Raw genomic sequence first — 71,443 nt, 5'->3', positions numbered from 1 at the left:
CACACTGTCACCCACCTGCGAGGATAACTTCCCTCTAGATGAGGACCTAGATGTGCTTAAATAACAACGCTGGCATTTATCTTTATGCTGGGCAGTATACCAGACTATAGTCACCGTGGCTCATCCTGAGTGAAGTGAGTGAAAGTCGCTCAGTCGTGTCCAACTCTTTGTGATCCCATGGACTATACAGTCCATGGAATTCTCCAGACCAGAATACTGAAGTGGGTAGCCTTTCCCTTCTCCAGGGGGTCTTCCCCACCCAGGGATAGAACCCAGGTCTCCCATGTGGCAGGCGGATTCTGTACCAGCTGAGCCACCAGGGAAGCCCTGAGGTGGCCCCTGAAAAGCACGAGCAAACAGCAGTCTACTGGAGATGGAGACACAGGGAGGCTAGAGAACTTGCCCGCGCTGCCTCTGGTAATTAAGTGCTGACAGAGAAGTCGAACCCTGTCTTCTATCCACTGTACAATACCGCCACCTTTATGTTCCCTAAAGCCAGGCTGTGCTAAGTTCACCTCTAACTAGTGCTGATTATTCTGCACGGGCTTTAAAAAATCCATTATTAGTGCAAGTAGTACACATTTCTGGAGAACAAGTTTGCAATATGAGTGAAATGACATAAAGATGAAAGGACCCATAATACCTATAATTCTATAAATGATCTAGGAAAGTATTTCAAAAGATGAAAAAACTGTGTATAAAGATATGCAGTGCAGCATTATTTATAATCATACAACTGTAGAGACAAACTTGACTGCCATCAGCAGGAGACTGTATAAATATGGATACATCCACTTGATGGTTTCTCAGTCATCACATATATAATTATGAGGACTAGGCTGCAACACTGGAGAAGGCAATGGCAACCCACTCCAGTACTCTTGCCTGGCAAGTCCCATGGATGGGATTTAGTTGAAAAACTAAACAACCCATTGTGCAGCAATCATTCTTTCCAATTTGTAATTTTTCCTTTCAACATTACACAACTTAAGAAAATATAAAAATAATTTTAAAAGGAAAGAGAAAGGGAAGTTCCCTGGGAGTTCAGTGGTTAGGACTTGGCATTTTCACTGCCATCAGCCTGGGGTTCAATCCCTGGTTGTTTAGTTTTTCAAATCCCATGGAGGAGCCTGGTGGGCTGCAGTCCACGGGACTAGGAGTTGGACACGACTGAGTGACTTCACTTTCACTTTTCACTTTCGTGCATTGGAGAATAAAATGGCAACCCACTCCAGTGTTCTTGCCTGGAGAATCCCAGGGATGGGGGAGCCTGGTGGGCTGCCGTCTCTGGGGTCGCACAGAGTCAGACACACGACTGAAGCAACTTGGCACCAGCAGTAGCAGCAGCAGGTTGCAACATGGGAGAATATACTTTTAGGTAAATGCAAACTTAGATTACTTTTAAAGAAATGCCAGTATATAAACACATGCACAATTCATGGAAAAGAACATGGACAAATGAAAACAACTGATGTATTTGTGTACAGGTACAGCAGGTGATTTTCTCTATTTTAAAATTTTATTTATTTTGGCCTTGCGAGGCTTGTGTGATCTTAGGTCCCCAACCAGGGGTTGAACCCCAGGCCATGGCAGTGAAAATGTCAAGTCCTAACCACTGAAATCCCAGGGAACTTCCCTTTCTCTTTCCTTTTAAAATTATTTTTATATTTTCTTAAGTTGTATAATGTTGAAAGGGAAAATTACAATTTGGAAAGAATGATTGCTGTACAATGGGTTGTTTAGTTTTTCAAAGTAGAAGCTGCTAGCATGTCATCTCAGTCTCAATGGCATGAACCTTTTATTCTTACTTTTAAAATTGAGGTAAAACTTACATATAATGAAATTCACTGATTTAAAGTCAACAATTAAATGAATTTTAGGAAGCTTAGTGAGCTGTGCATCATTCAGTTTAGAACATTTTCGCTGCTCCAGTAAGATTTCCCATTAGTAAGTGTCCATCAGTCACTCCTAATTTCCAGCCCTAGTCTTAGGCCATCACTGATTTACTCTCTGGCTCTACAGATTGACCCTTTCTGAACAGATCATATGAAAGGAGTTATACGGTACCGATCCCCTGCACTGTGCTTCTTTCACTCAGCATGTTTTTGAGGGTCATCTAATTTGTAGTATGTATGTACTAGCATTCCTTTTTATCACTGAATATTCCATTCGTATGGGTACGTCACATTTTCTTTTATCCAGCCAGTGACTGATGGGCTTTTCACTTTTGGGCTATCATGAAAAATGCTGCTATGGAAATCTGCATAAAAGTATTTGCGGGATATATGTTTTCGTTTCTGTTGGGTAGATTCCTATAAGTGCTATGTGGTATGGGAAATTTAGGTTTGAATTTTTAAGAAAGTGTCCAAGCAGTTGCTAAAGTTGCTGCACCGTTTACAGCCCTACCATGAGAACCCCTCTTTCTCCACAAATTCAGACAGCTCAATACTATTTTCATAATTATTATTCTTCCCTATAACCAGGTTGATTACTGGCTTAAAGCATTAACAACCATTACAATTTAGGGAAAATGTACAAATAAAATGAAAAGATTACTACAGAAAGAAAGGTCTCCTCTTTGGTTACCTGGACGGGATTTAGGAGGATCCTGAATTCTCCCAGCAATCCTTCTCCCATGTTAGTTCCACTACGAGAGTTGGCCAGAATTATTAATGGAGTCCATTGCTTTCCAAGTTTAGAGGCGAGCTAAAAAAACCAATGTGCGTTAAAAGACCTTAATATCTCAAAGACAGTGAGTAGTTTTTCATTACTTCTTAACAACAGTGCTGTAAATCTGCTGAGAGAAAAATCAACTATCCCAGTAAGTACAATATAAAAATCAAAGAATTCTAAGAATGGAAAGAGATGAATTAATTTAATTTCTGCTTAATATATTAATAGAAATCTCTTCTACATTATTCTAGATGAGTTATCCAGTATACACTTGGGTACTCATGTAAGAAGGAACTCACTTAACAAGGAATTCCACTGCTTAATCAAATTACTAGAAAGTTTTGACTTAAACTGAGTTAAAAATCTGCCTTTCAGTAACTTTCTACTTTTGATTTCTGCAGTAAGGAATAATCTCCTTTGTTCCTCCATCTAACTGTTGTGTTCAATCACTTGAAGCATCATTGTTTAGTCTTGCCTCCCAGGCAAAACATTTCATCCCTTCATAGGAGGGACATTCATCTCCGCTCTCTAAACCCTGACTGTGCTTTTCTGGCTGTACTCTAATTTTCAAGCTTTTTAATTTTTTTGAATGGTGTATTCAGAAATAGACTCAAGAATCCAGATTTGTACAAAGCCCTAAATCAAGTTAAATTCCTGTTTCTCTAACCTAAACACTTCTTTCCTCTCCCTTTCCCCTCGTGGGTATAAACATTAATGAAGATGTTCCCTGGTTTTACTTGGTGATCCTCAGTCTCCTATGATGTCAGACTGAATTCAGAGACATAAGGGGTTGTGTATTTTTTTTAAAAAGTATCACAATAACATTAAACATAATGTTTTTAAATTTTAAAATGTCTATTTTGGACTTCCCTTGTGGGAATGTTCACTATTATTTGTGGCAGAATCTAATGTGCAACATAAATTCTTATCTCCAGGTACCCTATATGAGGTTCCAAAGGAAAACACTCTTCAGAGCAATGTGTGAGGAAAAATCTGTTTTCTTTTTACCGACAATAATGAGTCCCAAACCTGGCTGTTCATCAGTCATCTGAAAACTTAAAACAAATACAGGTTCCTGGGACTTATGGCTACCTGCTCCAGTATTCTTCCCTGGAAAATCCCACGGACAGAGGAGCCTGGAGGGCTGGGGGGTACAGTCCATGTGACTAACACTTTCACTTTCACAATATGGTGGTGGTGGTTTAGTCGCTAAGTTGTCTAGGCTCCTCTGTCCATGGGATTTTCCAGGCAAGAATACTAGAGTGGGGTGACATTTCCTTCTCCAGGGAATCTTCCCGACCCGGGAATCGAACCCGGGTCTCCTGCACTATAGGCAGATTCTCTACCAAGTGAGCTACGAGGGAAGCCCAAAATATAGCACATCCCAATTTCTCCTTAGACCTGACGGAACTCGAGTGCCAAAGTTCATGGCACATTTTTAGGAAGTGGGTAGGGTATCATGGCTTACCATAATGATTCTTCACACACACACAGTTCTCAGTGTTTCACACTGACTTAAATAACTTTGTGGAAATCAATTATGTAAAGAAAAATAAACTCTGATTACCATTTCATAATCTGTTTTTTTGTCTTTACGCATATGATTAATGGAGGTTAAATAACTTGGTGGAATGATGAGGTTTTTGAATTCTCCAAAATCACACTTTTCATTCCTTAAGCTATTTTTCATACACTCATCATGTACTGTTTTCTGACACCAAACGCACCTGAGGGAAGGAAAAAAACAGATAATAATTAACTGGAAACCATAATCATACTAATCTGTAAACCAATCATTTTTGTCAAAAAAACAAATTGTAATCTCATCACCAATGAAAAAATCTGGCAAATAAAAATTTATAATTGCTTTCTACACAGTCAAAATAGAGCAATAAACTTTGAATAAACTTGTTTAACAGTAGTTCTTAAAGTGTGGTCTAGGGAAGATCATTTCAGGGTGTCTCTGAGGTTGAAACCATTTTAATAGTAATATAAGATGTTATTTCACCTTCATTTCTATCAAAAGCATATAGTAGAATTTTCTGGAAGCTTTATGGTATGTGCCAAATCAATGGACTGAATGCAGAAAGAGATACAAGCCTCTAGCTGACTTCCACATCAAAAATATAAAACGATGTCACTTTCCTCTATTTTCACAAAATATTTTGTTACCAGTATTATTTTTAAAGTGAATATTTTAACCGTTTCTCAGTTTTAATTTACAATGTGGTAAATATCAGTAGATGTAATCCACGTAAGCAAAGCTGGTCTAGAATAATGGTTCTCTGTTCTATGTATTTGGGCTTTGGCTGGAACAGGGTCATTAGGCCTAGAGGCCTGCAGCTTAAACACCGCACTGGCCCCAGTGCTTGAAGAGTTCCTCAAGGTCCAGTCTGAAAACCTCCTGATTTATAACCATCTGTGACCACTTCAGCAAAGATAGCAAAACAGTCAATTTCTTATTGGCAGTTAATATGAAACAAATCTACACGTTTACATCTAAATTACAGGCAGAGACATTTATGTTCAAATTTGTCTCTCTGTTTAAATCATGTATGAAATGAGAATAGACTGGCAAAGGTCTTAGTTTCTATTATTAATCTACTAAGTATTTAATCCAATCACGGATCAGGCAGATCTGACTGTACAGATAAGAGCAGGCCAACAGAAAACAATGGTTGTAACTAAAAAAAAAAAAAGAGGATACAAACTCTTTCACTCCAAGGTCAACTCTCTTGGACTTCTATTTTAAGGTTGTTTTTTTCCGGTTGGATGTTCAGTTTTGTCAAGTAATTACTGCTATTAACTCAAGAATCCTAATTACTGCTGAAATTATAATTATCTGCATGATCTGTTAGAGGGGAAATGTAAAATAACTTGCATCATAGACTTTGTTAACACTTGCTTTCAACCTAAGCTTGAGAAATCACAACTGATTGCTTATAAAGCCAAAGTATTTTACCTCCACTTACTGCTCTACTATACACTTTAAACTAGTGTATTGTTATTGAAAATAATCTGAAAGGAAACCCCTCTGAATTATTTCACAACGGTTTCCTCTGGAAAGAAACGTGGGACTGAGGAATGAGAAGAACACTCATTTTTTACTCTACGTTCTTTTGTATTGTTTGAGTTTCTAAACATCAATATATATTCATAAACTACTTGAATAAATTTTTAAAAGTGTATTTTAGGTGATACTGGCTTGAAAGTAAAAGTGTTAGTCGCTCAGTGGTGTCTGACACTCTGTGACCCCATGGTCTGTAGCCTGCCAGATTCCTCTGTCCATGGATTTCTCCAGGTAAGAATACTCTAGTTGGTAGCCATTCCCCTTCTCCAGGGGATCTTCCTGCCCCAGGGACTGAACCCACATCTCCTGCATTGCAGGTGGATTCTATACCGCTGAGCCACCAGAAGCCCAAATTTAACTAGTAAGCTGAAACAAAGCACAAATCAAATTAAGCAGTAATTCACCATATCAGTGGAGGATTTTTTATTTTAAGTGAAAGTGAAAATGAAGTTGCTCAGTTGTGTGCGACTCTCTGTGACCCCGTGGACTGTAGCCCACCAAGCTATCAACTTTCAAGACAGAGTAAAATTTGCTGGTATGGGAGGCAAGGCATGCAAGTGGGTATTCTAGAATCTAGATCTTCCCGATCCAGCCAATTAAACCCAGGTCTCCTGCACTGCAGGCAGATTCTTTCCTGAGCCACCAGGGAAGCCTCTTATGCTCGAGAATTTAGAAAATATAGAAAGACATAAAAGTCATCTAGAGCTAGTTACTCTTTTTGATATATTTAATCTCAGTTTTATAGTCCTCATATATTTATTTTTCATGTTAGGGGTAACAAAGTATATATGTCTGGAGGTACTTTTCCTCGGAAATTGTATCATGAATTCTGTCCTATGCCATTAAGTATTTTTTTTAAAAAAACATAGCTTGTAAAGATGTATAATATCACATCACATGGACATAACATAATTCATTTAATCTTCCCCCTTCTAAAAAATTTAGAGATCGTTTGTCTAAGTATAAACAACATGATGCACAACCTTAAACATAAATGAGATTACTTCCCTGGAATCTTTAGAAGTCAAATTACTGAATCAAAAGGCATGCATTTTCCTAAGTTTCTTGAGATGTCTGTCCAGAATGGCATCAACCAGCACCCAAAGGTGTCCATCATATTTAATACTCGCTCAACACTTTTCCTTGATAATTTGATGAGTGGAAAAGTACTTCGTTGTTTTAATTTGGAGATCTTTGATCACTAGATGAAGCTGAATAATTTTTCTGCCTTGTTTTGTGAACTGATTCATAGCCTATCTTTTACTAGGTTTTAATAACTGTTAGTGATGTAGGATATCAACTTCTTTTCTGTCATATTTCCCACAAGTATTTCAGTTTTCGCTTAAATTTACTACTTTAATCTACTTAAGTTTATTTTTTGCTAGACAGATTTATATTCCCTTTGTGGTTTATTTAAATGTTTTCAAGCTTTGAAGACCTTTACCTTTCCAAATTAGATAAACATTCGCCTATAGCTATTTTCCCCCTCACAATTCAGCTTTAATCCAGTGCTTCTTAACCTTCTGGGGCTACGGATTCCACTGAGAATCTCGTGAAAGTGTTAGGCTTCCTGGAACCTTATCTATGAACTAACAATTCCTGCTTCAATCCATCTGGAGTTTATTTTGGTATAGAGCATGATATGAAGAGTTAACTGTTTTCCTCTCAAAGAGCACTTGTCCAAGCACGACTGATAAAGTCATCTTTTCTATCCCATTGATTTGTGACACCTTTATCATTCACTAAATTCTCATAAACTTCAGAAAAGACTGTTTTAACCAAGATGATGACTATTATCAGCCTTTGCTCTGTGAAAGTAAAGCCAACATACTCACTCCTTAGGCAGCACTCTATTTTTCCTGAGAAATACCATAATCAAAATTGGGACCTGTTTTCTTTATATATTTTGTAACTGGTGTTTTATTTGATCTAGATTTCAAATCTGATAGGAAAATAAGACATTAATAGCAAATTTTAATATTTTAGTTTTAGCAGTCATGTTTTTGAGTGATTGTTTATAATCTTTATTCTTTCCCTATTTTGAAAAATTTTAAACCCTTACACAGATGTCAAAAGAATAGCAAAATGAATACCTTTAAACCAACTCTTAGCTCTGATTCTTAATTAACATTTTTCTCTCATATTTTCTTTCTTTCAAAATAAACTCATATTTTAATGAATCATTTGGAAAGAAAATTGTGGACATTAATGAAATTTCACCTTTCAATACTTCAGCAACTATTTCCAAAAATACAAGAGTAGTCTCCTTGCTTTTTCAAAAGTTTTGCATTAGAAAAAAAATTTTTAACAGCAACACAGGTAAGCCTACCACCCATATTCCAGCATTAGTAACTTACTGTAATTACTTTGCTTCATTTCTGTCTATCCATTTCATGCGTGCTTAGCCCCTCAGTCATGCCTGACTCTCTGAGAACCCATGGACTGTAGCCTGTGAGGCTCCTCTACCCATGGGATTCTCCAGGCAAGAATACTGGAGTGGGTGGCCATTCCCTTCTCCAGGGGATCTTTCTAACGCAGGGATCAAACCCGGGGTCTCCTGCACTGCAGGTGGTTTCTTTACCATCTGAGCTACCTGGGAAGGCTTTTTTTTTTTGGTGTACAAAGGTAAATTGCAGACATTAGAATATCTCCTAAATACCTCAGCAAGCAGGCATATCACTGTTTAGATTTTTTCTTTTGATTTTATATATGATGAAATCTATAAATACGTACCTTTTCTGAGTTTTGACAAGTAAATATAATCATGAATCATAATCATGTTCATCATCTTATGAACACATAGAACATGACCCTATAAGTATTTTTGTGCAGGAGTATGACTGCCTTATTAAAAAAAAGTTCACATGGCAAAAAAAAAAAAAACACTTGCTGGCAACACTGCTTATTAGTTTCTCTAAAGTTGCCCCTTAGTAACTTTACCAAAAGGTACCAGTTCTCAGTATGCTGGAAGAGGCAACAGAATTATATGTGAAACTGAGACGGTCACCTAAGAAATTCATGTTAGAATGGGGTTCAAACTACAAACTACAAACATACCTGCCTCCTAATTTGGGAATATGTTTTATTGGAATATAGATCCTCATTCATTTATGTCTCTTGCTGGTTTTGCACTATGATGGATGGGAGAGTGAGTTAATTATGACAGACCATACGCTCTGCAAAGCCTGAAATGCTTAGCTTTGGCTCTTTATAGAAAAAGTTGGCCCACCTCTGCTCCAGAAGATAACTTGTTCTCTTTCATTGTTTCACATAATTAATGAAATGAATAAACACATACCAATAGAATGTAAAATCAAAAAGTTAAGATCAAAGCCTAAAGTTGCCAATATTGCTTTCTAAGAGTCAGAAGTTTTGTATTATTAATCACAGTGGGTATGTATGTGGGGTGGGGTGTAGTGAAAAGGATATAAATAGAAGTGTTTTATAAATAGAAATATAATATAAACCAAAAAGTTTTCCTAACAAGAGACAGAACACAGTTTTATTCAATAACGTAATGAATACTTAAAAAAAGAGAACCCAACTTCCTATTTTAGTCAGACGAGAGGTGCGAAGAAAGAAAAGCAGCGTGAGGCAAGAGATGAGAGGATACTAGGTGCAAACATACTCTGCCATGGGTGAGGTGGAAACAGGAAACACAAAAAAGAAAGATGGCTACAGAGAAAACAGGACCCAACACAGTGCCTGGCACAAAACAGATGCTTAGCATGGGAAACCTAAATAATGACAACAGGACCAAATTAAAAGTCCTTTGTCACTTATTCTGTAGTTTTTAACTGGGTTGCAGGTTTTAGAATCAGTTATCACATGGCCCTTTGAAATTCTATCTAATGGAATAGTCTTCATGGTTTACTTGAAATCTTGGACTTCCTAAGAATGTGAGGCAGTCACAGAAGGAGCCCTCCCCAGGGCTGGATAAAATCCAAAGAAGGACAGTCTGGTCTGTGTTTAAAGGTTATAAATATTTAGTTTCTTTATCTGAAATATCTCATTCCTGCAGAAGGTCACAGCAGACTGTAATCCTACATAAAATGATCAGCTAAAATAAATCAGAGCACTGCAGAACACATACTATTAATATTTCAGGTCACTGCCCCTTTCTTCTGGGAATAATAAACATTTCCTAAATTGTAAAGAAACCATTTTTACCACGGGTTAAGAGTTCTAGCATGCTAGGGAGAGACTGCTCAGTAACCCGGAGAACAAGCTAAGGAGGAAAAGGAGGTCTTTAAGGACAGAGGCTCATGTTTAAGAAGTACATAAATATAGCAGTAATTCTTAAGCTTTAGAATCACCTGCAGGGCCTGTTAAAACAAAGATTATTGGTTCCCAGCCCAAGTTTCTGATCCACTGGGTCTGGGGTGAGGCTAACATTGCCAGGAAAAATAGAAGATGCTCAGTTAAATCTGGATTGTAGGTAACAAATAATTTTTTGGTTTAAGTATGTCTCAAATAATGCAAATATTTTTATTTCATTTCGTGTTAGATGCAAATATCTGGTTTTTATTCTGTGTGCTAATCTAAATCTGTGTTAGAATTTGCATTTCTAACAAGTTTCTGAGTGATACTGATGCTGCTAGTCTGGGGACCTTATTTCAAGAACCACTGATATACAGGATATTATGTCATCATCAAGAAGGAAAAATTAGGGGCAGGGATGAGTAGATTAGGGAAGGATTCCTGGAGGAAAGGGCACAAGATAGTCATTATGGATGCCAAGAAGCTAGCCAGGAAGAGGATACTTCAGCCTTGAGGAAAAGAAGGGTAATATGAAAAGTTGGTATTTAAAGGAAACCACAACCAGCCTGATGTTGCTGGTGCGTAAAGCTTAATGCAGACAGTGGTAGATAAGACTAAAAGGGCAGGGACGGTCCAGAGAGCACAAGGACCTTATATACCACGTTAAGCACCTGGAGTTTATGCTGAAAGACCATCACTGTAAGTGATGGGGGTTATGGAAGGGTTTTAAACAGAGACCCCATCAGATATGTATTTTTAGAAAGATCACTTAATTGGAGAATCAGAGCACTGTGATTATTTGCTAAGGAGTAACTGAAATGCAGTTAAGATATTTACAGAAATCATTTTAATCTAATTCTGCACAGACAAAAAGAAGGGAAGGAAATAATACTTAATTCATGCCTTCATTTAAACCAATCCCAATTCTCTAAAAGTTTAACTAGCAAGACAATTACGAAAAATTTTTAAAAAGATACTGGTAACTGAGCTCTCACTGAGGCCAAAAGGACACCTAAATTTGAAAGATATCAAGTAAAAATGGTTATAAAACTGTAGTTGTTGAAAGTATATTTTAAAAGTCTTAATCTGATGTGTAAGATGCTAGAAATAATTGTTGATATAACAGTGCTCATGCTAATTTTAAAAAAGGACTTTTAAAAACAAAATACAAACAAAAAAAAGTAACCTGCTATCTCATGCCAGTTTTCTATTTCTGTTCTTAAACATGGCTAGGGACTTTTCAACTTGTCAGAAACAAAATCCAACACAGTGAAGATGTCCAGACTTAAGGCAGAGACAAAACTGTATTGGAGGTTAGAAATTCTGAAGGCCAATTCTATTTTACCACTGAGTAAAATTCCCTATCAAATTCTCTCAAATGTAAAATGAATTAGCACAGATAATCTGCAGAGAAGCATCCCCTTTTATTACCAATGTCTAACACAAGCAAAGAACAGCTTCACCTATTTTCAGACAATATTTAAGTACACAAATGTGTGTTTAAAAGCTATTAAAATATTCTTGGCTTAATCAAAGTCGCTTGGCTAAGATGCCAAAGGTCCTGAAAGACCATCTGGCAAAAGGAGTATCCCTTTAAGTGTTCTTTCGGAGTGTGCACTATAGCACCAAACCTATATTAAAAGGAGATACCTAAAGTGCTGCCCTGGAAGGACACTAGTTTTCATTGTACATTCATAATACAAAACCCAGGATGAATCAGTTTTGCAATTTTAGGGAAAAATTAACTGGTCCATACTTCATTTTTCTTTATGCAAAATGGAGCTAATCAATAATTAGCAAAAGTTAAAATATAACCTACATTGGCCATAAAGTCTGCAGCACTTAGAGACCTCTGGATGAAAGTTAAGAGCCAAGTTTTATTACCCAAAAAGGGCAGGCTGGCTAAGGAGTGTGGGCCAGAAGCACTCGACAAATAACTACTGCAAAGCTGCCTCGTTCTACCATTCCAGGGCTATATATTAACTTGTTTCCTCTAAGTGGGCAGGTGAGGTCTTTTGTGGCGATCAAAGCAGGCTGCTGACACCCACTTTGAAAAGCTTGACTCCCTCCAAGCACTGTGGGGCAATCAGCACCCACCGAAGCCGTACCTGTAATCGCAGAGCTTGGGCTGGCTGCCGCACTGCTGCTTGCAAACCACACAGTAACTGCACAGGGGGACGTTTCCCCGGATCCAGTGGTGGGGCATGGCGTCCACGGCCTTGCTGTCACTCTTGAGCATGATCTCCTTGCAGGGGAAGCGCTTGTCGGCCTTCTTGAGGCAGCCCTCGTCCACGCGCAGCCCACAGCAGTCGCAGAAGGCGCCCTGCAGGATGTGCTGCGCGCACACACAGCAGTAGGTGGGCTGGCTGAACAGGTCCGTGTCGCGCCAGCCGTGCTTGCTCTTGCGGAAGATGTCTCTGCGGTGCAGCTGCCGGCGCGACCGCTGGACGCTGCACCAGAAGGTGATGAACACGGGCAGCAGCACCGAGCACAGCGTCCACAGGACCAGGTGCCCGTCCGCAAACAGGCTGGCGGGGGGCGCCGGCCGCTCCTGGCCTTCCATCTTTTCCAAGGACGGCGTCTGACTAGGAGAGAAGCGGGCGATCTCGCTGTCCCCCTGCAGCCTCCCTCCCTGTCTGTCCAGGTGGCCGCGCGCGCCCCGCCTTCCCCACGGCCGGACCCCGGAGCCTCAGGGTCACCGACATGCCTAGCCGAAGGGTCGGCGCCCGGGGCCGTCACGCTCCCCTCCCGCGCTCAGTCCTCGCCAGGCCGTGGGGAGGGGAGCGACCCCACTGTGGAGGCCGCTCCCCACGAGGAAGCCGGCGCGGCGCCCGGCCTTGGTGCGCCGTGGTGCACCGGCCTCGCCCGCAGCCGTTAACCCAGGCCCGGCACACGCGCGCCTCGGGGGCTCAGGGCCCCACGGCCCGCCCACCGCGCGGCCTCAGCGACCGGGGTGCCCTCCCCGCCCGCGCGCCCGGCCTACCTCGTGTGGGGCTGGGGGCTCGGCTCCGGGGCCCAGGCCCCCGGCCTTGCTGTCGCCCTCGCGTCGCCGCGAGTCTAGGCGGGTGTGCGGACTCCGCGGGAGAGGCGGGCACCGCCGGGGCCACCGGTTATGGGGCGGGGCCTCAGCCGGAGTGCCGGGGCTGCAAGGAGGTGCGAGGTGCGCCCGCGAGGCCGCGGGGCCCGACGGGGCGGTGCCTGACGGGGCGGCGCTAGACCGGGGGGCGGGGCTTCGGCAGGAGCGCCGGGGCTGCGAGGAGGTGTGAGATGCGACCGCGAGGCCGCGGGGCCTGAGGGGGCGGGGCCTCGACAAGGGGAGGGGTTAGATCGGGGCGGCGGGGGGTCGGGGCCTCGGCAGGAGCGCCGGGGCTGCGAGGAGGTGTGAGATGTGACCGCGAGGCCGCGGGGCCTGACGGGGCGGAGCCTCGTGGACAGGGAGGGGCCTCCCGGGCGGGGCCGGGCTAGATTGAGGGCGGGCCCGTGGGCGGGGCTTCGGGAGGACAGTGGGCGGAGGAACAGTAGAGGGGGCTTTAGAGGCATCCAAAGGCTATGGTTTTTCCTGTGGTCATGTATGGATGTGAGAGTTGCACTGTGAAGAAGGCTGAGCGCCGAAGAATTGATGCTTTTGAACTGTGGTGTTGGAGAAGACTCTTGAGAGTCCCTTGGACTGCAAGGAGATCCAACCAGTGCATTCTGAAGGAGATCAGCCCTGGGATTTCTGTGGAAGGAATGATGCTAAAGCTGAAGCTCCAGTACTTTGGCCACCTCATGTGAAGAGTTGACTCATTGGAAAAGACTCTGATGCTGGGAGGGACTGGGGGCAGGAGAAGGGGACGACCGAGGATGAGATGGCTGGATGGCTCGATGGACATGAGTCTGAGTGAACTCCAGGAGTTGGTGATGGACAGGGAGGCCTGGCGCGCTGCAATTCGGACACGACTGAGCGACTAAATTTGAACTTGAACTTGAACTGCAGCCTGGTGGGCTGCAGTCCATGGGGTCGCTACGAGTCGGACACGAAATGAGAGACTTCACTTTCACTTTTCATTTTCATGCATTGGAGAAGGACAGGGCAACCCACTCCAGTGTTCTTGCCTGGAGAATCCCAGGGACGGGGGAGCCTGGTGGGCTGCCGTCTATGGGATCTCATGGAGTCGGACACGACTGAAGCGACTTAGCAGCAGCAGCTGTGATCACAGGGAGCTCTGGCATGAATGATTTATTTACACAGTATACATTTTTCTATGACCTATAGCCTCACCCCTCCTCACTATCAGAAGAAGGTGGAACCTGGTTTCTTGAACACGGAAAGGAAGAAAACTGGCAGTTTTGAGTGTGCTATGTACTGATTGAAGGGAACAATCCAAGTCAAAAATTGGCGGCTGTTGCCTGCTCTCTTACTAGTTGCTTATTAGACACACACTGGCTGTGGGCTCTCTATGTGCCAAGCACTGTGCGAGGAGCTCCAGCTCTCTTGGAGTGCCGGGACTGTTGAAATCTGCCTAACAAGGAGAATTTGGTAGTCTTTTTTTAATGACTTACAGCACCTTAGCTTCCATCTTTGCACTTAGCAGGGGCCATGCTGAATTTATCATGCCCATTTTACAGATGAGGAAAGCCAAGGTAAGGAGAGGTTGAGAAATATGCTTGATGTCATAACTCAGTGTTGGGACTGATATCACCTTAACTTCATCATTGAAGTTCAGTTCAGTTCAGTCACTCAGTCCTGTCCGTCTCTTTGCAAGCCCATGAACTGCAGCATGCCAGGCCTCCCTGTCCATCACCAGCTCCCAGAGGCCACCCAAACTCATGTCCATTGAGTCGGTGATGCCATCCAACCATCTCATCCTCTGTTGTCCCCTTCTCCTCCTGCCCTCAATCTTTCCCAGCATCAGGGTCTTTTCAAATGAGTCAGCTCTTCCCATCAGGTGGCCAAAGTACTGGAGTTTCAGCTTCAACTTCAGTCCTTCCAATGAACACCCAGGACTGATCTCCTTTAGGATGGACTGGTTGGATCTCCTTGCTGTCCAAGGGACTCTCAAGAATCTTCTCCAACAGTTCAAAAGCATCAAGTCTTCAGCGCTCAGCTTTCTTCATAGTCCAACTCTCACATCCATACATGACAACTGGAAAAACCATAGTCTTGACTAGACGGACCTTTGTTGGCAAAGTAATGCCTCTGCTTTTTAACTTGCTGTCTAGGTTGGTCATAACTTTCCTTCCAAGGAGTAAGCGTCTTTTAATTTCATGGCTGCAATCACCATCTGCAGTGATTTTGGAGCCCCCAAAAAATAAAGTCAGCCACTGGTTCCACAGTGTTTCCCCATCTACTTGCCATGAAGTGATGGGACCAGATGCCATGATCTTAGTTTTCTGAATGTTGCACTTTAAGCCAACTTTCTCACTCTCTTCTTTCACTTTCATCAAGAGGCTCTTTAGTTCTTCTTCACTTTCTGCCATAAGAGTGGTGCCATCTGCATATCTGAGGTTATTGATATTTCTCCCAGCAATCTTGATTCCAGTGATCTTGATTCCAATCTTGTGCTTCATCCAGCCCAGGCTTTCTCATGATGTACTCTGCATATAAGTAAAATAAGCAGGGTGACAATATACAGCCTTGACGTACTCCTTTTCCTATTTGGAACCAGTCTGTTGTTCCATGTCCAGTTCTAACTGTTGCTTCCTGACCTGCATACAGGTTTCTCAAGAGGCGGGTCAGGTGGTCTGGTATTGAAGTTAGCATCAATCTAAATGATCACAGTGGCTCCCCTGGTGGCTCAGTGGCTTCTTGTTGTGGAGCACAGCTCCAGGGCACGCAGGCTTCAGTACCTGTGGCACACGGACTCAGCTGCCCTGTGGCATGTGGGATCTTCCTGGATCAAAGATCGAATCGGCGTCCCTTGAATTATGAGGTGGATTCTTAAGCAGTGGACCTCCAGGGAAACCCAAGGTGTGAGCTTTGATCACCTCCATTGGCATCATCTAAAAATGTGGGTTCCCAGGTCATCAGATCCCTGGATCAGAATTGTACTGGAGTTAGGAGTCTACCCTCTTAACAAGCTCCCCAGATAATTCTTTTATTTATTTATCCAAACTTTTTGTTTGGTTTCAATTGTGAAATGTATATATCACACATACAAAAGATTTTCATAAAACATATGCACAGTTAAAAAAATAATAAGCACATGTATACCCGCCATGTAGGTTACTGTATGGAACATTAAGAGCCTTTCCTGTGCCCACCTGATGGCTATGCCTCCTCCCCCATCAGGAAACTGTCATCCCGTTTTTTGTGTTCTCCATTCCTTGCTTTTCTTTATAGTTTTACCCTTCCTGAAAGTGTCTCTACACAATATACTTTTATTTAAGCCCAAGCCTGGCCCTGTCAGGAAGTAGCAGTGAAGCCAGTAATACGTGAGGGCTCCCAGGACGACAAGATACACTGAGCTGGGCCCTGACAGAATCTGGGCTCAGTTTCCTCCCTGAGAAGATCCCACCTGGAGAAATCAGTGGGGGTGGGCTTGGGAAGATTGTTCATCCCCATGGGGGTCAGCTGGGCTGGGCTGTAGTTTGAATATCTGGAAAAATATGGGTGGGGAAGGGGATGCTTTCTAGTTTTGCTTCTCAGCTCAGTAAGACTTCCTCCAAGGTCTTAGAAAAAGGTCCGGTAGAATGCTGCTCAGGGAGGAATGCGTATCTTTAGCTGATCCAGGCAATACGTGTGGTCATTAAGATGAACAAGATACAGATGGTCTGTCCCAGGCTTACTGCTGCCTGTCCTCAGTGTGTCTCCGTATCGTGATGCCAACCTGGACCGCCTGTCCTCCATGTCAGAACACAGAGGTCGTCTTGGGATCCTCTTCACCGCCCTCCTGTTTGCATCTTCTGTTTCCTGGGTCCTGTGACTTCCCCTTTCTTGGTGAGTTCTCTGTGGTTTGTGGAGCATATCCTTCAGTAGCTTTGAGAGCAAAGGTACATGGGAAGCATATTTTAGAGTGCTTGTATGTTTACAAATGTCTTTATTCTGCCTTCTATACCTGATTGTTTATCTGCATGTACAATTCAAAGTTGGAGAAATTTTCCTTCACACCACTGAAGACAGTGCTCCATTCCTGCTTTCTTTCAGTGTTGCTGTAGAGATGTCTGAGTGTTGCTGATGGGCCTCCCTGGCGTCTCAGGAGGTAAAGAATCCACCTGCCAGAGCAGAAGACACCGGTTCAATACCTGGGTCGGGAAGATGCCCTGGAGAAGGGAATGGCTACCCACTCTAGTATTCTTGCCTGGAGAATTCCATGGACAGAGAAGCCTGGTGGGCTACAGTCCGTGGGGTTGCAAAGAACCGGACAGGACTACACAGCTAACCCACACCATTAGATGTCTAATGTTATTCCTGATCCCTAGAATGTGACTTGTTTTTGCTTTCCTGAAGCTTGTAGAATCCTCTCTTTTTCTTCAGTGTTCTGAAATTTCACAAAGATGTGCCTTGGCATGCGTCTGTTTTCATCTGTTTTGCCAGATTTGCCTGGCACTTTCAGTCTGGAAGCTCGTGTCCTTCAGTGTTGGAATTACTTTGTTGATTTCCTCCTCTTTACTGTCTGTGTTTTTTTGAAACTTCTGTTATCTGGATGTTGGACCTCCTAGACCGTTCTCTCTCTTTTTAAAATAGACTTTATTTTTTAGATCGGTTTTAGATGCACAGCAAAATGGAGCAGAAAGTGCAGAAAATTCCCTTATATCCCCTGTTGCCCCACATGCACACCCTCCCTCCCCTCATCATCAACATGCCCCACCAGAGTGGTGCGTTTGTTACAACAATCGATAAACCTACTTGGACACCGCATCATCACTGAAAGTCCACAGTTTGCAGTAGAGTTCACCATTGGTGCTGAGCATCCGCTGGGTTTGGACAAATGTATGATGACATGTATCCATTATTATTGTTCCAACATAGGACAGTTTCACTGCCCTACAAATCCTCTGGGTTCTGCCTGTTCCTCACCCCTGGTAACCACTGATCCTTTCCCTGTTTCCATAGTTTTGCCTTTTCCAGAATGTAATACAGTTGGAATCCTAAGGATATGTAGCCTTTTCAATTGGCTTCTTTCATGTCGTAATGTGCATTTAAGTTTCCTTCATGTCTTTTCTTTTTTTAAAATGTATTTTAATTGGAGGCTAATTACTTTACAATATTGTATTGGTTTTGCCATACATCCTCCATGTCTTGATAGCTTATTCCTTTTTAGTGCAAAGTAATAGCACTTTAAATTTAGGGCTAAGTAATTGTCTGGATGTGATACTATAGTTTATTTACCCCTTAACCTACTGAAGGACATCTTGGCAGCGTCTAGGTTTTGACAGTTATGAGTAAAGCTCCTAGAAATATCTGAATGCAGTTTTGTTTGGACATAAATTTACAGCTCCTTTGGATAAAAGTCCTCTCTGTAAACATTCTAAAAGACTTCCATAGTTTTATTCTTGAATCTTTTTATTGAGTTTTTAATTTCTAAGAACTTTTCTGTTGATTTTTTAAAAATGAACGTTCCTTTCCTACAGCATCCTATTCACACCTCCTGGGAGCAAAATTCTTCTCCCCTCTCTCCAAGGCTACTCTGCGTGTGTGTTTCCTTTTCTTTTGTCTGTGATTACCCCAAGTTGCTTTCTCCTGTAGCTTCTTTTGTCTTCATCTTCCACATCAGAGTCTTTCTCAGATGTCTGATGACCCTCCTGGTAAGTCTTTGGCATCTTAAGATTTGAGAACCATGGCTAGAGTGTCTCTTTAGCCCTCAAGCTTGTCATCCCAACTGAAATCCCACAGAGAAAAACAGCACATATTTCAGTAATTTTTTTTCTCCAGGAGAATCGGAGCTTTTCTGTTCTAGTTCCAGGCCTTGCCCTTTTCCTGAATGAAATATGACAGAGGCCTTAGAGGTGGTTTCACGAGTTAGTCAGTCCACGCGCCATCCCTCGTGTGTTTATTTGTATTGTCTTACATTCCTCTGCCTTTGCCAGGGCCGCGGTCGTTCCTGTTTAGTTAGGCTGGAGAGGCGCTGGCACCGGCAGCCAGGGACCTGGTGAGACCTTGGCCGTCCTTACCTGCTGGGCAGATGTAAGTTGAAGCCAGTGTCCTGGCCCAGGGCAGATTTTACAGCCCGCCTGGAAAGGGTCCTGTTCAAGGCCACTGTACTGCCGCTTCAAAGAGGAAGGCGTGTGTTTGCGCAGCAGTCCTGAGGCTGTGGGAAGAGAAACCCAGGACGTGGGGTGCAGAGACAGCAGGGGAGAGGCAGGAGATGGGGAAAGCAGCTCCCGCTTAAAAGGAACCAGATCTTCTTTTCTAAGTAAAGATGTACTTTACTTCAACAATATATAAAATTAACTTAATATGTATTTGGTTTATCTCAACATCATTTGGTCATTAAGTTTTTTTTACAGCCTTTCTGTCATGTGTCTGAGAATGAGGAAGTTATACAAAGATAAATAAGAGTGACTTCACAGAGGAGGAAGAATAATAATAACACAGTAATAACAGTAGTTTCCAGGTATTAGTTACATCTGTCAAGTTCTTGACATATTCTTTCTCTTTAAAGTCTTAAAACACGTTAAGAGGTAAGTTGTATTATAATTATTCCTGTTTTTTAAAAAAATTCATTCATTTAATTGGAGGCTAATTACTTTGCAAGATTGTAGTGGTTTTTGCCATACATTGACATGGATCAGCCATGGGTGTACATGTGTTCCCCATCCTGAACCCCTCTCCCACCTCCATCCCCTATTCCTGTTTTAAGATAATGAGCAGACAATGACTTGGACATCAGGAATGTGTGCAGCGTCACACAGCTTCAGTGTAGCACAGGCAGTGTTTCTGAGCCAGGATTCAAGCTCAGGTCTATGGATGACTCCACAGCTCACAGTCGGGACCACTGTACCACTCGGCCCACACAGTAGGTATTCATTCATTTTTGAATGAAGCTCTGGCAGCACCCAATTATTAACTTGGACCCCAAAGCACCCAGATTTGCACATGCTGACCATCCCATCACACCCCTGACCAATTTTATTTCCCTGGGCTCCAAAATCTCTACAGACAGTGACTGCAGCCACAAAATTGAAAGATATTGCTTCTTGGGAGGAAAGCTATGACAAACCTAGGCAGCATGTTGAAAATCAGAGACATTACTTTCCTGACAAAGGTGCTTACAGTCAAACCTATGATTTTTCCAGTAGTCATGTATGGATGTGAGAGTTGGACCGTAAAGAAGGGTGAGCGTGAAAGAATTGATGTTTTCAAGTTGTGGTGCTGCAGAAGACTCTTGAGAGTCCCTTAGACAGCAAGATCAAACCAGTCAATCCAAAAGGAAATCAACCCTGAATATTCACTGGAAGGACTGATGCTGAAGCTGAAGCTCCAGTACTCTGGCCATCTGATATGAAGAGTTGACTTATTGGAAAAGCCCCTGATGCTGGGAAAGATTGGAGGGCAGGAGGAGAAGAGGGCAGCAGAGGATAAGACAGGTTGGATAGCATCACTCAGGCAATGCACATGAATTTGAGCAAACTTCAGAAGATAGTGAAGGACAGAGGAGCCTGGTGTGCTACAGTCCATGGCGTTGAAAAGGGTTGGACATGACTTAGCGACCGGATAACAACAGCATCAGTTATCTGTTGTCAGAGTAATGCTGCGTAACAAACTGCTCCTAGCTCGTTTGTGCAAACTTCCCGACTCAGGGATCAAACCCTCGTCTCTTATGTCTCCTGCTTTGGCGGGTGAGTTCTTTACCAGTAGCACCACCTGGGAAGCCCGCTCCCTAATTCTGTGACTTGAAGTAACAATCATTTCCTGGTGGCTCAGATGGTAAAGAATCCGCCTGCAATGAGGGAGACCTGGGTTCAATCCGTGGGTTGGAAAGATCCTCTGGAGGAGGGCATGGCAACCCACTCCAGTGTTCTTGCCTGGAGAATCCTATGGACGGAGGAGCCTGGCGGGCCACAGTCCATGGGTCACAAAGAGTTGGGCACGACTGAGCAACTAAGCACAGCACACACAGTCTCAAGAGCCTGCAGATTATTGGGAGGCTCTGCTACAGGCTGTGGTAGCTGGAGGGCAGCTGAGCAAGGCTGCACATTGGAGGTCTGCTGCCGGCTGCACATTGGTGGAGACACTTTCCATGTGAACTAATTCTGAGACCAAGCTTGAAGGACTGCAGCTGTCTAGGGAAAGCTCTTTTTGCAGCAATGACTGCAAAATGCAAGAAGGCACACGGAACTACACAAACACGTTTCCTGCCTCTGTTTGTGCCATGCATGTCTGCCACCCTCCCACTGTTCAGAGCCTGTCACTCGGCTGGGCCCAAAGTTAAGGGACAGGACTGCAGCGCCATATGGTAAAGAGCACAGATGTGCAGTGGCAATGGTGAAGAACTGATGCTAATAATTCAGTCCACCTAGCCCACGCCTAACATCTCACGTAGTGTGCCTGTAAATTAACATGTGGGTGGGTACACATGCAGTTTATGGAGGTACTTTATGAATAGTGTACAAGAATCATATGTACATGAGTTTGTAGTCTAGTGGCAAAGAAAGAGCAAAAAAAAAAAAAAGGAAAACAGAAAAGAGAAATTAAAAAGAAAACAACTATGAAAGGAAATGTTAGTATTTATTTAATTGGCTCTGGGCCTAAAGAATGTGGACACGTTATTATTCTCTTGGGGCCGGTTCAGCAGCTTTCTGTAGTTAGAAAGGAAAGATGTCCTCTTGTTTCTGAAGTTTCTTTAACTCACAGAATTTGAAATCACTGTCTTACCCTATTGAAACACTATGTGGTGTGATTATGTTGAGAGCTTGAGGATGTTGGCTTCATCACCGATCCTTAAACTTTGAAGAATTTCTTTTTAAAAGAGATGGGAGGGCTCCCCTGATGACTCAGTGGGGGAATCAGCCTGCCAAAGCAGGAGACATAGGTTCGATCGATCCCTGACCCGGGAGGATCCCACATGCCACAGAGCAACTATTTAGCCTGTGCTCTAGAGCCCAGAAGCCGCTGCTCCTGAAGCCCATGCACCCTACAGCCTGGGCTCTGCAACCAGAGAAGCCGCCACGGTGAGAAGCCCTCGCACCACAGCTAGAGAAAGCCCACAGAGCAACAAAGACCCAGCACAGCCAAAAATAAGTAAATGCAAAATTATTTAAAAAGAGAGAGATAGGAAACCAATACAAATGAAAATGTCAATTATGTCAGGGGTTAATGGCACCCCACTCCAGTGTTCTTGCCTGGAGAATCCCAGGGACGGGGGAGCCTGGTGGGCTGCCGTCTATGGGGTCGCCCAGAGTCGGACATGACTAAAGTGACGCAGCAGCAGCAGCAGCTGTGAATATGGGAGGTAGTATCCTTCCTTTGGGGCTTCCCTGGTGATTCAGATGGTAAGGAATCTGCCTGGAATGTGGGAGACCCAGGTTCAATCCCTGGGTTGGGAAGATCTGGAGGAGGAGATGGCAACCCACTCCAGTACTCTTGCCTGGAGAATCCCATGGACAGAGGAGCCTGGAGGGCTACAGTTCATGGGGTCGCAAAGAGTCAGACACGACTGAGTGACTAACTCTTTCCTTTTCCTATTCTTCCTGTATATATTCTTCAGTCAGTTCAGTCGCTCAGTCCTGTCCGACTCTTTGCGACCCCATGGACTGCAGCACGGCAGGCTTCCCTGTCTATCACCAGCTCCCAGAGCTGGCTCAAACTCATGTCCATTGAGTTGGTGATGCCATCCAACCATCTCATCCTCTGTCGTCCCCTTTTCCTCCTGCCTTCAATCTTTCCTGCCATCAGGGTCTTTTCCAACGAGTCAGTTCTTCGCAGCAGGTGGCCAAAGTATTGGAGCTTCAGCTTCAGCATCAGTCCTTCCAATGAATATTCAGGACTGATTTCCTTTAGGATTTAGGATTGACTGGTTGGATCTCCTGCAGTCCAAGGGACTCTCAAGAGTGTTCTCCGGCACCACAGTTCAAAAGCATCCATTCTTTGACGCTCAGCTTTCTTTATGGTCCACCTCTCACATCCATAGATGACTACTGGAGAACCATTCTTAAATGTCATGCCTCAGTATTGATGAGGGCCTTCAGATCAGTTAAAAAGGTAGGAGAACAGTCTGAGGCACTGCAGCGCCGTCTCTCTCCACCTCCCATGGATTCTCTGATGGTGTTGGCAACTTATGGAATAGTGAACCTTGGTGGCCTTGAGTGTCTTCCCCTGACCTTGGTTGTACCAGGTTCTTCTCTCTACTCTGCCACCTTGTGGATTTTGGGGGAACTGTGCCTTCTGCTGTAAGCCCTGGTGACTCATCTAACTGATGCTCCCAGTTTCCCTGGAAATGATCATAGGCAAATAGAAGGAAATTCTCCCCATCAGAATGACACTCACAAGATGATCTTGCTCTTTCAGTTTTGCCATTGTTCCCTTTCGTGAGATGATATCCCCAGAGCCCCACCTGAAAGGCATTTGAATGACCTGCCAGTATCACACCTGGATGGCTTTTCACCTGAGACCTTGAAGCAGTATCCCAGGGCGGGATACAGCCTTTCTCCAGTAGCACTTCTGTCCACTCAAGGGTCCCTCTTCTTTCTGTTTTTTTAAAATTAGAAAAGTAATCCAGGCTTACTTAGAGTTTACAATCCAATGGAAGAGACGGATTTTAAAAAGTAAACAAAGACAACATTTACCTGTTTACAGGGAGTGCTATGAGGTGGACAGTTGTAGTCGCAGCAGGGAAGCTTCATTATGTAGGCTGGTGCTTGCTTGTGCAAGGGAAATTACAAACAGATACCTGGAGATTGAGAAAAATCCAGGAACAGGGAAGAAGAGTATGTGCAAAGGTCCTGGGTGGGAGACAGCTTGTGAAGTTGAAAGTAATGATGTGTAGCTAGAATGGCATGAGCTGGAGGGGTGTGCTTGGACTGGGTTTGGAAAGGACCACAGTCCCCGATAACACAGCATCCTGTAATGCATCGTAGGGATTCTCATTCTGTTCTGAGCACAGTGGGACAGTAAAGAAGGATTATTAAGCAGGGAAGTGATGAGGCCCGATTTATATTTTGTGTTTCTGTTTTAAGAAGACTATCATTATTGCTACATGGAGAATGGATTGAAGCAAACAGGGAGGGAAGCTGGGAGACCTCTTGGGAGATGGGTACAGGCAGCTGGGTGAGAGGTAATAGTAGCTTAGATTCTGGTGGTGGCAAGAGAGGTGGAAGAAAGCAGGCCCATGTGGCTACTGAGCACTTGAAATGTTCAGGTGTTAAATATGTGGTACAAAAAAAAAAAAGAATGTGAAATATCTCACTATTTATCTTGATTACTTGTTGAGATAATATTTTGGATATTTCATGTTAAGTATAATTAAAAATTATTATCTTTTTTTACTATAAAAATGTGGCTACTAAAAAAATGTAAGTTATGTATTAGTAGCTTGCATCTATGACTCACATTATGATTTTATTGGTCAGTGCTGATAAAGCAAATAGTTGCCAAATTAAAAAATACTTTTTCCCTGGTGGCTCAGACGGTTAAGGCATCTGCCTACAATGCGGGAGACCTGGGTTCGATCCCTGGGTTGGGAAGATCCCCTGGAGAAGGAAATAGCAACCCACTCCAGTACTCTTGCCTGGAAAATCCCATGGATGGAGGAGCCTGGTGGGCTACAGACCATGGGGTCACAAAGAGTCGGACACGACTGAGCGACTTCACTCACTTTCACTTATAGTAAATTTACACTGGATACATAGAAATTTCTAGCTAAGTATAAACTTTTTTTTGGCCCATAGACGATGTTTATTTGGTATAACAATGCAGCTAATGTTTGCTCTAACCACAAAGAATAAAAAGAATAGAAGGCTTGACAATGCACATAAAAAACCAAGGTGTTTAGTGTGACAAAAAGAGTGCTCCTAAAATTTCTCAATAATTACAGTTATTGAAAACTATGAAAACAGAAGGATGTTAATAGCAACAGAGTACATAAAACCAAACATAAAATATTGAGCAAATTAACATATGAGGTGACTTTGCTAACAATGCATGATTTTTTTCCCCTTGTTTATACTCTGTTCAGACTATTTTTATACCAACAGAATGGGCAGAACACTTTGGTTTAATATCAGTTACACAAATTAGCATAAACTTGGACCACTACCAATAGGAAGCTGTTTTCTTTTGAGTGGGCAAAGTAACCACACAAACATAAGATCCCTTCTCTGAACTGAGAATTTTATCCTAATCAATGCCAAGTACCATCCACACACGTATTTTATAATATTTTTAAAATTTTATGTAATATATATTTGGTGATTTGGATTTAAAAAGACTAGCTTACTGAGATTTTATTATCTTTAAAAAAATATACTTCAGTATGGAGCGAGGCTGCTTATAGTAGGATTGATAGCATATTGCCGGAGCCCTTTTGGGGGCATAATGGGAAGAGTGCTGGGCTTTAAAGGCAGAAGAATTTGGCTGGACTTCTGCATAACGTGTGAACTTGGACATTATTTCACCTCTCTGAACCTCACTTCCTTGTTTATAAAAAGAAGATGAGCTATGCAGCTCATTCCCTACGTGGTAGGTATTGTTATTTCTTTTGTTCAGGCGAAGAAACTGAAGTTCAGAAAGGGTAAGTGAGGACTTCCCTGGTGGTCCATCGGTTAAGAATCTGCCTGCCAATGCAGGGGACACGGTTCGAATGTGGGTCCTGGAAGATCCCACATGCTGCAGAGCAACGAGACCCTCTCCTTCCCCCACACACATACAACTGCTGCGCCCAGCCTGTTAATGGCAGCTACTGAAGCTCTCTCACCTAGAGCGCATGCTCTGCAGCAAGAGACCCCACGGCAGTCACTGCAGTGAGAAGCCCGCACCGAGAAAGGAAAACCCAGCACAGCTTCCAATAACAAAACGTGCTTTTAAAACAGGAGAGAGGGTAAGTGACGGATGGAAGGTTACGTTGCTAGAAAGACATAAACCCCAGGCATGAACCCTGGTCTATCTGGCTCCAAAGTCAGCTGAAGAAAATTTTCCCCTCATCAGGCTCCTGGCTAATTTCCATGCCGACCTCTGAAATTATTGGGGAGGTCAAATTAGATTGGTGAATGGGCTTTGGAAAAATGTCATAAAATATGCAAATGTAAGAGATGATTCAACCTCAGTGAAACAATAGGAACATGAACAGAAGCTACAGATAAACACAAGCCACTCCAAGATGTCTATGTATCTGTTTAAATGAAATGGTTGTTGCGTGTTGCTCTGTCAAATTCAAGCTCTGAAAGTCATATGACACAGGGATAATTTACTTCCTCAGGATGAAAATTTATAGGAATTCAGAGGAAAATATTTTCGTGATCATAATAAAAACTTCGAGTCAGATGAGTTTTGCATCATGCTGTGAGTCAAAGCACACACAGCGTTTGGGCCGGATGTGGCTTCCTTCAAGTAGGCTGGCTCTCTGTGGGGGGATTCATTCTGCGACAGGCAGAGAGGGCCCAGCAGGATGAAGGGGTTCTTTGTGCTTGTGCTGTCTCTCACCTTGCTGATTTTCTTCTCAGGTGAGCATTAACTCCCGAAACCTATTTCTATGCTGACAAGATAAACTGGAATAAGTCTATTTTATATTTTTAAAGTATTTTTTCAGAATTTCAAATAATATCTAATACATAATAAGTCAATGCTCTTTTTTCCTTAAGAGTGGGCTCCCAGAATTGCTATCATAAGGGATAAATTTTTTTTATCTTTAAATGTATTAGAATACTAATTCTCAAAAATGCTGATCAATCTTAAAATTTGACATACATTTTTTTCACCTATTTTTAGGGGCGGGTGCTGTGCTGCCTGGCTTGTGGGATCTTAGTTCCCCGACCAGGGATTGAACCTGGAGTTCCCTGCAGTAAAAGTGGAAGTCCTAACCACTGAACCACCAGGGAATTCCCTTGATATACTTTTATTATGATAATCTTTTAGAGTTTGTGTGTGATTATCAAAATTTGATTTATTTTAATTATAATATCTGTTTTGAGGGATCGTGGGTGCTTACCAAGTTTAACATAATCTTCTTGTCATGGGGGAACCTTCTAGTAACAATTTAAACTTGATTTAGTGTGTTGAGGCTTTGAAAAAAATCTCACCAAAGCAACCCTGAGGGATAAGAAACACACTGATCAGGAACCTGAAGGAAATGTGTTTAAAGAAACATATCCATTAAAGTAATGGCCACTTTTAGAGGAATGGGTCATCGCAGTAGGTAAATATACGTCTTAGTTATGCAGCCTTAGCCATCTTAGGGACAATTAAAAATTCCTCTCTGAGCCTTTGGGAAAGCCAAGCCCTCTGAGACAGGTCTCTGTGAAGAACTTTTGTGTGCGGACCCAAATTGGACTTGCAAATGCTTGGCCTTGGACGGCGAGATGGCCCGTGGATGGGGGTGCCTGAGAGTCCCCGAGGTCCTTCCTGACTTTTTCAGGGGCCTCTCCCATTCTGACGGAAAAGCAGGCCAAGCAGCTCCTGAGATCCCGGCGCCAGGACAGGCCGAGCAAACCCGGATTCCCCGATGAGCCCATGCGGGTGAGTTCCAGGCAGGCTCTGGGCTGTTTGAAGGGAGAGGGAGGTGGCTGGAGTGCTTGTTCAGGACATTAGATGGAGACTCTAGAGCCTCAGGTGCAGGGTGATCACCTTCTTCTCACACCGTTCTCTCCCAGAGGCGCCAGCCCCACTCCCCTGCTGTTCACACATGCTTTAAATGGAAACAGTGCAGCCCCCGCTGGGGGCCCAGGATCCCGAGTGGGCTGTCGGGCGGCTCCTCTGAACGGGAGGCTCGGGAGCTGCGCCCCGAGGCTGGTGTCAATCCGGTCTTCTTCCTCGTGCCTTGGGCCCCGGGCAGGCTGGCCCAGCATCCCGGACCAGTGACGATGCTCTATCTGGGCAAGGCAGAATCTCTGCCCTGCTGCCACCAGCTTCTGCGCTCGCCCCATGCCTCTGATTTCAGGCTGGGGCCTCGGCTCAGCCCTGTAGGATCCTGGTGTCTGCCTAGTTTTTCTGAACCAGGAGCCCCTCTCCTGCCTTCATTTTGTGACTTGTGCTGGGTGCTACAAGACCCTGCCACCCTGGCTTGTCTCGCCTTCCCATGACGGAAGAGCTGACATTCCCACTCAGCTTCCCAGGTGGCTCAGTGGTAAAGAATCCGCCTGTCAAGGCAGGAGACATTGGTTCCATCCCTGGGTTGGGAAGATCCCCTGGAGAAGGAAATGGCAACCCACTCCAGTATTCTTGCCTGGAGAATCCCATGTACGGAGGAGCCTGGTGGACTACAGTCCCATAGGGTCGCAAAGAATTGGACCCGACTTAGCAACTAAACAACAGGTGAAGGTAAGCAGCAGCGATCCTGGCAGAGGCAGCATGTCTGTGAAGCTGTCTCTGCGGTCCAGGCTGGTCCCCACCCTGCGTCCACTCCAGCCAAGCCCCACACTCACCTCTGTTCACTGTGTCTCTGCGACAAAGCCCCGAGGATCTGCAGCAGCACAGGCTTCGCTCCCTGCGGTATCGAGCGGGCAGCTGGATTAATCCCTTTAAAAAAGGCTCTCATTACCGTGCCCGGCCGAGCAGTGGTGGCTGTGGGGAAACCGTTTGAGTGTGAATCTCCCCATTTTCCAACTATGGAACTTTGAAGACGTTCCCTTACGTTTCTGAGTACTCTTGACTCAATATTCTCGACTGTGAAAAGAGGGTAACAAATAGTACTACTTATATTGCTATGATATCATTGTTATAAACAATAGCGTAAAGCAGCTCCTTTGTGAGAACAGAAGAAGGTAATTCATACTAACGCACTTAAGAGAGTACTCAGCAAGGAGTAAGACTCCTCTGAGTACTAAGTACCAGGGACGAGGGGCAGCAAGGCTGCAGACGGTCCTCCGGGTTTCTGCTCCCCGCCGGTGGGAGACACAGAGAAGCCGGCAAAGCGCTGTTTCCCAGAGTCGCTTAGAAACCAAGCGAGGGCTTCAGACTGTGAAGGGTGGATGTGGCTTTGTTCTTTTTGGTGGGAGAAGCCAGAGGCGGCTGGAGTCTCTGAGTGCAGGGGGACGGGGCTGGCGGGGGCAGACGCGAGAGCAGGGACGGTGCGGGGACGCTGGACTTCTCGGTTCAGCGGAGGACAGTCAGAGGATGATCTGAGTGGGGGAGTGCAGACTCGGGCTTTAGGCACAGCGTTTAGAAGAGGTCCGGGACTGAAGTCCGAGTCTGCCGGCGCTCAGAGGTGGGCATAAGCAGAAGACCCCTAGGGGCTCAGGAGGAATGTGAGGGGATAGGGCGGTACCAGGCAGGGGGCCACGTGAGCGCAGGGGACGGGGGTTGGGAAGGGGAAGGGTGGAGGGTGAGCAGGGTGCCTGGCTCCAGGGTCCCTGGAGGGCCCCAACTGGTTCTTTGTGCTTTGGGGGTGTTGTCTGGAGGGGCCGTTCCAGAGGCTCTTCCTCGTGGGCCCCGGAGGCTGGGGGAGGCTGGTCACGGGGCTGGTTCAAGGCCCCCACAGGTGCCCGGGAGATAGGCTGTGCTCGGCTCCAGAGCGGGCCGAGTGGCTTCTCCGCCAGCGTCTGCCCCGAGCTCTGATTGCGGGAGGGCGGCCTTGTGGGGATTGGAGGCGGTTTCGGCAGCAGGTGGGCGGGGCGTTAGGCTCCGCTTCCTGCCTCCAGCTTCCTTCCTCCGCCTGTGCCAGCTACGCACCGTGCTCGATTCTGTCCTCAGACACGGTTTATTGTGCTTCTTCCATGCGCAGAATGCCCCAGAGCTCCTTCTCTGACTGTTTCCCTCTTCCCAGCTCCTGGTCATCATCAGCCTTCATCTGTGACAACCCTCCGCTTGCCTCCGGCTTTGCTATTTTCTGGAATATCTGGCTTTGGGATTTCGTTAATTTGGTCGTCTTTCTTAGGTTTGACCACCGACTCGGGCTTCCCAGGGGGCGCTAGTGATTACAAACTTGCCTTTCAGTGCAGGAAATATAAACGACTGGTGTCGATCCCTGGGTCGGGAAGATCGCCTGGAGCAGGGCATGGCGACCCACTTCAGTATCCTTGCCTGGAGAATTCCTTGGACAGAGGAGTCTGGCGGGCTATAGTCCATAGGATTGCAAAGAGCTGGACACGACAGCAGTGACTTAGCATGCACGCACGCGCCACTGACTCATCTTAACTCCTTGAACCTGCCTAATCTAGTTTCTGTGATTCTGTCTCGACTCACCCACCACTTCCTACACATCCTGTGTGTGGTACAGTCCTGTGTGTCCCTCACCAAGACACTGACCTGTGTCTAGAATCCTTAGCCACTCAGTCAAATTTAGAAAAGTGCTTGTTGTGACCTATAAATATGCAACAAAACAGTTAGTACGTAGTTTGTACCTGTAGTTCTCACACAGGGGTGATTTTGTTCCCCTGCCTCAGGGTCATTTGCCGATGTCTGGAGACTTCTTGGGTTGTCACAGCTGCTGTGGGAAGGGTTTACTATTGGCATCTAACAGGTTAAGGCCCAGACCGCTGCTAAATATCCTACAGTGCACAGAGAAGCTCCCACAACAAAACTCATCTGGCCGGAACTGTAATAGCGCCGGGGGTGAGGAAGCCTGTCTACAGTGCTGAAGAACCTCTTCCTCTTTCACTGTGTGCGTCTCTCACACTGTCACTCACAATTACCTCCACCCACCCACAGTCCTGGCTGAACCAACAGTTTCCGGAATCACATTTTTTTTTCCTTAGGAGCGTGTTTCTTCACCTTGGCTAGGTGCTGGAATCAAATAGGGAGGTTAAAAAAATGCCACCTGGGACCCCTCAGGGATGGGTGGCCCGAGGTGTGGCATCGGGGAGTGGGTAGAGGCCCCCGGATGGCATCAGTGTGCAGCTGAAGCCCAGAACCACCAGCCCGGGCCTTCTCCGGGGAGGCCTGCCACGGGTAACAGTGGGGAGCACGTTTAGAAAGCAGTTGAGGGTTGAACTGAGTCGTCTGGAGAGTAGGTGGTTTAGTTGTTTAGAGGCAGGTGAGAGAGAGAGCGTGTGAGAGGGTTGAGTGGTCGAGCAGAGAGACCTTCATGCTTCCCAAGATGGGTTCCGAATTACACTCTATGTCCGCTGTGCCCTGCCAAGCACCGGACCTGAGGCCGAAGACTAGACATTCTTCTTTCATTTGAGAAGCATGTGTCTGTGGTATGGATAAGGAAGAACCAGGGCCGTCCAGCCTGACTCCAGTTATCTAATGAGGTTATCTGGCACACAGGGTCTGAGGAGAGGGCCTCGAGCTCTGACCTGAAAGAGGAGGGAGTCTGGGAAGGCTTCCTGGAAGAGGCTCCACTGAGCTGAAGCTTGAAGGATGTGGAGTTTGCAGACAGTGTGTGGGTGGGCGAGGTGGGACGAGAGCACCCTGCAGTGTGATTCCAGGCTATATTCTGTGCAGACTCATTCTGGACTATGGCCTTTCGACTCGGGGTGGGTCCTTTCCTTTCCCTGGAGTAGCAGTTGTCTCTGTAAAATGCAGAGTTTGGCCCAGAGTCTGGCTACAGTGTTCATCCCAGGCTTCCTAATCTAGAATCTGGAGAGAGCGTCAGGGCGACCATGTTCTTGGTGCCAGTCAGCGACTGACAGGAAGAGCCCACAGCCAGACCTGGACTTGGCAAGGACCAGAGGGGCTTGTCTGGAGCCCCTGGAGGGGCTTGTGTAGGGGTCTCCCTCAAACGCCAGGCGCCCTCGAGCTGGCCCTGCTGCCAGGAGCGCCTCCTGCGCTCGCTGCCTGACATGGTCCCCCCTGTGTCCCCACCTTGGTCCCCTCTGTGTCTCGCTGCTGACTTTTCCTTTCAAGGGGTTTACTGAGGGCAAGGTGAGCAAGACCAACCACCTGTTGTATAAAAAGGGGCAACTCAGCCCTTTTTAAAAATTACAGTATTTTTTAGTTGAAGTATAGTTGATTTACAGTGTTAATTTGTGCTGAACAGCAAAGTGAGTCAGTTATATATACCTACATACATACATATATATATTCTTCTTTCTGTACTACTTTCCATTATGGTTTATCACAGGATACCGAATATAGTTCCTTGTGCTATAGTTAGTTGCCTTATTGTTTCGATTCACCCCTTTTAGCTGGGCAACTGGTGGACGTCACCTCCGTCTTAACCTGCATCGCTGTCGAATGTGAGTCCTGGGTGTAGTGACCTCTGTTTGTCAGCAGGTCACCAGGGGCCATGAGATGCACCTCTGGCTGCGTAAACCACACCTCATGGCTCTTTACCTTTTGCCGAGATCACTTTCTACCCTCCATCTTTTTTTGTGCAAACGATTTACCTACATGTTCCTTTGTTAGGGATGGACACACTGTTCTGTGTGTTCAGGGTGGCAGATATTGTGTGTGTGTGTGTGTGAGAGAGTTTGTGTATGACTGTGTGTGTATAGGATATATATGTACTTGAGGGTGTGTATATATGAACATGTGTGTGTGTGACTATACGTGTGTGTGTGTGAGCATTTGTGTATGACTGTGTGTATAGGATATAAATGTATGTGAGGGTGTGTATGTGTGAAGGTATGTGCATGTGTATGACTATACGTGTGTGAGGGTTTGTGTGTGATTGTGTGTATAGGATATATACATAAAAATGTATGTGAGGGTGTGTATGTGTGCAGGTATGTGTGTGTGTATAACTATGCGTGTGTGTGTGTGAGGGTTTGTGTATGACTGTGTGTGTAAGGGTTTGTGTATGACTGTGTGTGTAAAGGATATAAATATACATGAGGGTGTGTATGTTTGAAGGTATGTGTGTGTGTAAGACTATACATGTGTGTGTGAGGGTTTGTGTATGACTGTGTGTATAGTATATATATATATAAAAAAATGCGTGTGAGGATGTGTATGTATGAAGGTATGTGTGGGTGTATGACTGTACATGTGTGTGAGTGATTGTGTATGACTGCGTGTATAGTATATATATATATAAAAAAATGCGTGTGAGGATGTGTATGTATGAAGGTATGTGTGGGTGTATGACTGTACATGTGTGTGAGTGATTGTGTATGACTGCGTGTATAGGATATAAATGTATGTGAGGGTGTGTATGTGTGCAGGTATGTGTGTGTGTATAACTATGCGTGTGTGTGTGAAGGTTTGTGTATGGCTGTTTGTGTATGAGGAAGTGTAGGTCTGTGAGTGTGTGTGTGCATGAGGGTGTGTGTGTGTGTATAACTATGCATGTGTGTGTGTGAGGGCTTGTGTATGGCTGTTTGTGTATGAGGAAGTGTAGGTCTGTGAGTGTGTGTGTGCATGAGGGTGTGTGTGTGTGTTTTGGAAAAGGCATTGCAGGATAACGTCTTTTCAGACAGTCTGGATTCCAGTTTCTTCTCTTTTGACCTTGAGTGTCTAAGATACATGGGATGATAGGTGATGAGCATGGAAGGTTCTCTCAGGGCCAGGTTGGGAGGCGCTGGCTGTCCTAGCGGAGTGGACTTTCATTCTGTACTGGGTGGGAGCCACAAGGGGTTTGAAGCGGGGGGTTAAGCTGGCGTGCAGGAGCCACTTAGAGGCTCAGGACACAGCCTCTTGAACTCCGGCCTTCAGGTCCCATTATCCACAGGATGTGGGATATTACATTTTGGACATGTTATGTAACCTGGAGATGGACAGGTGGGCTGGGAGAGATGAGCAGTGTGGGTCTGTCCTTGGGAGCTGAGCCTGGAGACTCATGTGCTCAAAATTACCGAGAGATGGCCGGCGGGTTATTTCATTTTGTTTCTCCCATCTGACTGTGCACAAGAAAACCCTTTCAGAGAGAAGAGAGGCCACTGATGAGAGGAAATGGATGGTGCTTTGGGGAGGGATCAAGAATTCAAAATGAAAGCAAATGGGCAGATTTATAGTCGTCTCTCCTCAGAAGCGTCTATGAAGCAATGTTTATATTCTTGACACTAGGCTTAAATATTGGCAGGTGTTGGCTTCTGTGGGATGATAGGTGTTTTGGAAGCAGGTTCAGACAAGCTTTGCCCACACATCCCGGGGGCTGGACTGCTTTGACAGCCTGTATCCTGCTGACTCACGGCCACAGCCGCTCTGTCCTGACTGTGTGGTGGGAAGGACAGAATAATGCCTTTGGAAAGATCACTGGGGGGCCCTCCTTGTGAGGAGGTCTGGCTTCTGCCTCAGAGGAGTGGGAACACCTTGCTGGCACCCTTGATGGAGGAAGGTGAGGACTGAGGGAAAGAGGAAGAGAGCAGCTCTGGGGAAGGAAGCCGGAAGTGTTCTGAGTGTCTGGAGGCAGCCAGGGAGGAAGGGGTGGAAGCCCCAGAGGCGGGGATGGGGAGAGGGTTGGGGTGGGATGGGTGGGGAGGTCAGAGAGGCCCACCTCTGACAGAGCTCTTGTGGCAGGAAATAGCCGACACATTCATTTTATGGCCTTGGCGTTGAGTTTGAACTCGTTTTCTGCTCTGTGACCACCCTCTGTGGCCCTCACCCCGTAAGAAAAGTCTGCTCTACATAGCAACCTCGTGTTAGTGTTTCTCTGGGGAAGTGACAGAGGGCAGGTGTGTGCTGTGCAGGCTGAAGGTGGCTGATGAAACGGGGAGGGCCGCACTCGGATCTGGAAGCTGGAGTGATGGGGAAATGCGACCCCCAGATCTTCAGAGAAGCAGGGGAATTGGGCTCTAGATGTCACAGGAAGACAGCAGGCCCTCTTGGAGGGCTAGGATTCACGTGGGGACAGCCCCTCTGGGGACATCTGGGTGTTCGCTGAGTCCACTTACTCGGCTCCAGGATTTAGGACTGGAGGTTATGAAGACATCATGCTAGAAGTCTCCAGATGCTCAGGCAGGAGAAACAGCCTGAGAAGCGGAGGGAGACAGGGCTGTGTGGACAGAAGGGCTGGGCTTGGGGTGCGAGGGGAGAAGCTGGAGAAAGATAGTCCTGCGCTTTCCCTGGAGTGTGTCAGCAGTTGCGACTGCACTTCTGCTGATGGTCAGGGCTTGGGGGCTGAACTCTCAGAACTCCAAAAGTGGTCCCCAGCCCGGCACCAGACACGCAGAGCCTCAGGCTCCTCCCCACACGTGAGGGCGGACCTGAGCCGCAGGCTGGGGGCCCCAGGGGCACATCTAAGTGGGAGAAGTGCTGTCCTGGAGGGGCAGCCCTTAGCATCTACTCCCAGCGTCCTGGGGACTGGTAGCAAGCTGGCGCTTGTTTTGTTTCGACACAGGGATCCCTCTTGCTTCCCTCTGGGCTCTCTGCTTGAGTGGATTCCTGTTTTCCAGGACACCTGGCCCCTGGCTTCTCTCTCTGCTCTGTGGTTTCTGCTGCTCAGCCACAGTCTCCTTTGCTGGGTTCTTAGCCCTCGACAATCCTTTAAACATCGGAGCATTCCAGGGCTCTGCTCTCTGCCTCTTACAGTCCCCTAGTTGAAATATCACCTCTGCACACTCCTAAGTCCAGCCTGGGCTCTCTGCACGAGCTCCCTCATACAACTGTCTGCTGGGCTGTTTGCACTGGAACATCTAGCCAGCAGCTCAGACCTAACCGCTCCCTGCCCTTGCCTTCCCCCTTGGGGTAAGGGGCTGGCCACCTCCTCCTAGTTGTCTGAGCCTGAAATCCAGCATCTGACCACTTCTCACCCTCCCCGGACACCACCCGAGTGCTTAGAGTGGACCGAGCCACGTCCTTTCTGGACCCCTCGGTTTCTGTTCTCAGCAGAGCAGTGAGAGTCAGTTCTTAAAAAAGTAAGCCAGACCCCATTTTCCCCCTGCTTAAATCCTTCCAGTGACTTCCTGCCTCGCTCCCAAAACGGCCGTGGTCCGACAGTGGCCTGCGACGCCCTAGAGTTCTGCCCGCTCCCTCTGTTCCCTCCTTGACCTCCGCCTGCATCGCATCCCTCTCCCCGCCCCACCCCTGCGGTCACGCTGGCCTCCTCCCCGCGCCTTCAACGTGTCAGGCTTGTCTGCCCCTTCACTGCTGTAGTTCAGGCTACGGGGAAAGCAGGGTTGCCTTTATTTCATGACTTCTTTACTATCTTTTACTTCTACAAGAAGTAAAACTTCTTGTTCTAGTTCATTTTAAATTGAAGCGTAGGATAAATGTATTATGCTATGGTCTGAGTGTTTGTGTCTTCCCCTCCCCTCCAGTCATATACTGAAATCTGAACTCCCAAGTGACGGTATCCAGGGATGGGGCTTTTGGGCAGTACTCAGATTGTAAGGGCTCTGCTCTCATGGATTGTAAATGCGATTAGTGTCCTTATGCAAGAGGCCCCAGGACATCTCCCCAGACACGTCTGCCACGTGAGGATGCGAGGAGATGTCTGGCCTGCCAGGCAGCCCACGTCCGCCCCTGCTTCCACCCTGATCTGTGATCTTCCACCTCCTGGGCTGGAAGAAGTCAGTTTCTGCGGTTGGTGAGCTGTCCAGTCTGTGGAATTTCAGGTTATAGAGCCTGAATGGACTAAGACATGATACAACTTATTTATTTTATTTAACTCTTCCTGGAACAACGGGCATTGTAGTTATTTCTGATCATGATATCCTTGTACACATGTGTGTTTTGCCAAGTTCAATGATAAGAAATGAAACTTCTGAGTCAGAGGGTTTATGTACTTGCAATTGAAATGGGTACTGCCAAATTGCCTTAAGAACTCCCATCAGTAGTGTATATAAAAATACCTAGTTCCTTGTATTCTTGGCAACACTTGTTCTTATCAGACTTTGCATGTACAACATTCAAAATGGGAATAAATAAGGTTTTAAAAGGAAGCTCAACTGCATGCTTTTTTATCTGTTTCTCTTAATATTATATACATTTCTTCATATTATTATAACTTTTTATAACCATAATGATAGTAAATTACCCTCTTTTGTTCAATCATTTCCACTATCTTTTAAAATCTAATTTTTCATATTAATCTTTTTTAAAACTGAGTCTTTGCAATATATTTAAAATGACATATTCCACAGACAAATATTTAAGAGAAAACTTCTTTATGTATAATTATTGGCATACAAATTTAAGAACATATTTAAAACAAAGCTAAATATTTATATAAATATAGCCAAGTTGGAAGTGGAAGTCACTCAGTCGTGTCTGACTCTTTGAGATCCCATGGAATTCTCCAGGCCAGAATACTAGAGTGGGTAGCCTTTCCCTTCTCCAGGGGATCTTCCCAACCCATGGATTGAACCTGGGTCTCCCACATTGCAGGCAGATTCTTTACCAGCTGAACCACAAACGAAGCCCAAGAATACTGAAATGGGTAGCCTATCCCTTCTTCAGGGGATCTTCCCGACCCAGCAATCGAACCGGGGTCTCCTGCATTGCGGGCGGATTCTTTACCAACTGAGGTATCAGGGAAGCCTGTCCAAATTGGATGTATATCCAAATTTATATCAGTGATCCGGAACACCTGAGTTTTAAGTTGTTTTTCCAGATAGTGTGAAACACTTTTCATCCACTTTAGAAAGGACCCAGGCCATCTAGAAAGAATAACTTTGTTTCACAGACACTGTTTCCCAAAGATCACATAGAAGTCTTCAATGCAATTGCAATTTATCTTCAGAAGCTTCTTCCAAGTGGAGATCTGTGCATGATGTAAGGAAGGATTCCCATGTAGCAAGGCACTAAATAGAGGAAATACACCATCAGGAGATCAATGGTAATTCACTTTCACTGTTCGTCATAGAGAATGTTCTTCTCAGCCATGTTTGTAAATGCTGACTTGATATCATTTTGCATTGTTTTGTTTCCATCTTTCCCAATCTGCTTTCAGGGTTTTATTCGTGTTCTCCACTTTATCTTCCAGTTTTCCATCTCTTCTGTAAAGAGATCAGTATCTGCCTTTCTGGAGGTCAAAGCTTCGACTCTGGAATCCAGTTCTGCCTGACTTTGGCCTCTTCTTTTCATGCCACCCATTAACATTTCACTGTAAAGCACCTACTCACACACAACAGGAAGCAGGGCCCCTGAGAGGCCAGACATCGTTTTCAGCGGCCTTACAGCATTTGTCAGCGCAGCTGGCAACACGCTGTAGAGCATCAGCCAGATCTCCTTCTGATGCCGACCACAGAATATGAATTGGGTCATATTCTTTCATTTCACCAAAATATTCCCTTTCTTTCTTGCAAATTCTCGGAGATATTTTAATCTATCAAATCTATTTTCTGGCTGAATATTTCAACAAAGTTATTCATTTCCTTGGATTCCTCAGGGCGACTTTTAACTCCTCTCATTGATAATGCAGCCGCTCTGTCTGCCCCATCCTACTGAGTAATTTAGGCCCTTGCTTCTTGCGAGAAGAGAGTTCCCAAGCTTGGGCAATAGGAAAAACTTTAAAGTCCTCATTAACTGTTAGAGTTGGATGATCAGCAACTTGGTTCAAAAATTTTTGCAATGCCTTCCTGCGTGTCTCAGTGATGTCACCATTAAATCATTCCACATTCCTTTCACTCTAAACTTTTCTGACAATGGTGGAATAATCAGAGTGGGTTGTTTTTCTTCAAGTTTTTCTTTTAATCAAAGAAAACCTTGATAATGTCTCCTAACTTCGAATTCACTGGAGTCAAATTCTCCATGAGATGTCTTAGTAACAATCCTGTAAGTAATAAAAGTTTCAATTGTAGTAACATGGCTTTCAGGTTCATCAACTGTAACGAAAAGAAGGAGTGTGCCTTAAATTTAATTTTTATTTTATATTGGAATATAGTCTATTTACAATGTTGTATTAGTTTCCGATATACAGCAAAGTGGTTCAGTTATACATATATCCATTCATTTTCAGTTTATTTTCTCACATAGGTTATTATAGAATATTGAGTAGCGTTCTTTGTGCTATACAGTAGGTCCTTGTTGATTATCTATTTTATATATAGTAGCAAGTATACGGAGAAGGCAATGGCACCCCACTCCAGTACTCTTGCCTGGAAAATCCCATGGACGGAGGAGCCTGGAAGGCTGCAGTAGATGGGGTCACTGAGGGTTGGACACGACTGAGCGACTTCACTTTCACTTTTCACTTTCATGCACTGGAGAAGGAAATGGCAACCCACTCCAGTGTTCTTGCCTGGAGAATCCCAGGGACAGGGGAGCCTGGCGGGCTGCCGTCTCTGGCGTCGCACAGAGTTGGACATGACTGAAGTGACTTAGCAGCAGGAGCAGCAGCAAGTATACGCTAATCCTAAACTCCTAATTTATCCCTCCCTGACTTTTCCCCTTTGGTAATCATAAGCGTGCTTTCAAAGTCTGTGAATCAGTTTCTGGTTTGTAAATAAGCTTACTTGTATTATCCTTTCAGATTTGACATGTAAGTCATATCACATGATATATGCCTCTGTCTGCCTTACTTCACTTAGTATGACAGTCTCTAGGCCCATCCATGTTGCTGCAAATGGCATTGCTTCTCTTCTTTTTATGGCTGAGTGATACTGCATCGTACACAGGTACTACCTCTTCTTTATCCCTTCATCTGTCGAACATTTATGTTGCTTGCATGTCTTGGTTATGATAAATGAACCTCAGGGTGCATGTATCTTTTATAATTATGGTTTTCTCCAGACATATGCTCAGGAGTGGGATCGCTGGGTCATATGGTGGTAGCTCTCTTTTAGTTTTTCAAGGAACCTCTATATTGTTCTCCATACTAGTTACACCAGTTTACATGGCCACCTACAGTGTAGGAGGGCTCCTTCTTCCACTGTCTTTTCTATCATAAACAACAGTCTACAAGTTTGTTCTTATAGTATTTTGAATTAGTTGCTAAGGACATATTGCCAGAAAATAAATTACTGGGTCCAAGTCTATGAATATTTTTAAAGCTTTTATTTCCACATTGCTTTCTACAAGGTTAAAAAGATAATTCATGCTCTTGTCCTGCAAGAGTGTTCCAGTGGAGGTTTTAAGGTAAAGACATGAGGGGAGCATGATTATGGTATCTTCATTTGTAGATCAGTTGGCCGTGTCTGCGGCGGAAGGAGTGGATGCTGTCAGGGAGGATGAGAGATCAAAACTGACTTGCGGGCGTCTGTGTGGACACGTGGGTGCTACTCAATGGCGCTGGAAACACAGGAGGAGACGTTACCTGGAATGATGATATGTCTGAAGTTCTCTGACAGACCTGTCTTTGTACTTGTTTCTTCTGCCCTTGCCTACCTGGTTAACTCTACTTATTTACAGAGATTCACCTGAAATGACACCTTTTTAAAGAGGATTTCCTGATGTCCCCATCCGCCCACCATGAATTACAGCATCCCTCTGGCTTAGCACTCACAGCATAAACTTGCTATTTCTGACTTAGAAAAACAAAAAACAACCAACCTCTCTCTCTTACTAGACTGCTCTAAACTTCTTGAGCAGATGGACTATTTGTTTCACTTCTGAGCCCCCAGCACCAAGCAGAGTTTGACATTTACTAATTGCTCATGATGCTTATTTCCTTTCCTCTCTCTGCTTCTCTCCAGGGGAGAAGTGTTGTAGGACATAACTCTACCATAGAACCTGGAGGTTATTTCAAAGACGTCTTCCCCATGGCCTTCCTTTAATTCATTAAATTTCTCTTAGTCATTCCAAATTTTAGGAAAGAAATTATTGCCAACTGCTGGGGTGAACCATGGAAATTCTCTAAAAAGATGACATCTGAGCTAAAATTATGTCCTTTTTGATTGTATTCGTAAGCATTTGTGTGCCCTGGGAATATGCTTTCCATTTTGGCCTGTGTTCCTTGAAGGAATGTTCTTGTTGGGCAAGTATAAATCATATTAGCTTTATTGTAAATAGTCTTTGTAAAATATGCTCTCATATTTGGCGCCTTGACAAGTGTATGTAGTGACTCTATTACCCTTTCGTGCCCTGTGATCTCAAAAACCAGTTCAGAGTGGCCGAGAGGCAAATTGTGCACATAAATGATTTGCCTTCTTTTAGGACTGACCCTTCTGGTGGCCCTGAGCAGTTAAGCTCTGAGCCACCCTACTGCCTGTATGATTACCTTGCTTTCACTAATGAGCAAAATACTTCATCCAAATGTCAGTGGGTCTTTAATTCCATGCAAATGTCATGGGAATAAGTTTGCCTTCTTGGAAAAAGATCCCACCTTGATACATTAACTGTCTAGTTTATGATTCTCAGCTAAGCTCAGGTTCCAGTGGGTTTTTAATTTCATTATCACACCTCTTCTGTGCCGTTATAAATTTCTCTTCCAATTTCTGCTCTAATTACTGAGAAATTATTTACTTAAACCATTACAGTTGGCATTGGACACGGAAAACAGATATTGGTTTTTGTTTGCTTTTCTTCCCCGTGAAGAAAGAAATTAAAAAAAAAAAGAAAACTTATTTTCCATCTGCCCCTTCTTTCTTGATCCAGGAACATTTGAGATTATCATTAATGCTGGGCCATTTCTAACCTAGCCAGCACAATTGTTGAATTTGTGGTTTTCAGCAGATTTTCAGTTTGGCTTTTCATCTTTGACTAATGATTGCTTTTAGGCCTTTGTGGCGTATTCATTTCCCTAACATTTTAAATAAATAGTGAAATGTCATGGAAACCAGAGCTTGTTTCTTTCTCTCTCTATGTGTGTGTCTGTATTGTTTTTCTTCAACAATGATTTCAGCCTCTGTTTAGGAGTGTGAAATATGTATATATATTTCATTCTTGGATGCTTTTTATGTACATTTGGCCTGGGCCGTTATAATGGGCAGATTGACACAGATACCCAGGAACCTCCCAAGGAAGAGTTAGTGAGATTATGGAGAAAGAACAGTCATTTCACTTGCTCATTCACTTGTTTGTACATTTCTTCTGTGTGTTTTACTGAGGTCCTACTATGTGTCAGGAAGTAAGTCATATACTAGGTATGTCTTCGTCACTCATCAAAAAGCCAGATAGGTGTTTGGCTGAAAGGGACAAGGATTAAATGAGTAAGGATGCCAATGAGCATATAGTTATAAGAGGTGCAGACCCACGGTTGCAGATGTAAGTTTCCCAAAGTTCTAATTTCCCCTTGAAAGCTCAAATTTCATCATTTAGTAACAAGCACTGTCAGTTGCTTTCCTGGAAGTGACAAGCTCAGTGCATTCATTTTTGGAAAGATGCCTGCCAAACAGGCACGTGAAACACCTAGTGTAACCCTTGACACCTCCATTCCCCCAGGTGCTGTTTCTTGACAAAATCGTCGCACTTTGCTGGGCAGCGGAAGTGCTGCTTGTGTACTTCCTGTTGGTCACTTTCTACGGCTTTACCGGGGCGTGTTTCGGTGAAACTGGCCTGTTAAGCATGCCTTGCTTTTATTATTTATTTTAGCTGTGAGTGTGTGATGAAGGACACTGTGGCCGCTAGGATAGCTGGATGCCTTTGCTCCTGCAGAGGCGTCAGTTTCACCCCCAGTGAGGGGGCTTCCCAAGTGGCTCAGGGGTAAAGAATCCGCCTGCCAGTGCAGGAGATGAGGGAGACGTGGGTTTGATCCCTGGGTCGGAAAGATCCCCTGGAGTAGGAAAGGGCAACCCACTTCAGTATTCTTACTTGGAAAATTCCATGGACAGAGGGGCCTGGCAGGCTACAGTCCCTGGGGTCACAAAGAGTTGGACGTGACGGAGTGATTGAGCACACACGCACGTGCACAGTGAGAAAGCAAACGTCTCAATATTATTCAAAAAGTAGTTTTGACGTCATGGACCTGGGAGGGGAGCACAGACCATGCTTTGAGGACCACAGCTTTAGTCTTTTATTCAACAAACATTTATTGAACGTTTCCTGTGGACCAGTTCCTGGGAGAGATGCTCTATCCACAACTTCAGGGCATGCTCAGGTCTCCCATATCAAATAGCAACCAAAATTAACTGAGGAGGGCTTAGTCAAGGACTGTTTACAAAGGTGTGGCAGGATGAAGGGGAACTGACAAGAAATGATAAAGGCTGCAGGGCTGAGGCTCTTGAGGCAGGAGGGTGGACGGGAAGAGTGTGGTTCCGCAGACCTGGAGGGGCAGACCTCTAGAAGCTGGGTCGTCAGGGGAGCGATGCAGACCACCTGTCGGGAGTGCTCGGGGAGGTACCGGGGGAGTCTGTATGGACCCCACCTCTCGCCTCCTGCCTCCAGGCCTCTGCTGGGACCTCCTCCTCCAAACCCAACTGGGAGCTGCAGGACAGAAGCGTCTGTGTTGCAGTTCATCTAGGTCAGCCTCTTAGTGCCAAGGGGCCAGGTGACGGAAGGGAGAGAATGGGTTCATTTATTTATATATGGTTGCACCGCACAGCATGAGCGATCTTAGTTCTCTGATCATGGATGGAAACTGCACCCCCTGCATCAGAATCCAGCGCCTTAATCCCCGGACAGCCAGGGAAGTCTTGAGAATGGGTTTAGAAAGGAAAATGCAGATGATTACGAATTTGGCACAGAGCTTCATTTGCATCATTTTGTTTAATCCTGGAAACGCAGTGAAGTGAGTGCTAGCGCAACCTCATATTGCCGACGGACAAATTGAGGCTGGACACGTGGTGGCTGAATGGTGAAGGGTCTGCCTGCTAATACAGGAGATGCAGGCTTGATTCCTGGGTTGGGAAGATCCCCCTGGAGAGGAAGACGGCAACTCACTCTAGTATTCTTGCCTGGGAAATCCCATGGACAGAAGAACCTGGTGGGCTGCAGTCCATGGGTTTGCAGAAGAGTTGGACACGACTTAGCGACTGATATGGAAAGCAGCAGTTGTGGTAAGGTCTTGAGCAGAACTAGCCCCCGGATTCAGACCCAGACCTGACCCTCTTAGCTCTTCCACCACGTGCCTGGCAAACAGGCAGGCGAGAAGACAGCAATGCGGGTTTCCTTCAGGGAGCTATTACATGGAACAGCTGAATAAGTAAAGCAATGTGCTGAAAAGTCCTTGTTCCTTATTTACAAGACTCCACGCTGCCTTCCTGTTCCTCCCAGTGACTATTCTTCTGACCAAAGACTCTGCAGACAGGGCAAGACAGGGCAGGGCTGAGCCCCAAACTCACAAACGTGTCCAGCAAGCTGCTGGGGAGTCCTCGTTAGGTCCCACAAGGAGCCCTCCCAGAAACCAACCCCTCCCCGGCTCTCCCAGAGACTCCTCACCCAGGACACAGGGTGCATCTTGATGAGTTAAGTGAAAGCAATAACGTAATCAAAACAGTTTCAAACTGCCCGAGTCCTGGGGGAAAGAAAAAATATTTCAGGAAAATTGGACACCTCATAATTCATTCCTTTGCACAGTCATGAAATTAAAAAAAAACCTAAAATATCTAGGATGTAGACTTCCTAGAGGATTTTATTGAAACTTAAAAACTCAAGAGTTCTAAACTGGACTGCCTGTTAAAGCTTTATCAATGCCATTGGAAGGTTTTCATGATTTAGGATTTTTAGATCTGTACCTGCCAAAATTATCTTCTACAGATATTATCACCTATGTGTATAAGGTGAAATGCCACTTCTCTGATTAATGGCCTGAAGCTTTGGGTTATCTGCATGTGCTCATAGGAACTTTTTGATGCATACTTTGCAGTGATTCCCACCCCATAATTTCAGCACCAAGCCTTATTTCAGGGCAATGTCGACAACATATATCCATCAAATTGAAAGTCATTTCTCTCTCTTTCAAAAGGAAACATCAGGTCTGTGTGCCAGCACATGAGCCAACATACACAGCACCTCCACTAAAAAGTCTGATGAGGCCCAATTAAATCCCTGCTCTCAGGGAGAGGTCACTGCTAAGCTGAGCGACCAGAGCTGTGCTGGGGGGAGTCCAGAGAGCTGTGGTGCCACAGAGAATCTGAGAAGCTGCCTGGAGGAAGTAACATCTAAGCTGAGGGCTGAAAAATCAGATCGGGATGAGAGAGAGAGCTGGACTCTAAAGAAAGCTGAGCGCTGAAAAATTGAAGCTTTTGAACTGTGGTGTTGGAGAAGACTCTTGAGAGTCCCTTGGACTGCAAGGAGATCTGACCAGTCCATCCTAAAGGAAGTCAGTCCTGAATATTCATTGGAAGGACTGACGCTGAAGCTGAAACTCCAATACTTTGGCCACCTGATGTGAAGAACTGACTCATTGGAAAAGACCCTGATGGCGGGAAAGATTGAAGGCAGGAGGAGAAGGGGACAGCAGAGGATGAGATGGTTGGATGGCATCACCGACATGATGGACATGAGTTTGAATAAACTCTGGGAGTTGGTGATGGACAGGGAGGCCTGGCGTGCTGCGGTCCATGGGGTCACAGAGAGTGGGACAAGACTGAGCAACTGAACTCAACTGAGGAAAAAGAGAAGGCACAGGGGTGTTCTGGGCAGAGAGAATAGCCTAAAATCAGAGAGCAGAGCAAGCATAGCCCATCCAGGGAAAGATGGCGCTCAAAGCTCGTGTGGGGTGACGGTGATGGAAGAGGCTCAGGAAGTGGGTGAGGCAGGATCACCAGCAACCCTGCAAACCACTTTAAGGAATTTTCTTTAGCCCAGTGGAAGCCATTCAAGCATTTTAAGAGAGGAAGCAACTGCATATAAATTTTTTAAAAAGTCAGTTTGCGGCAGAATGAAGAGATAGACAAAACCAAACCAAACCAACAGCAGGGATTTTTCACTGTCTTCTTTATAACTTTTAATTTTTACATAATTTCAAAACAGTAATATGTGTCACCTGGGATAAAAACAATAAAGCCATTTTCATTATTCATATTTTAAAAACCTACCTTGGCAAAAGACCTGAACAGATACGTCACCAAAGAACATGGATTGAAAAACAAGCATCTGAAAAGATGCTTGTATCCTATGTCGTCAGGAAAATGCAAATTAAATAATGAGACACCACTGTATGCCTGCTGGAATGGCCGAAACCCAGAACACTGACATGATCAAATGCTGTCAAGGCTGGAGGACAACAGGGGCTCTCATCCACTGCTGGTGGGAATGCAGAGCGGCACAGCCACTTTCAAAGGCAGTCCAGGTCTTTCCTTCACAACTAAGCATCCTCATAACATATGACCCAGGAATCGTGCTTCTTGGTATTTACTCAAATGAGTTGAAAACTTTTGTTCAATACAAAAACATGCACATAGATATTTATCTCAGCTTTATTCATAATTGTCAACACTCGGAAGCAACCAAGATGCCCTTCAGTAGGTAAATGGATAAACTGTGGTGTATCTAGAAAATGAAATATTATTGAGCTCTAAAAAGAAATGGGCTATTAAACCATGAAAAAATATGGAGGAAACTTGAATGCATATTTCAAAGTAAAAAATGCTTATCTGATAGGGTTACACACAGTATGACTCCAATGATAAGATATTCTGGAAAAGATAAACACTGTTGTTATTTAGTTGCTAACTTGTGTCCGACTCTTTGGGACCCCATGAACAGTGGCACACCAGGCTTCCCTGTCCTTCACTATCTCCCAGAATTTGCTCAAACTCATGTACATTGAGTTGGTGATGACATCCTCTGTCATCCCCTTTTCCTTCTGCCTCCACTCTTTCCCAGCAACAGTGTCTTCTCTAATGAGTCAGCTCTTCCCGTCAGGTGGCCAAAATATTGGAGCTTCAGCTTCAGCATCAGTTCTTCCAATGAATGAATATCCAGGGTTGATTTCATTTCAGATTGACTGGTTTGATCTCCTTGCAGTCCAAGGGACTCTCAAGCAAAGTAAACTCTGTCACTGTTTCCATTTTTGACCCATCTATTTGCCATAAAATGATGGGACTGGATACCATGATCTTACTTTTTTGAATGTTGAGTTTTAGGCCAACTTTTTCACTTCCTCTTTCACCTTCATCAAAAGGCTCTTGAGTTCCTCTTTGTTTTCTGCCATTAAAATGGTTGTTGCTGTTGTTCAGTCACTCAGTTGTGTCTGACTCTGGACTGCAGCACACCAGGCTTCCTTGTCCTTCACCATCTTCTGGAGCTTGCCCAAACTCATGTTCATTGAGTCAGTGATGCCATCCAACCATCTCATCCTCTGTCATCCCCTTCCCCTTCTGACTTCAATCTTTCCCAGTATCAGGGTCTTTTCTAATGAGTCAGTTCTTTGCATCAGGTGGCCAAACTATTGGAGCTTCAGCTTCAGCATCAGTCCTTTTAATGAGTATTCAGTATTGATTTCCTTTAGGATTGATTGGTTTGATCTCCTTGCTGTCCAAGGGACTTTAAGAGTCTTCTCCAACACCACAGTTCAAAAGCATCAGTTCTTTGGTGCTCAGCTTTCTTTATGGTCCACATCTCACATCCCTACATGACCACTGGAAAAGCCATAGCTTTGACTGGACAGACCTTTGTTTGCAAAGTAATTCTCTGCTTTTGAACATGCTGTCTAGGTTGGTCATAGCATCTCTTCCAGGGAGCAAATGTCTTTTAATTTCATGGCTGCAGTCACCATCTGCAGTGATTTTGAAGCCTAAGAGAATAAAGTTTGTCACTGTTTCTACTGTTTCCCCATCTATTTGCCATGAAGTGACTGGACCCAACCCCATGATCTTAGTTTTTTGAATGTTGAGTTTTAAGCCAACGTTTTCACTCTCCTCTTTCACTTTCCTCAAGAGGCTTTTTAGTTCCTCTTCACTTCCTGCCATAAGGGTGGTGTCATCTGCATATCTGAGGTTACTGATATTTCTCCCGGCAATCTGGATTCCAGCTTGTGTTTATTCATCCCAGCATTTCTCATGATGTACTCTGCATAGAAGTTAAATAAGCAGGGTGACAATATGCAGCCTTGACGTACTCCTTTTCCTATTTGGAACCAGTCTGTTGTTCCATGTCCAGTTCTAACTGTTGCTTCCTGACCTACATATAGGTTTCTTAAGAGGCAGGTCAGGTGGTCTGGTATTCCCATCTCTCTCAGAATTTTACAGTTTGTTATTTATGATCCATACAGTCAAAGGCTTCAGTGTAGTTAAAGAAGCAGAAGTAGATGTTTTCCTACTTCTAAGGTAAACCTGCTGCTGCTGCTGCTAAGTCACTTCAATCGTGTCCGACTCTGTGCGACCCCATAGACAGCAGCCCACCAGGCTCCCCCGTCCCTGGGATGCTCCAGGTAAGAATACTGGAGTGGGTTACCACTTCCTTCTCCAATGCATGAAAGCGGAAAATGAAAGTGAAGTCGCTCAGTCATGTCCGACACCTAGCGACCCCCTGGACTGCAGCCCACCAGGCTCCTCCATCCGTGGGATTTTCCAGGCAACCGTACTGGAGTGGGGTGCCATCGCCTTCCTTTGAGACAGTAAAAAGATGGATTGTTATCAGGGGTTAGAGGGGAGGGAGGGATGAAGAGGAAGAACATGAAAGAATTATAGGGCAATGCAAGTATTCTGTACGATAGTCTAATGGATGGATACGCGTCATTATGCATGTGTCTAAACCCATAGAATGGACACCACCAAGAGTGACCGCAGCATAAACTCTGGGTAATGACGCGGTGTCGACGTAGGTTCATCTCTTGCAGCAGACGCACCACTCCGGGGCAAGGTTTTGATAATGGGGGAGGTCGTGCAGCTGTGGGGTATATGGGAAATGACTGTATTTTTTGCTTCATTTTTCTGTGAAACCAAAACTCCTCTGAAACATGTCTACTAAAAAGAAAAGAGAAAGGAAAAACAAACAAGTAAAAAGCACAGTCCCCGCGCGCCGCCCCCCTCTCCCCGACCCTCCCCCTGGAGTTGAGTGGAGAGGAAGGAGGTAAGGCTCGAGGCAGGGAGAGCTCCCCAGACGCCGGGGCGGGGACCGTGCAGGAGGGCTGGGGACTGCGGCTGCGCGGAGGCGATGGGCCGGGGGTGGGGGGGATCCGGGAGCACCCACTAGACTTGGGGCTTGACTGGCTGGTGGGGCCAGAGCGTCGGGCAGAGGAGGAGATCCTGGAGCTCGATGACGCTCTGCCTCCCGGCCACGTGGGGCCATCGATGGAGACGCTGCTCAGAGACGGGCAGTACCGAACAACCAGCTGCCCTCTGTTGTGGACACACCAACACGCAGAGCCAGTCACATTTCATAGAGATGAAGCCGCACAACGTGTGGTCCTTTGTGAGTGGCTTTTCAAACTTAGCATAGTATTTTTGAGGTTCAGCCAGATTGCAGCATGCGTCATTCCTTTTAATGGCCATATAGTATTACCATTGTCTGCCGATACGTTGTATTTTATTTATCCATTCATCGGTTGATGGACATTTGGGTTGTTTCTACTTTTTGACTTTGATGAATAATGCTGCTGTGAAAAGCCCTGTACACACTTCTGTGTGAATATATCCTTTCATTTTTCCCATTGTCTGCTCGTATACTAACGCTATATTCAGCATTTTAAGAAATTGCCAGGCTGTTTTCACCAAATGCCCCTAGATTCCCAGTAACATTTTTTTTGGCTTTAAAACATTTTGTTTGACAATAGCATATCAACTCCAACTTTCTTATAGTTATCCTTTACCTTTTGAAAAAGATGATTTTATCACAAATGTGTGGTGCCATAACTAGTATATTATTAAGTTATGCATGTTTTCAGCTTCATTAAAATGATGCCACACTATAAACATTGTCTTCTTGGAGTTGCTCTTTTCACTCATGCTATTTCTAAGACTCATCTATGTTTCTCTGTGTTATTATAATCACATTTTCACTGCTGTGTAATATTCTACTTTGTGATCCTACTGTAATTTATTCATCCATCCTCCTATCAATGGATATTTGAAATGTTTCCACCTGTTTCCAGTATTTTGCTACTACAAATTTATTGCTACTGTAAACATTCTTATCTTCTCTTTTTCTCAAAGTGACCAGTGACATTCACAACTGGATACTTGTTAGAAATGGAAATTCTGGAGCTGTATCCCAGACTCATTGAATCAGAAACTCTGCAGGTGGGGCCCAGCAATCTATAGGTTTTTCAAATTTTATTTTGATTTATTTATTTCTGTTTTCGTTGCAGCATGTGGGATATTTTTCTGTGGTAGCACGTGAGATCTAGTTCCCTGACCAGGGATGGAGACCCCTGCATTGGGAGCGTGCAGTCTTAGCCACCAGACCACTAGGGAAGTCCCAATCCGTAGGTTTTAACAAGCCCTCTAGGGGCCTTCTTGATGCCTGATGAAATTTGAGAATCACTGCTTTAGGCTATAAAAAAGAGTGGCATTTCAGGATTCTAGGCAACAGATTGTTTTCCAAAGTGGTTGTTCTATGTAACTCTCCGTCATCAGTGCCTATGAGCCCCCATGGATATACACCCTTTCAGCACTTATGGTTGCTGGTACTTTCTCCTCCCTGGCTGTGCTCCTGTATCTCAGAAGCACAGCTGTACCCTGCACAGGGGCGGCTCGGCCGTCACCATGGATAAAAGCTTCTCTCTGAAATGTGTGTTTGTTTCACAGGAATACATGCACCATCTGCTCCTCCTGGAACACCGTGCCGAGGAGCAGTTCCTGGAGCACTGGCTGAACCCACACTGCAAACCCCACTGCGACAGGAACCTGGTCCATCCCATCTAAGTGGCTCGGGAGCAGCCTCTGGTATGTTCCTTCTCCCAGGCCTTCTGTTTCAGGGAGACAGCAGTGAGCAATGCAGGCAGGACTCTGGGGGCCTTTCAGAACCTGACGCTACAGGAGCCAGCAGCTCAGCTAGTTACGGGTTGGAGATTGGGAGGAGTGAGGCGTGAGAGGTGGGTGGGGACCAGGTGGAGAGGATCATGGGGCACACGTAGGGGGGCCTGACTCCTACTGAGTCACCTGGAGATCCCAAATAGGGGAGGTACGAGACCTCGTTTGCCACCCAGAAAGATTCCCTCTGGAATACAAATCTGGAGAAGTGTGGCTTGTTGAGACTTGGGTCTTTCCTGGGGGTAGGGGCGGTCAACATCCATGGGCTTGACGGGTGACATCACAAGGGTCACCACTGTCACCAGGATCAGAAACTTATTTTTTTGCTCGATCTGAGTTCCCTGACCAAGGATCACACCCAGGTCCCAGGAGTGAGAGCACGGAGTCCTAACCACTAGACTCTCTAGGATCAGCGCCTTCTTTACTGCCTCCCCATCTTCCAGTCTGGGACCCTGCCCAGCCAGCCCAGTCTGCCCTCCTCCTTTGGCTCTGCCCTTTCAGTGTCCCTGAGCTCGACGGCTCAGCCTTCTCAGCACGCCCGCGCCCTGCACCTCTGTTCCTGCAAGGGGCTACTTGCTGGTTCCCTTGCTGTCCATCTGTGTCCATCTCCTCGCTCCCTTTCCAATTCTTACCAGATAACACAGCGAAACCCCTTCAGAGGTGAAGCCTGGTGAGTTTCACTTCTCCTCTGTTAAGTGAGCGGAGTAAGCAGGACAGAGTGTACAACTTGACACTTGATCAGCTGTGGTTAGCAGCCGTCTTGTTTCCTTGTTGCTCATTTTGTGCCACTGTGAGTGGACACGTGAACATCCCATTCAGAGGATCGCTCTTTGTAATTTTCAGGGTGCTATTACACAAAGCTCTCATCTGGTCCTCTTAACATCCTTGGGTTGTTGCAGGGCATGACTTTTAATCCTGTTTTTTCTTTTCCTTTTTTAGCTTTGGTTGTGCTGGGTCTTCGCTGCGACGCTCAGGCTTTCTCTAGCTGCAACGACCAGGGTCCACTCTTCGTTCCGGTGGGCGGGCTTCTCATTGCACTGGCTTCTCTTGTTGCGGAGCACAGGCTCTAGGCACACGGGCTTCAGGAGTTGCGGTACTCAGGCTTAGTACTTGGGGCTTCTGGGCTCTAGGGCACAGGTTCAGTGGTTGTGGCACACGGGCTTAGTGGCTTCACAGCGTGTGAAATCTTCCCAGGCCGTTTGCTGAACCCATGTCCCCCGCATTGGCAGGCAGGTTCTTATCCACTGGACCACCAGGCAAGTCCTTAATCCTGTTTTATAGGTGATTTAACTGAGTGTGATTAAGCTACTAACGCATGCCAGCCCGTGGCTGATATGGGTGTCTTCTGACAGCCCCAGATCCTGCACTCTTTCTGCGGGCTGTACTACTGGGACCTGTGTGTGCGTTTCAGGGGTAGATGGGGCATGGTCCTCTTCAACAGTGAGAGGAGCTTCTCCGAGGAAAGGAACAGGAGTTCTGTTTTTGAGGTCTAGGGGCTCTGCTAACATCCTGCTTTGGCCCCTCCAGGCTCTGAGCTGGTTCCTTCCTCTGCCAGAACTCGTTCCTCCCCTGGCACCTAAGACCTTTGTCCTCCAGTGTCAGAAGTGCTTGCTTGCGGGCTCCATAAGCCCTCAGACTCTGGAACCTGGTGGACCTGGGTTTGGCACCCTTGTGTTTCTGCTCCGTGACCTTGGGCAAGTCCCCTAGCCTCTCTGAGTCTCTGAGTTGGGGTAGTGATGATGTGTAGAGCCGGGCTCGTAGTGACTGACTCTACGAGCAGGACCCCTTGTCAGCTTTGGTGCAGGCCAGGTGAGAGGAGAGCCTTCCAGATTGGAGAGCCTCAGGGCAGCAGCCTCGCCTCTGGTGGTGGTGGTGGCGGCTCCTGCAAAACACAGGATTCCGCGGCTGCCACGCTTCAGAAGACCAGGAAGCAGCTGATCCCGCTGCACTCTGACCCTGCTTTGGAAAAAAATATTCCTCACTTCTCTCTCAGCTTCCTCATTTGTAACATGCCCCTCATATGGCTATTCAGAGCATTAAAAAGTCAGGGCATGGAAATTAGTACTGCCCTGGCACCTGCTAGGAAGTGTTCAGGAAATGACAGTTTGGTAGCTGTTTCCCCTGCCCTCCTCCTCCCCACTTCTTCTTTGTCAACATCATCATCACATTGACATTATTTTCTTAAAAAATTAAAAAAAAACTTTCAATTTTATATTGGAGTACAGCCAGTTAACAATGTTGTGATAGTTTCAGGTGGACAGCAAAGGGTGTCAGGCATACATATATATGTATCCATTTTCCCCCAGACTCCCTTTCCATCCAGGCCACTCAGTAACAGTGCTATACAATAGGTCCTTGTTGGTTATCCATTTTAAATATAGCAGTGTGTACTGTGGATCCAAACCCCCGCTAACTATTCTTTCCCTACATTTTCCCCCCGGTAACCATAATTTCCATCTCTAAATTTGTGACTCTATTTCCATTTTGTAAATAAGTTTATTTGTATAATTTCCTTTTAGATTCTTCATATAAGGGATCAGTTCATTTCAGTTCAGTTCAGTTGCTCAGTCGTGTCCGACTCTTTGCGACCCTGTGAATTGCAGCACACCAGGCCTCCCTGTCCATCACCAACTCCCGGAGTTTACCCAAACTCATGTCCATCGAGTTGGTGATGCCATCCAGCCATCTCCTCCTCTGTCGTCCTCTTCTCCTCCTGCCCCTAATCCCTCCCAGCATCAGAGACTTTTCCAATGAGTCAACTCTTCTCATGAGGTGGCCAAAGTACTGGAGTTTCAGATTTAGCATCATTCTTTCCAATGAACACCCAGGACTGATTTTCTTTAGGATGGACTGGTTGGATCTCCTTGCAGTCCAAGGAACTCCCAAGAGTCTTCTCCAGTACCACAATTCAAAAGCATCAATTCTTCAGCACTCAGCTTTCTTCATAGTCCAACTCTCACATCCATACATGACCACTGGAAAAACCATAGCCTTGACTAGATGGACCGTTGTTGGCAAAGTAATCTCTCTGCTTTTTAATATGCTATCTAGGCTGGTCATAACTTTCCTTCCAAGGAGTAAGCATCTTTTAATTTCATGGCTGCAGTCACCATCTGCAATAATTTTGGAGTCCCCCAAAATAAAGTCAGCCACTGTTTCCATTGTTTCCCCATCTATTTCTCATGAAGTGATGGGACCAGATGCCATGATCTTCATTTTCTGAATGCTGAGCTTTAAGCCAACTGTTTCACTCTCCTCTTTCACTTTCATCAAGAGGCTCTTTAGTTCCTCTTCACTTTCTGCCATAAGGGTGGTGTCATCTGCATATCTGCAGTTATTGATATTTCTCCTGGCAATCTTGATTCCAGCTTGTGCTCCATCCAGCCCAGGCTTTCTCATGATGTACTCTGCATAGAAGTTAAATAAGCAGGGTGACAATATACAGCCTTGACATACTCCTTTTCCTATGTGGAACCAGTCTGTTCCAAATAGGACTGAACCATGTCCAGTTCTAACTGTTGCTTCCTGACCTGCATATAGGTTTCTCAAGAGGCAGGTCAGGTGGTCTGGTATTCCCATCTCTTTCAGAATTTTCTGCCGTTTATTGTGATTCACACAGTCAAAGGCTTTGGCATAGTCAATAAAGCAGAAGTAGATGTTTTTCTGGAACTCTCTTGCTTTTTCGATGATCCAACGGATGTTGGCATTTTGATCTCTGGTTCCTCTGCCTTTTTGAAGACCAGCTTACACATCTGGAAGTTCATGGTTCACGTATTGCTGAAGCCTGGCTTGGAGAATTTTGAGCATTACTTTACTAGCGTGTGAGATGAGTGCAACTGTGTGGTAGTTTGAGCATTGTTTGGCATTGCCTTTCTTTGGGATTGGAATGAAAATAAAACTTTTCCAGTCCTGTGGCCACTGTTGAGTTTTCCAAATTTGCGGGCATATTGAGTGCAGCACTTTCACAGCATCATCTTTCAGGATTTGAAACAGCTCAACTGGAATTCCATCACCTGCACTAGCTTTGTTCGTAGTGATATAAGGGATAGCATATGATATTTCTCCTTCTCTGTCTGACTTACTTCACTTAGTATGACAATCTCTAGGTCCATCCATGTTGCTGAAAATGGCATTATTTCATTCTTTTCAGTGGCTGAGTAATATTCCATTGTATATATGTACCACATTCTTTATCAACACCATCATCATAACATCTTCTTGTTCTTTTCCAGCAGGCACTTTGATGAGCAAAGGCCCAAATACTATTGAAACACGACGAGGCTCCTTTCATTTCTTTTCCAGTTGTGGAGTGGAGATCTCCAGGGCTTGTGAACTGTGGGCACAGCAAGATTATGTTGAGGACTAACGGCACATATTTATGCTGCTCCACTTTGCTAACCTGAACAACTCATTAAAACCAGTCACTTAAACCATAGCTCCTCCCTCCCTCCCCTTTAATAGTGCCTTCCTACCAGTTTGAAGGGTGAGTAGAAGGAGAATCTTTCCTGGGGCTGGTGGACCTGGGATCTCCAGAACAGGAGAGAGGTTAGTGGGAAAGCCTTGTTCAGCCCAGTGAAACACACCACTCAGGCTGCGGGGGTTTTGGTCATTGCCTTTTTGTCCTCTCTCCTTTTCTGCTCTAATAAATACTGGTGTTAAACCTACTTCCCATTGGTGTCTCTTTTCATTTCCTAGAAGAAGAGAAGCAGAAAATTTGTCTCTTGTTTATCTTTGTGACTCCGGCATCAGAAAATTCACTCTTCTTAGAAGAGTTCAATGGATAAAAGCATGAACACCCAGCAGTTTTCCACAAAGGTTGTCTTTTTTGGTAAAGAGATTATTTGTCCAAGACCAGCTGTGGGAATATGGCCATAAGTTAGTACTAGGTCCACACTCTGGCCTTCTAGCTAAGGGGACATTCCTTGTGGAAAGTGGGTCACAGCTTCTGTATGTAAGTGCCCCTCACCTGCTCACAACCCCCAGAATCAGAGATTGGACTATCAAAGACCAACAAAAGCAGAAATTGGGAGGGTGACAGAAAGTGGGCTGGGTGGTCCTAAGGAGAATGTGGCATCCTCAGAAAGGATGAGGAGAGATGCTCGTCCACCCTGGGCTACAGAGGTGGGTCTGTGCCAAGGGAGCCCAGAAGGGCTTTTCCAGGAGACAGTTACTGAGCTTCTCAACAATGATACTATATTTATTTTATACCTACTAAAGTTCTGTCTAGTCAAAGCTATGGTTTTTCCAGTAGTCATGTACAGATGTGAGAGCTGGGCCATAAAGAAGGCTGAGCTCCAGAGAATTGATGCTTTCAAACTGTGGTGCTGGAGAAGACTCTTGAGAGTCCCTTGGACAGCAAGGAGATCCAACCAGTCCATCCTAAAGGAAATCAATCGTGAATATTCATGCTGAAGCTGAAGTTCCAAAATTTGGCCTCCTGATGCGAAGAGTCAACTCATTGGAAAAGACCCTGATGGTAGGAAAGATAGAGGGAAGGAGAAGGGGATGACAGAGGATGAGATGGTTGGATGACATCATTGACTCAATGGACATGAATTTGAGCAAACTGTGGGAGATAGTGAAGGACAGGGAAGTCTGGTGTGCTGCCGTCCATGGCGTGGCAAAGAGTTGGACATGACCGAGCAACTGAACGACAATGGGCTGGGCATGTGCGTGCTCAGTCATGTTCAGCTCTTTGCCACCCCATGGACTGCAGCCTGCCAGGCTCCTTGGTCCATGGGATTTCCCACGCAAGAGTGGGTTTCCATTTCCTACTTGAGAGGATCTTCCCGACCTAGGGATCAAACCCACATCTCTTGTGTCTCCTGCACTGGCAGGTGGATTCTTTACCCACTTTGCCAGCTGGGAAGCCCACGATGGGCTGAACCCTGCACAAAGAATTTTTATATACATTACTTCATCTGATCATCACACTGTAGACAAAATATATTGCCTGTGTTTCAGTAAACAGTGAATGTTGCCCACCATCAAGCCATCAACCACTGCAGCTACCCCTGACCATGTGTCCTGAAGGGAATTCAGGACAGAGAAAAACAGGATACTGGCCCTCGATATGGAGATGCCTATTTAAGGAATAATTTCAATGTGTCCAGAGTTGCAACTTCCATAGATGGAAAGGTGGCACCCGTGGTAAAGAATCTGCCTACCAATTCAGGAGATGTAAGAGACCAGAGTCTTGCCTGGAAAATCCCATGAACAGAGAAGCCTGGCAGGCTACGGTCCATGGGGGTCTCAAGAGTCAGAGATGACTGAAGTGACTTAGCACGCATAGAGAGCACAAATTTGTACGAGGATGGAGGAGGTAGGGGGGTTCAGGATGGGGAACACGTGTATATCCGTGGTGGATTCATGTTGATGTATGGCAAAACCAATACAATATGGTAAAGTAATTAACCTCCAATTAAATTCATTAATTCATTGACTAATTCATTAATTCATTGAGTAAATTCATTGAGATGTCTGCTTTTTTGTGATTAGCAGTAATTTTTTGATGTTTGCCTACAAGTCTTCTATTTTTTTCTGGCAGTACCATGTGGCTTTCAGGGTCTTAGTTCCCCAAGTAGGGACTGAACCCGGGCCACGGCAGTGAAAGTGCTGCGTCCTAACCACTGGGAATTCCTTGTTTCCACCCTGCCCCCCAGAAAAAAGTCCTGTATATCGTGGCTTCTCCCCAAATCTGGGAGGCTGTGTCTCGGGCTATAGCTCTCGGTAAGGTCCCTGAATAAAACTTCACTTGAAACCTTTAGGTGGTACCTTTTTCTTCAGTTGACAACACCTATTCCGGGCAGTGACTGTAGTGATTATTCCCACTTTATAGATGAGAAAACTGAGGTTTACAGAATTTAGGTGGTGTATTAATTTTTCTACCTCTCTATAAGAAGAAGACCAGAACTTTTAACACAAATTTGTACAGGGAGGGAGGAGGGAGGGGGGTTCAGGACGGGGAACACGTGTATACCTGTGGTGGATTTGTGTTGATGTATGGCAAAACCAATACAATATTGTAAAGTAATTAACCTCCAATTAAAATAAATAAATTTATATTTTAAAAAACCAAAAAAACACAAATTTGTTATTTTACATTCCGCAGGTCAGAAGTCTAACCTGAGTGTCGTGAGGTTACAGTCAGCGTGTCAGTCTCTCTGGAGCCTCGAGGGGTGAATCTGTCTCTGCCTTTCCCAGCTCTGGAGTCTGCCTGCATCTCCCAGCTTGTGTCTTTTTCCCTCCATCTCCAAGGCCAGGAATAAGGAGCTCTTCTCTCACCATAGCATTCTGAGTGGTCCTCCTGCCTCACTCTTCCACTTCTAAGTACCTTTGTGATTACACTGGGCTCACTCACATAAGCCTGGACAACCTCCCTATCTTAACGTCAGTTGATTAGCAACCTGGATTCCCCCATTGCTACCTAAGCTAACAGACTTGCAGGTTCCAGGGACTGAGATGTGGACATCTCGGAGGGCAGGCATTGTTCCGCCTACCGTAGACTATTTGTTCAAGTCCCCGCAGAGCTGGAATCTGATCCTAGGAAGCCCCTCACTACTCTGAGCCCCCCAAACCCTGCTCCTCTGCCCTTAACCTGAAATTCTTCTGCCTTACCCAGTCAGGTCATTGCTTCATCTGAGCTTCTTGAGTGCTCAGGATGCGTCTTTACTGGGACCCCACTGCACCCCCACCTAGCAGAGGTGTCACTGAGCACCAGACCCGTTCCGCGGGTCTGATATTTAACACAGAGACTTGGATGGGGCACAGCGGCAGACAGGGCAGTCCTGCGCAGGCCACCTCAGCACCTGTGTCTCGGGGTGTTTGCTAAGAACTAGGAGCACATGAGTGCGGGGGAAAGAATGCACGATGATTTCCCTGATGAGTCCCAAAGATGAGGAGGAATGAAGCAGAATTCAAAGCAAAGCAGACCCTGAGGGAGCCAGGGTCTCCTGTCCCATCAGAGAAAGAGGAGTCTCTTTGAGTTGCTAGGAACCCTGGACGCAGCTCAGATCTCAGGGGCAGATGCTCCTCTTAGGATCAGAGGGAATTCTTCCTCGGTCAGATGGACCCTGATTTTCAACCTCCTCCCTGGAGGCGCGTTGGGGCACACGGTCTCTGAGGCCACAGATGAAGGGGCTCGAGCTCTGGGTTCACAGTGCACTCACTCCAAAGTCAGCCTCTCCGCCTCACAGACGGCGGGTGAGTGAGAGCATGGGTGCTCCAGGAAAAGCCTGACTGCAGCAGGGAGCAGCAGTTCAGCAAACGGGCTTGGGGCTTCCCTGGTGGTCCAGGGGCTCAGGATCCGCCTTGCAGTGCAGGGGACACAGGTTCGATCCCTGGTCCAGGAAGATCCCACGTGCCTTGGGGCAACTAAGCTCACGAGCCACAACTACTGACGCCCAAGTGCCTGGACCCCACGCTCAGCACCAAGAGAGGCCACCTCAACATGAGGCCTGCACAGCATGACTGGAGGGTAGTTCCGCTCTGCACAACTAGCAAAGGCCCAGCGCAGCTACAAAACCGCACACAGCCTGAGAGGAACAGACACACAAAAGCAAAATACCCACAGAAAGAAAGAAAACAGGCTTGGAGCCAGGCTGCGCGTCCTTGGGCAAGTTGAATAACTTCTCTGGGTCTCAGCTCATCCGTAAAATGGGAATAATGATAATAACACCTAGTTCAAGAGTTATTGTGATTATTCCCTTATTGAGTGAGTGCTCAGTTGCTCAGTCCTGTCTGACTCTTTGCAACCCTGTGGACCGTAGCCCATCAGGCTCCTCTGTCTATGGAATTGTCCAGGCAAGAACACTGGAGTGGGTTCCCACTTCCTCCTGTAGGAGACCTTTCTGACTCAGGGACTGAACCTACAGCTCCTGCTTGGCAGATGGATTCTTTACCACTACGCCATCTGGGAAGCCCTTTCCTTTATCAAGTGGCACTCCATAAAGGTAGTCATTACTATTAAAAAAAAAATTATTGGACATTGCTTTATTAATCAAGATAAATTCTGTTTATGTATTGGGGCTTCCCTGGTAGCTCAGACAGTAAAGAATTTGCCTGCAATGCGGGAGACCTGGGTTCGACCCCTGGGTTGGGAAGATCCCCTGAAGAAGATTGGCAACCCACTCCAGTGTTCTTGCCTGGAGAATTCCATGGACAGAGGGGCCTGGTGGGTTACAGTCCACGGGGTTGCAGAATCAGACAGGACTGAGTGACTAACACTATTGGTATGTATTAAAACTTCTTATTTAGAGAAGAGATAGAGAGTGGTTGGGGGAATACAGGGGACAGAAAGGCTGCCCCCCTACTTGAGAAAAATTTGCTGTCTTTACATTATTGAACCTTCTTGTGTGTGAACATGATCAATCTCAGCTTTTCTTTAGGCCCCTTCCTAGCATCCATCGTTACAATTTTATAATATACTTTATGAAGGTTGTGCATACTTTTTGTCAGCATTATTCCTAGGCACCTTGCAGGACTTTTAAAATTATAACTGGAATTTTCTTAAAATTACATTTTCTCAGGAATTCCCTGCTGGTCCAATGGTAGGACTCCACACTTTCACTTCCAAGGGTGTGGCTTTGATCTCTGGTGGGTGAACTAAGACCCTGCCAGCTGCCGTTCAGCACAGCCAAAAAAAAAAAAAAATTACGTTTTCTAGTTGGTTATTCTGCTGTATATAGGAGTAATATTGATTTTTATATATTGTTTCCAGATGCCTTTTTGATATCTCTTATTAATTCTAATAGTTTCAGGTTTTGAGAGGGTTACTATGTATGACCTTTACTCCTCTACCAAGTTTAGAACAAATTGAGAAGTTAGGAGTCTGCAGGAGTCAGATAGACAGAGGTGCAAACTCTCACCTTAATTCTTCACAAAACTGTTTGGGAAATATGGATTAGATGTGTGGCTACAATAGGCTCTTTAATATCCTATTCCATAATTAAATGTACCCAGTTGCAGACAGAGCTGGAAGACTGCTGGTCTTGCCATCGCAGATATCACAGGGTGATGGGGGGGGGAGAGGATGAGAGGTTCCTACGGGCAGGCTGGTTCCCCAAAAGGGTAGAAAGGAGGCTGCTGGTCTGTGCGGGCCCAGTTCTTTCTCCAAACTTGACAAGTTATTCTTTGGTGATGGGTGAAAAGAGAGCCCAGGGCACAATTCTAATGGAGTTATCACCACAAAGAATCATCAACAGAAGAAACAAATGGCCCTTGCATATTGTAGGTTCCCTTGCATTTTCTGTGTAGAAACTCTTACTGCTCAGGACAATACCGTTTCTTCTGTTACAAGAGCTATAACTCTTGTTAGTGTTTCCTGTCTTATCACTACATCTAGGACTTCTAGAACAGTGTTGAACAGAGGTCTTCTTGCCTCCCATCTGTGTTCAAAGGGAATAATATGATTGCTATCACCTTTTGGTAGAAGGCTATTTGGGGGCTATTTCTCTTCTGTTCTTAGTTTGGAAAAAAATTATAAAAGGGTGTTTGCTTTTTTGAATGCACTTTTGCATTAATTGAAATGACTATAATATTTTTAATAATATCAATGTGATAATAATTAATAGATTTTTAATTCCTTAAAGATCCTGAACTAATGCAGCTCATCAGGGAAGCCTTCTTACAGGGAAGGAAGGATTGTAATAAGTCAGACAAAGGAGATGGAGGTGGGGATGAAAGGGAGGGAATGGGGAGGGCCAGAGTTATTGCAGGCAGAAGCAGCAGAAAGTGCAAGGGCCCCAGGGAAGGAACCGCTTTGTTCTAGGAGCTTCCAGAAGGCCAGTGTGGCCTCACTTCTGAGGAGCAAGAGATGTGTCTGAGTTGAGGAGGTAGATAGTAAGTCTCCTCCAGTCCAGTTAAACTCCCCACCAAACCTGTCAACTCAGCTGATAGAAAACAAGTCTTTGCCTCAGAGACTTTTCGACTGATTAAAACTGATTTTTTTTTTTTTTTTTTTTGCGTAGCTGCATTTGTGGTTTAAATCTATTTCTCTTTGAATTAAGCATCAGCCCTGGCTTTCCTCTCTCCTGGTCACAGCAAAGTTCCTCTTCTCTTGGTGGTTTAGTGGGCAGCAGAGAGCAGTGGCTTCAAAGTGTGGCCCTTGGGCCAGTACAGAACTTGTCAGACAAGCAAACTCTCAGGTCCTGGGCTTAAGCCCTGTAGTCTGTGTTTCAGCGAGCCTTCCAGGTAACTGGATGACCTAGAGGTTAAGAACCACTGAGTTAGAGCTTTCTGATGTTGTGGAAAGAACTCATGACTGGGAGCTGGGAGGCCTGGGCTCTGCTGCTTTCTATTTGTTTCTCCAACAAACATATTTTGGCACCTACTGTGAGCTTCCTAACATTCTAAGCCCTGGAGATCCATAAATGAACAAGACAGACAAGTCTAAACTTTTTTAAAAAAAGTTTAAAAGCTTAAAATTCAGACATATATACACCACCACTTTAACCATTATAAAGTATAAGTTTAGTGGCACATAGTACATTCACCATGTGGCGCAACCATTATCACTATCCAGTTCAGGAACATTTTCTTCCCCCAAAATGAGACTCTACAACCATTAGGCGTCGATACCTCTTTGTTCCTCTCCTCACCCCTTAGCAGCCACCAGTCTGGTCTCTGACTCCATGGGCTTACCTATTTCTGACATTTCATGTAAACCGAACGATGCAATATGTGGCTTTTTGTGGCTGGTGTTTTTCACCGAGTATATGTTTTTACAAGTCATCCTTGCTGTAGCTTATGTCAGCCCTTGATTCCTTTTTATGGCTGAATAATATTCCACTGGATGGACAGACCACATCTTGTTCACCCATTCAGCAGCTGATGAGTCATCCGGGCGTTTCCACTTTTTAGTTATGGGGAATAGTGCTACTATGAACATTCACGTATATGTTTCTGTTTGAGTCCCTGTTTTCCATTTCTTTCGGTATATACTTGGATGTAGAATTGCAGGGTTGTATGGCAATTCTATGATTCAATTTTTGAGGAATCACCAAACTGTTTTCCATAGTGGCTGCACCACTTTACATTCCCCTTAACAACGTATGAGGGTTTCAATTCCTCCACATCCTTGCCAACACATACCTTCTATTTTTTTTCCTATTAAAAATTTTTTTTTAATTTAATTTTACTTTTTAGTGGCTAGAGTTACTTTACACTGTTGTGTTAGTTTCTGCTGTACAATGAAGTGAATCAGCTATATCTATACACATCTCCCTTCCCTCTTGAATCTCTCGCCCACCCCACCCCCCGTCCCACCCATCCAGGTCACAACAGAGCTCTGACTTGGCTATAGCCTTCCCAGCACGTGTGCAGCACTATCTTAAGGTTTGATTTGCATTTTCCTAACAACTAATGACAGAGAAGGCGATGGCACCCCACTCCAGTACTCTTGCCTGGAAAATCCCACGGACAGAGGAGCCTGGTAGGCTGCAGTCCATGGGGTCACTAGGAGTCAGACACGACTGCGACTTCCCTTTCACTTTTCACTTTCATGCATTGGAGAAGGAAATGGCAGCCCACTCCAATGTTCTTGCCTGGAGAATCCCAGGGACGGGGGAGCCTGGTGGGCTGCTGTCTATGGGGTCACACGGAGTCGGACACAACTGAAGTGACTTAGCCACTTAGCCAACAACTAATGAAGCATCTGTTCATATGCTTATGGGCCATTTGTATATTTTCTTTGGAGAAATTTCTATTTAAGTCCCTTATGCATTTAAAAATTCAATTGCTTTTCTTTTTGCTGTTGTTGCTGCTTCTGGCTGTGCCAGGTGGCTTGCAGGATCTCAGTTCCCCCATCAGGGATCAAACCCCAGGATATAGCAGTGAAAGCATGAAGGTCCTAACCACTGAACCACCAGGGAATTCTCTAGTGTTTTTGCTGTTGAAGGCTGATGTCTTTGTAGTAGCCGAGAGCGGCACTCACTAAAGGTGGAATCTTGGACAAGTTACCAAACCTCCCCTGTCTCAGCTTCCTCTTTTGTAAAATGGGGATAATAATGGAACCTACAGGAAAGGAGAGCGTGATGATTAAATGGCCTACTGTGTGCAGAGCTCTTGAGCTCTGCTGGCACATGTTAGCTTTGTGCCGTGTAACTGATAGCCTGCATTACACATGAGATGAGACTAACAATAGTAACTGGACATGAAATTACCAGAGATGAATCACTGCTGGGAAGAAGACAAAACAGTGATGCAATAGCGAGTGACTGGAAGGCTATTTTAGGTTGGGTGGACAAGGAAGGCTTTTCGGAGGAGATGACACTTGAGCTGACACCGGAATGACAGGAAGGAGCCAACCAAGTGAAGATCCACGTACAGGAAGAGCATCTCAGGCTGAGGGAACGGCTGGGGCAAGACGGGAACCAGTCGGCCAGTTCAAAAGGCTCCATGGGAGACCGACAGGGCTGCCAGGGTGGGGGCTGGGCTTTCCCCGGTGAGGGTCCTGCCTGATACTGACAGCACGTGGGGGCGTGGGCTTTGGAAGGCCGGAAACCGGGTGGCCAGGCCTCTACGTATTAGCTGGGAAACCAGGACAAGTCAGCCCGTTTGGAAGAGCCTCTGTTTTTCTTGCTTAATGTGGGGCTGATTATATTTATCTTATGGGCTCTTGCTGTGAAGCTCAGATGAGATAAATTCAGAGGTGGGAGGGGGACACACTTTAGAAAATATTAATTACGGGCATGTGCAGTAGGGGGCGCTCAACTACAGTCTAGCTTAGGGCTTCCCAGAATCCACCGGCAAATGCAGGAGACACGGGTTTGATCCCTGCTCGGGAAGATCCCCTGGGGAAGGGAATGGCAACCCACTCCAGTATTCTTGCCCGGAGAATTCCATGGACAGAGGAGCCTGGTGGGCTAGAATCTATGGGATCGTGGAGTTGGATACAACTGAGCGACTAACACACACACACACACACACACAAGCGCGCACACGTGCATGCATACACACACACTCAGGTTGTGGCCCAGAAGAGCATGGGTGGATTTGAAAATACCTTTTCATGGGAACAGTATTGGGAAACATGATCTGTGCTTTCCTGCCTCAGCATGGTGGTTCTTGCAGTCCTTGTAACCTGCCTCCCACCTTCACTGAAACTTCCTTCAAAGTTCATGAACCTTCTTTCAAGGTCCAGTCTGGCTGAGCACCCCTCCCGCCATGTGCCTGGTCTGGGGCTCTGATGGTGAATGGCATGGTCCGTGACTTCCAGGAGATTCAGTGCGGCCTTCTCCACTTTGCTTCTGTAGACGGTCTGTGAGCTCTCAGCTGTGCAGCTGCAGCGTTTTATCCTTGGGGGATGAAAGACCTCAGGGAAAGAGCTGGGATTTGGAGTGCCGGTTTTCTCTTTACAAGTATCCAGGATACAGGCTGCCTCGCAGCAGCCAGAGTGCAGTGAAGCCAGACTGCAGGGCTGAACACCAGATCCACCACTCACTAGTGATTTAACCTCTCTAGGCCTCAGTTTCCTCATCTGTGAAATGGGGGTAATAGTACTTCACAGGACTGCAGTAAAGATTCAGTCTAGTTAACTGGGAGATAGATACAGTACTAGATGACTGCTTGACAGGTTTTATGTAAATATTTGCTTATTTTAAAAAAATCAGCAAAGAGAACTGTGATGTGGGCAAGCCACACAGCCAGAGCTTTAGTTTCCTAATCCGTTCTTTGGGGCGACTATGGCTCCGGTGCCCAGGGCCTGGTTCACGGGAGCCCTCCACAGGGCCGGTCCTCCCCTCCCTTTCAGCCCTGGGTCCTGCTGGGCCCCCCGGAGGCCTTTCTCACAGCCATGCACGCCGGGAGCAGCAGAAACAGGCCTTATCTGTAAGCCCAGAGCGCCCACGGTGAAGGTTCTCGGGAGATGGATGCTCTGCGAAATCGGAGAAGAGGAGAATTGGGGCAGCGTGTGCGCGGGTCTGCGTGTGTCTCCCTGTGTGCGGCTGTCTGCGTCTGCGCCGGGGGCAGCCGTGGGGGGACACGGGGAGGCCACCCTGCAGCTCACACGCTGCGGGGAAGGAGCGGTCTCGCCCAGCCGGGCGAGGCTGGGGGCCGGGGGCGCCCGGCTGCGAGGGCCGGGCCGGCCACTGGGGGTCAGTGTGTCTCCGCCGCTGGCCGCTTTACCTGATGGGGCCGGCGCCCACTGACAGTCCCTGACAGTTTGCAACATCTCCTGCCCCAACGTTAAAAAAGAAAAAAAAATTAATTAATTAATGTATCTTTCTCCGCAGCAAAGAAGGGAGCCCAGACAACCGAAATAACGTGCCGACTCTCTTTGGAAAACGCAGGAGGTGGTTAAACCGACCGACCTTCGCATTCCTGGGCGGACGGAATTAAGAATCCAATTGTGGTTTCTGCTCTGGTTATCTTGGTGCCGCCGAGGGTGCCACGGGGCAAAATCTGCTGAATTCTCCCTTCTCTGTTTTCTTCCTCGGCGAGGAGGAGGGCGTTAATGCCGGCTGGCAGTTACATGAAGCTGAGATGGATGGTAATGGGGTGTGTTAACAAACAAGGGCAGGAAATAAAGTGTCATATTTTCTGGAGGGCGAACCGCTCCCCGGAGACTGCGGCAGCATTCTAGTGAGGAGACACGTTGAAGCAAAACAAAACAAAAATGCTCTGCATAATCATCTCTTTCTGTGTCTCTGTCTGCTTCACTTTTTGGTGCCTCTTTGGTGAGACATAAATTCTGTCTTATCCCAGGGCTGGCGAACAGGCAAATAACTGGGCACCGAACAGGAAAAAAAAAAAAAATCCCACACTCAGACTCCAGCTTCAGTGTTTAGCTATCCTTTGTCCTGGGTTGAGTCTGGAGATAAAGAAGACTTTGGATGGAGACTTCACCACTTCAGAGCTGCCTGCCTGGAAGCCCAATCCCTGTCTGATGGTGACCCCCCTCCTCAAGCCCACTGACTCCCGGTGTCTGATGCCCTGAAGCTGGGCCCTGACTGGTGCTTCTGCACCCGCAGGGGACACCCTCAGCCCCCTTGCTGCAGCCTCCTCACCCTCCTTCTCCACACCGTCTTGATTTCTCTGCAAGCACCCGAGGCTTCCACGGGCCTCACGTCCCCACTCGCGCTGGCCCTCGTGTGCACCTAACTTCACAGCCTCTCTGACCAGTGTGCTCTTTGAAGACCTCGCTGCTCTCTACTCCTTGGTAGGAGCCCAGGGAGGGAGCTCATTTTCCCCACTGGAGCTGTAGTTGCCCCAACGGATAGATTAGGAAACTAAAGCTCTGGCTGTGTGGCTTGCCACATCACAGTTCTCTTTACTGATTTTATCTAATAAGCAAATATTAAGGTAGTCCTAGCACCTGGCACGATGTCTCCTAGGTGCTTGGTCCATGTTTGTGAGTGAAGAACTGGGGATGTCCTGAACCGCATGCTAGAAATCACAGAACCAATGTTTACTGGAGACATTCTCTGTCCTAAACATTTTGCACACTTTCTCTCATACAGTCCTTGAGCCATCCTGGGAGACAGGACCTAGCACATCTGTTATCAGCATTTTCATTTTACGGATTTGGAAGTTGAGCCTCGCAAGAGGAAACTGACTTGTCCACCAACGTGGAACATGGCAGCCTCAGAGCAGAGAGGGAACCAGGGATCAGGGCTTCAGGGCCTATGCCTACTTGGATGGCCCAGTCCCTGGCACCTGGTTCCATAGCATGGCACGTCACACTGGCTCACTTGTCCTACTGTAGACATGTGTGCTCCCTGGGGCCAGCACCCTGCCTGTAGCTTCTCCATAGCCCTCAAGAGAGAAGAGACCCAATCAGGGCAGGGGGCAGAGTACTCCAAAAGCAGGATCCTGGGTTCAGCTTTGGTTTGGACTGAATGGATCCCCATGGGGCCCAGCTCCTCTGGACTGTGGGGCCAGGCTGCCTGGATTCAGACTCCAGCCCTGCCACTTACTAACAGGGCTCATCACTGATCTCTCTGGGCTTTGGTTTGCTCATTTGCCAAAAAGGGCATAACAGCAGCACCTACCCTGTACAGATGCTGTGGGGATTGAATGAGGGGGTATGTTTGTGTTGAGGATGTGTGTGTTCAGTTGCTCAGTTGTGGTCTGATTCTTTGCAACACTTTGGACTGTGGTCTACTAGGCTCCTCCGTCCATGAGGTTTTTCAGGCAAGAATACTGGAGTGAGTTGCCAGATTCTTCTCCAGGGGACCTTCCACATCCAGGGATCGAACTTGCCTCTCTTGGCAGGCGGGCTCTGTAGAGGGTGCTGGGCACTCACACCTGCTGCCTGTTAGCGGTTCTCATTTGAAACCCGGACACTGAATCTGCACCTTTTGCCGCCTTCTTAACTGCACGCCTGTCCCTATACTGGTCATTAAACGTCTGTGGGCCTTGCCATGATCTTTTTTCATTGAAAGGAGAGTCATTCCATTAAAAACAAACAATATGCCAACAAACTCGTGCCTTTGAGATCACAGGGGAGGGTGAGCATTTGGCTTTCTGCCTGAGCCCCCTTCATGTCATGTATTCATATATAAATCAACAAGGGATGCCCATATAAGGTCTGGTATTCAACATATTCAGCGTATGGCTGCCTTGGGTGGACATACGCTCACAATTAATGAAACCAGCCGGCTTCTCCGGATGGATATAAATACTCTAGGAAGAGAAACCCAAGACCAAAGGCTCAGGACAGCCCGCGCTGGCGGCACCAGCTCAGGCTCTTCCTGTGTGTGGTGCAGCCTGACCCCATCCTCGGTCCTTCCTGAGGGCTGGGTGAACCCCCCACGGCTGCATTTTTGTCAGGCTTCCCAGGGGTGTCACCAGAGTCTGTGATCTCTAAAATCAGAGTGTGTGCTGTTGAGTTTCCTTCAGAAAGGGCATTGAGAGGCATGAGGGCAGGGCACCCAGGTAGCTCTCAGGATTATCACTCCGTCTTCAAGTATCCACAGAGTACTGGCTGTATCCCTGGGCACTGTGCTAGGTGGGAGGTACGGGTGGGCCCGTGTCCAAGGAGCGGGCAGCTTAGTGGGCATCAGCTAGTGGACAGGGAGCACCTCTATGCTGCGTGCTGGGAGGGAGGAGGCCAGGGCACCTAGGGCTTTACATGGGAGCCAGGGGCCCCTGCTTTGGCCTGGGGACCCCAGAGGAGTGCCAAGATGAGGGTTGAGGAGTGAGCTAGGCAGGGAGAGGGCCTGTTCCTAGCTCGTTCAAGACCCCGATGCCGAGGAGAAGGTGGGGGAAGCACGTGGGGCTGGAGTGAAGGGCTCCCAGGACAGGGAGCACGCATGGAGGTGAGCCTGCATGGGTCGGAAGGCAGGGCACACGCTGCCCTGATATCCGTGTCAAGGACGTGATACTTCATTGCTACCCAACTGGGTTCCTTTTGCCTGGTGCACGCTGAGCCGAGAGGCCGAGACTTGGCAGCAATGAGGGTTTATTTGCAAGGCAGTCAAGGGTGGAGATGAGAGAACAAGCCTTAAACCCACCACCCTGAAGGCAAGGGGCTCAGGGTATTTATAGGCTAATGAATAAAGAAGCAGGGCAGTCTCAGACATGGGGAATGGTGATTGGAAGAAGGTGGAATAATGTGGTTCTGGTGTATCTAGGCCACAGGCCCCTATGCGTTCTGACAGTGGAGTTTTTGGGCCCCTGATGTCAAAAGATCACTGAGTGGACACACACGTACTCAGCTGAAGGGTTGGTGGTCCTATCTAGTCTTAACCAGCTCAGCTCGAATTAGACACAGCTGGCTCCAAGTTCCTGGAAAAAAAGTTGGGCAATCATCTTACTGTTTAGGCTATGTTCTTCTTGGAGGACATACAAGACTTAAAACAACTTTGATGAGTGAAGACAGGTGAGATGGGTTTAAGCCACGGTTTCAGCCCTCCCTGATTATTCCTCAACCTTGAGGAAGAGAGGCAACGATTGCTCCAGCTATTTCCTGCCAATCAGGAGCTTAGACCCAACAAGGGCTTGAGGGTGGAGAAGGCTTAAACACAAGAGGACAGTCATTCTGGTAGTGTGACAAGTGATTCAGATTTCCTTTAGAAGAATTTTACCTTACCAGCATCACTACTGCCAAGCTGCAGACGAAAATGATCACCCAAATTTCCTTCTTACAGCTTGCTTCCGTTAGAACCTGAGATCTGTTAGGGGTTCCCTTGCTGACTCAGAAAAGTCAAGGTTGGAATGATCTCAGTCACGGTTTTTCTCCCGCAGCATGGTCTTCATGTTCCGCTGTGTTCCTTACATGGTCCAGTCCAGCAAGGATGGATTTGGTCTTCTGGATTTTTAATCTTCCAAGATTTTAGCCCAGAGGTTCATTGTTTCTCCTTTAAGAAATTCCTCCTGCGGTATATTCTTCTGGAATGGTTGCAAGCTTTTTTTTTTTTTCTTCCAGGATTGGAACAGAGGAGACTGCAATATACAAGCCTGCTCTGGTTTGTACTTTGTGTCCATTTGTCCAGGTGCAAAGGCAACCCTCTTGCGGAGCTCCCTGTGAAAGCTTCAGCCTGGCCCTTTTTTCCCCTGTGTTAGGGCAGCTGCCAGCAGAGTGGCCTGTCTTATTCTCTGTTGTCCCCTTTTCTCCTGAACCTGGTCTCTGCTATTAAAAACTTTAAAGGCAGTTTCAGCAAGCGAAGACCTAGGCATCCTTTAAGCCCCACAGTCACCAGAGTTACCACCAAACTCTTGCTCAAAACCCATCAGCTCCCTCCCTCGAACAGAAACTAACATATACCTTTAGATCATATAGTTTGGACACAAAGAAAGCCAGCTATAGGAAAGGAAAAGCAAAAACTGTACGGAACCAGCTGAAACCAAGGTGGCAATGAATCTGACCTCCAATAGACCCCAGGTCTTACTCTCCGCTGATTTGGCTACATTAGCATAAAAAATGACACCCCTACTAGCAGCCATGATTGGAAGCCACAGACCAAAAAGGGGGGGCACTCCACTCTCTCCCAGGGAACTGATGTGCCTGCCTACCATAATTAGCCTCCCTCCTCTCCCCACTGTTGTTACACCCTGAAAGCAAATCCCTCATGCTTAAGGTGAGAAGCTGGTTTGAGAACCCGACTCCTGCTTTTCCAGTCTCTGGGCATTGCATAAAGCCTGTGGTGCTGTCAGCTTAGCTTCCGTCTTATTTTTGGCTGCATGAGTCTGAATGGAAACAGAACCTTCAGAACCTCAGAAAAAGAACAGAGTAGGGTCCATGTGTGGAGAAAGCAACTGCACCCCACTCCAGTACTCTTGCCTGGAAAATCCCATGGATGGAGGAGCCGGGTGGGCTGCAGTCCATGGGCTCTCGAAAAGTCAGGCATGACTGAGTGGCTTCACTTTCACTTTTCACTTTCATGCACCAGAGAAGGAAATGGCAACCCACTCCAGTGTTCTTGCCTGGAGAATCCCAGGGACGGGGAAGCCAGGTGGGCTGCCATCTGTGGGGTCGCACAGAGTCGGACACGACTGAAGTGACTTAGCAGCAGCAGCAGCAGCAGGGTCCATGTGATAGACAACACTTCTATCTCTTACAGTTTCTTCTGTATATTGGGGGTCACTCTGACCAATAAGTCATACTAACTATCTTTAAATTCTCTGGGACTGCAGCTCTCTGTCTATGTACTGCCTATGGGCTTTAAAGACCCTTTTCTGAAATTCCGAAGGATCTTCATTTGGTTTCTCTTTTACGTCCTGAACTTTATTAAGGCTTCTTTGTTTTGGTGCCCCTTGTCATAATCCTGCAAGAATGCAATGTCTACAGTGTTCAGCTGGTAGCCCAGCATTCCCGTCCCAGTTAGGATCCGCTGCTGGTACCGCTGTGCTTGCTGCAGCCTATAGCAGGTTGCCAGGGGTTCCGTGTGAAGCCATCAGCCTCCTCCTTAGCTTTATCCATCACCATTCTAT

At 45.9% G+C, this 71,443-nt stretch overlaps 2 protein-coding genes and 1 pseudogene across 2 annotated transcripts in view; 1 reads left to right on the top strand and 2 right to left on the bottom strand.

Moving 5' to 3' along the window:
• DGKE (diacylglycerol kinase epsilon) overlaps positions 1–12,566 on the bottom strand; it is a 24,177-nt gene extending 11,611 nt beyond the window's left edge. Inside the window, exons 1-3 of the mRNA XM_068978948.1 lie at positions 12,112–12,566; positions 4,241–4,400; positions 2,587–2,706 (exon numbers count right to left, since the gene is read on the bottom strand). Of these exons, the coding sequence (XP_068835049.1) occupies positions 2,587–2,706; positions 4,241–4,400; positions 12,112–12,566 (735 nt within the window). The remainder of the gene's footprint in view (positions 1–2,586; positions 2,707–4,240; positions 4,401–12,111) is intronic.
• Positions 12,567–26,526: 13,960 nt separating this feature from the next.
• On the top strand, positions 26,527–54,933 carry C8H17orf67 (chromosome 8 C17orf67 homolog). Its single transcript, XM_068979230.1, has 4 exons — positions 26,527–26,581; positions 27,493–27,593; positions 50,348–50,485; positions 54,805–54,933. Exons 1-3 carry the CDS (start codon positions 26,527–26,529, stop codon positions 50,462–50,464), a joined length of 273 nt encoding a protein of 90 aa, XP_068835331.1. The 3' UTR covers positions 50,465–50,485; positions 54,805–54,933.
• On the bottom strand, positions 37,553–48,338 carry LOC138082741 (sorting nexin-7-like; annotated as a pseudogene).
• Positions 54,934–71,443: the final 16,510 nt, after the last annotated feature.

Source organism: Capricornis sumatraensis, chromosome 8 (assembly GCF_032405125.1).
Source record: "Capricornis sumatraensis isolate serow.1 chromosome 8, serow.2, whole genome shotgun sequence".
In the NCBI taxonomy this organism is placed as follows: domain Eukaryota; kingdom Metazoa; phylum Chordata; class Mammalia; order Artiodactyla; family Bovidae; genus Capricornis; species Capricornis sumatraensis.
Note: the sequence above shows the minus strand (reverse complement) of the source record. Positions and strands in the feature narration are given on the sequence as shown.

Excerpts from the sequence above, each read along its gene's own strand:
- C8H17orf67 (XM_068979230.1), top strand. The coding sequence starts at position 26,527 with ATGAAGGGGTTCTTTGTGCTTGTGCTGTCTCTCACCTTGCTGATTTTC. Across the intron at positions 26,582-27,492 it reads CTTGCTGATTTTCTTCTCAG|GGGCCTCTCCCATTCTGACG; the intron begins GTGAGCATTAAC and ends TGACTTTTTCAG. Across the intron at positions 27,594-50,347 it reads TCCCCGATGAGCCCATGCGG|GAATACATGCACCATCTGCT; the intron begins GTGAGTTCCAGG and ends TTTGTTTCACAG.